This window comes from Symsagittifera roscoffensis, chromosome 1, assembly GCF_963678635.1.
Source record: "Symsagittifera roscoffensis chromosome 1, txSymRosc1.1, whole genome shotgun sequence".
Taxonomy (NCBI): Eukaryota; Metazoa; Xenacoelomorpha; order Acoela; family Convolutidae; genus Symsagittifera; species Symsagittifera roscoffensis.
The window spans coordinates 26,773,821-26,845,909 of record NC_087062.1 but is presented as its reverse complement, the minus strand read 5'-3'; the positions used below and the strand labels follow the sequence as shown (position 1 = coordinate 26,845,909).

At 36.9% G+C, this 72,089-nt stretch overlaps 1 protein-coding gene across 1 annotated transcript; it reads left to right on the top strand.

Moving 5' to 3' along the window:
• Positions 1–13,067: 13,067 nt before the first annotated feature.
• On the top strand, positions 13,068–49,330 carry LOC134854612 (annexin A7-like). Its single transcript, XM_063870987.1, has 10 exons — positions 13,068–13,242; positions 21,077–21,158; positions 23,827–23,888; positions 24,304–24,450; positions 25,325–25,415; positions 27,651–27,790; positions 47,809–47,971; positions 48,235–48,296; positions 48,596–48,718; positions 49,177–49,330. Exons 1-10 carry the CDS (start codon positions 13,228–13,230, stop codon positions 49,237–49,239), a joined length of 948 nt encoding a protein of 315 aa, XP_063727057.1. The 5' UTR covers positions 13,068–13,227; the 3' UTR covers positions 49,240–49,330.
• The last annotated feature ends 22,759 nt before the right edge of the window (positions 49,331–72,089 follow it).

The following is a 72,089-nucleotide window of genomic DNA, read 5'->3' as shown; positions in this document are numbered from 1 at the left end:
ATCGTTCTCGTACTTTTCACATCCACCTCTACGAAATGCACTGGGTATCTGCTCTTGCACATTGGACCTAATGTCGATCACACCAATTATCGCTCTCCCGACGGTCTTCGATAAGTTTCACTGTGCCGGTTGTTCATTTCCACCTCGATCGCTTCCCTCCACTTTCCTATATTTTTTTGTTCAGTTTGCAAAACTCCTGGAAACACTTCGACACTGATGGTTGTGACCATCTCTTGCTTTTGTTCTAGATTCAAAGACTGACTCTAAAGAACCAAACATGCTGTAGAATCCTAATGCAGTTACTAGATTCACCTCGGTTTGTCCATGGCAAACTGCAATCGGTTCCGTTTCCGTTCGCGCCTTCATCACAATGTTCCCAAACACCATTAAGCTAGTTCTCAGCAGTTCGTCTGAGAATCCCAATCCAAACTCCACTCGACTGTCAGATTTTGGCACTGAAGGTGCAGTCATCTTTCCCTCCAAGACTAGTCCCAGCTCGGTCTGCTGATTAGCAGCGCTTCTTATCGTTGCGATTCTTGACGTCCAGAATTTTAGCAACACTGCTTGGTCGTAATCAAAGAAGCAATCGCCTATTTCTTCGTTTAGGAAAGGGTTGTACGCCATCCCTATAGTTCCGGATATGTAACTGTATGATTTCTTCCTGATCGGTCCACAGTATTAACTGGATTTCGGCTGGGCTCCCATAGATTCCTTAGTGAGCCTCAGCTCCTTGTTTGAGAATCTCCTCATTTCGTCTATTTTCTTCATTGGTTCTAGTTCTACGGGTTCTTTCATATTTACTCGCATTGGTTTGCTCTGATGTATGTCCAAAAGTGCTAGCAAGAGCAAGGCTTTCGATCGTCCATCGCCTTCTCTTAGCATCTTGACACAAGTGTTCAATGCTGGCACTGAAATTTGTTCTATCATAAACCGAATGAAACAGAGAGCGTCTCTCCGTATCGCCGCGCACGCTACTGCTGCTCCTTCTTGGGTTATCAGATCTCTCACACTCGTCATTAAGAACACCTTTTCTCTCTCCGATCTTTTTCTTTCGTCCAAATCACATTCCCCGCGAGTCAGTCAAATCATGCACCAAGCGAACCTTAGTTGTAGCTCTGCTCTCACATAAGGTATTGCTATCAGAGCGTGTATCTTCGGCATGGTTCTCATTTCTTCTTCGAAGTGTCGTAGCACTACCGCTCTCCATGGATGGCTCACCAACTGCTCGATCTTTTCCGCGTGCATTTCAGACGATACCAGAGTCCCGTATGCCTGCTGCTTCAAGGTGGTGCCTTGCATCTTCATCGTCTCGAAATAACCTTCCATGGCACTTTTGTCTTCCAGAGCCATTAAGTGTCCTCTGGCCAAATTTCTGTACTCTAACATCTCCATGTATCCACCGGCGGGTTCATCAATCGATACAGTTTCCGACACTGTCAGTTAGTTATATTCCACTGGGACTAACTGTCCTACGACGCTTCTCTCTCCGTGATTCATGGGAGACGGTTTAAAGTCTTTAAGGGTACTCTCTCCACATTGGTTGAGTATCTCCTTTTCTTGCTCCAGTCAGAGTGCGGTCACTCCTCTTGTTCTGTAACCGGTTGATTTTATTCCTGCAATGAGAGTGGGTGGCCCCATCGCTATATCAGTCAAGATCCTGTCTGTGCCAGGTAATCGATCATCACCCTGTCCCAAGTCCATAGCTTCTTCGACACGTTTTCTTTTAGCTGAGTTGACAGCTTTCATCGAGATTTCCGAATCACCCTGTGTCTTTCCCGCTTTTCTCAATGTCACCTTGCTGCCCAGTTTCATCTTCATTTCAATAATCATGTAAATCACCTTTTTTGATCGCATCGTTCCTTTCTGGGTTCTTGACAGATATACCACTTCTCCTTTGTCTTCTTGCGGCGTCATCTAGTTAGGAGAGTTTGCCTGTCTTTCGCCAGTGGCCGAATCGATCACCAACTCGCTCAATTTCCTTTCATAAGCGTCGAGTTTGTTGTCAAGCACTTCTCGCATTAGTGGTCGGTTGAGACCTAGTTTCAAAATAGACTGGGTTCCGTAGCTCTGAACTACTGTGAAGGCCACTCTGTCGATTCTGCATCCTGTCCTATGTTCATGGTCCCTATGATGCACCTGCCACTCTTCTCCGGGCAACGTTCCCAAGAAAAGTACTCTGGCAGCGCCTTCTATTCTTCTTCTCCTTGGTGATTCCATCAAGAGTTTCTGCTCGGTACTTTTTGAATTGCTCGGAGAGCCGCTCTCCGCCGAATTCCGGTTTGTTCCCATAAAGGCCGACGGGGGTTCCAGCGTGGAAGTACCCTCGGCTGCTGGCTCAGTCGTCGTTTCCAACATGTCCGTGCCGTTTTCAAAATTACTGAGGAAATTGAAGTCTACGCTGGATATCCCTCCTGTCGAAGCCTTATCGTCTTCTTTCTCAGCTTGATCGGGTTCCTGCTGCATTGGTTCTTCCAATCGACGGCTTCCTCCCTGCCCATCGTTTCGTCCTGGGTTCTTTCCTGAACTCGAAGGCCCTTGCTCATCACCTCTTGCCCCATCAGGAAATTTTGGTACAACTAGTCTGCCAGCTGACTGATCTTCCTCCTCTCCATGAGTTACTTTGATCTCTTCATAGCCGAAGCGTGCTAGCATGGTTCTAGTCCGTAGCGTTCCTTCCACCGTTAACTCTGGTTTTACACTCGTTAAGATCAGGGAGGCTTCTGGTAGTTCAGCCTAGCCTCTCATCATCATAGGCGCTAGATCCAATTTTGCCCATTCCTCGTCAAACCTCCCAGGCTTCGGAGTCGCTGCATTGCTCATTCGTCTTCTCGTTGCTTCATCCGTGTAAGCAAACTGCGTATAGTGCAGCACTGCGGCATTTCTGCCCACAAAACACGGGTCCATCGTTTCCGAGAATTTTGCCATCCTCCTTTCATTAGTCTCAAAGGCTCTCAACCTAGGAGTTTACACTGCGGAGACAGCTCCGAAAACATCCTTCTTATCAGAGCGAATTCAGGGATTTCCTCCGGTAGTTTCTTGTAATCACCCCAATCTTTCGTCTCTTCTCTCACCTTATGGTACGCTGCAGTCTGTCGAGGAGTTCTTGTTTCTTGTGACCTCACCATTTGTTGTGTCTTAGGGTCTTAGATTCCGAGTTTAGGGAATACTTCAATGTGTCCTCTGTCCACTTCTCCCATACGATCACGGAAGTGATCGTCAAAGTTAATAACCGTCATCTCTGGCTCCGATATCTTTGCAAACAATAAGTCTTTGCTCATGAGCTCTCGCAGTACATGCTGCTCACACCAATTCAATCCCGTCCACTGCTGATAGCAGGTTCAGGTGCAGCACCGACCTCCTCAACATCAGGGAACGCAAACGTGACTGCGGGTCAATATATGACCCTCACGAGTTCCGTGGCTCCTCTGATCAATGCTAAGGGATCGGTCCTCATAGCTAAGCTCAGATCGGTTAGCAGGGGCATGCTCCCAACATGACGTCGCACGTCTTCCTCCCTCTGAATCGTTTCATCCTTTCCTGTTCCAAAGCGATTTTTTTTGCAAGAGGTACTGGATAAGAGTATGTCGCATATCTTTAATCTTGTTGCAGGAATCCGTAGCTTGTTTCACGTCGAATTTCCTCCTATTCTCCCTCATCTGCTCCGGGTAGCGTGTCAAATTCATCAATCCTCCCAAGTTTCCATGCGTTATCGCGATCAATGTTAGAAGTCCATCTAATCGCAAACTCTGCACTCCTTCGGTGAGCAGTATCGCTGGTCCTTTCACAAAGTTCACTGCTCCAAACGTCACGAACAGGGCTAGTAATTCAACGATCGATACTTCTACGATACTTCTACGGGCTAGTAATTCAACGATCGATACTTCTAGGAATTCTTTTATCAGATATCGAGAAAGCGAGGGATAAATTTTCGCCGAGAAGAACGCACTCCATCCGGCTGTTAACCCTTCTAGCATGCTGTCAGACCGGTCAAAGCGTTCTTTTTTCTTCACCTTCTGTGTCCAGAAAGCTTCCAGGGTAACTTGGCACACTCCGTTTACGAACTCGGCTGACTTCTCTTCAGCATTTTCAGCCAGGTTTACCTCCTTCACTAGGTAGGCATGCATTTTCCGAATCATCACTGGACCTCGCTCGAAAGCATCCGCGCCCATTGCTGCTACTCGAGGGGGTGAAGTGTAGCCACTGGTTAGCCTCTGATTTCGTTCTCAAAATGATCGCTTCCAAGTGAGCTCTGGTTTCCTTGGAGTTCTTCTTTCTCTCTCCTTCCTCCTTTACTTCCATCTCTCGAAATCTTAAATCATTTGACATCGCTACGATTACTTCATGGTCATCGTCAATTCCTGGCTTCAGTTTGAGTGGTCGACTGAAGTTGGACAGTTCCAACACCAGCATTTCGTCTAATACTAACATGTGTAGTAAATGGTTCTTAAATCCTCGCATCGCGTTCGAGATGTCAGACCACACCTCAGGCAATTCAGCCCTGAGTGGCCTCAGATTCTCTTTCTTTATTCCGCAATTTGGGGCAGATATGATCACATCATATTTCCCTTCCGAGAGCAAAGCCACCATCGCATATACAAACTTCAGTCCATCCGGGAGATGTGCATATCGCGGAGACAGTGCAAACACGGCTCTCGGTGTTATTTTGGTGAAGGATCCTTCTTTCAGGGTGTCTACTACTTCACCCATTGATTCGAGGATATCCTTTATAGCTGGCCATACAGCGCCTTCGGCTGTCGTAGGCTCTCTGAGTCTGCTCAAGAAACCCCTACTGTGTAGATGGTCGTTCATGCCAGTAAATACGATTGAGATTGGTTGGATTTCGGTCTGTCGTTGTACCTCGATTGGCATCGACACAGACTGTATTAGGTCCAGGTCGACCGCTTCCAAGATTATAACATCAGGCAAAAACAGAGACTTAGAGGTATATGCGAATTCTGAGCTCGCGACTATCATAATCTTTGCTTTCTCATTTCTGCCTTACCATACGCAGCAAAGATGGTCTCATCTTTCTTGATTGGCTTAAATCCATTTTATCTGTGAACATCACCTTCTTGATTCACTTGATTTGGATACGCTCTCAAGGTAGCGGAGATTCACCTGACAGGAACAAGTCAACCTATTTCAAAAGTAGCAACCGATCGGATTAATGATTTGGTAGTTTTTGTCAGATCACAGGCACTTCTTGATGGTGCTATTGCACCAGGTTTGCTGGTCTTCACTCCTGTACCAATTTCGTCAGAACCGACGACTTCCGCCAATCTCGTTTATTCAATTAACACAACTAATACTCATAACCATGAGCACACAGCATTGAGTGACCCTGGAATCCATAGTCATGGACATCGGGCCATGCCTCAATTTGACAGGGCAAGCCTTTTGCCATTGCAAGCTTCTGTTCCATCTACTTAATTAACAGTTAACAAAATGCATTCTAGTACACAAGTTTTACCACCACCGTCTGCTGTTCCTTTACAGACCATGAGTTCAAACATAACTAATGGTAGTTTTGCAAACGGTTAACCGGAATCATTGCCCGTCTCATTGTTACCATCACAACCCAGTACTGGTTTTGTTTCTTTGTCACCTGCATTTGCTGGTGGTGACTTCTCATCTTCTGGAGTAACCCCATCGCCGGTTTCTTTTCGGCACCTCCTTGCCATGCAGCGCAGGTGCAGACTCAACATTTTGTTCCCTTTGTACCGCATGCTGTGTCATCTAATATCAACGATTACTATACAATTGATGCAAACTTATGGCGATTGGCTGCTACAAAACCAATAGTCACGCCCGTTGTAATGCTGGAAACGTTTTTTCTAATGTGACAACTGGTGTCCAACGGTGTAACACAGCCGTCCCGTATACAAGTGGTGGGACTGTGTATTTTAAAACTCCACCAGTTAATCCTCAACATGTTCCGCACTTTGTCAATAATACTTATACTGGTTATCAGCCAGTCAACAAAAACAACGCTCCGAACTAAGGTTGTTCATCGGATTGACCTCTCTCCGCTCGTGAACAGGCGGAATCGTTAATGCATAACCGCAAAGATCATCTTCCTGAATGGAAGTTAGCCCAGTTTGACGGCAACCCGTTAAACGTTAAACTGGCACGAATGGTTTGGTCATTTAAGTCCACTGTTGATTCCGCTGCTCTCAACGATGATACGAAACTGACATACATAAAAAAACTCGTCACAGGCAAAGCAAAAACCGCAATTGCGGAGTTTAGTTATAGTGGCGTTATGTACAAGGATGCACTGGCCACCTTGCAACGGAAGTTTGGGCAACCAAATGCTATTTTCGGTGCGCATCTTGATAAGCTGAATACTTTTCCTCCACTTAAGATGCACAATTTGGAAAATAAAATTAGTTTCTCCTCTGCCATATCCGGCCTCGTAGCAGTTTTCAAATCATTGTCATTCAACGATGATCTAAAGAGTGTTAACCTGTTAAGTCAAGCTGTTAGTAAGCTGTTAGGAAGCTTGGTCATTGCATACTGTTAAATAAAATTGGCAGCACCCAAGACTCTTAGATTTTAATAACTGGTTGGAAGAAAAGACCGAAGGGCATGAAAGGCTACGTGTACTTAATTCTGAGGCAAAAACGAGGAACCAATTAAGCCAAAAACAAACAAAGTTTTTGCAGCCAATAGATAGGTAACTAGTAAGGCTCAGGATAAAGTTAAGTTTCCGCCGTGCGTTTTGTGTAAGGGTAGTCATGCATTGTGGAACTGTGCTGTTTTCAGAAAAAAGAAGGCTACTCAGCGAGCAGAATACGTAGCTGAATAGAAACTTTGCTTCGCTTGCCTCAATGGCAACCATAGTTTCAGGCAATGTTCTAGAGCTAAAAAATGCCTGAAGCCAGAGTGCGATGGCATCCATAATGTTTTGATCCATGGAGCCGAAAACATATTTCCTCGGAAGGAAAAATCAAATGACTCAAATAAGGCTGGAACAAACTAATCCAAGGAGAAAACAAGCACTTCCACCCATGCCGCTGTTAGTAATGTACATGACGTTGAATCTTCTAAAGGGTTGTTGCCGATTGCAACACTTGGTGTGTCCTCGCATGTAACCAGTCTCCTGAGGTTGGTTCTTTGTGATAGTGCATCAACTCACTCTTGGGTGTCTTCGTCACTCGTTAACTGTCTCGGCTTAGTAGGGGAGCCCTGTTATTTGTCAATTAGTGGTTTCAATTCAACCACCGTCGTTGAGACTCAGAGGGTCAAGTTTACAGTTTCCTCCGAGCCGAATAATAGTGATTTCGTATTTTCTTCGTGTACATATGTTAAAGACAAAATTCGGATTGGTTCCGAGTTAATCAATATTGCTGATTTGCAGAACAAATATCCACAATAAGCGCCTATTAAGCTCACTTAATATACTTATGGGGATGTTGAAGTTAATATAGGACAAGACTACTACCAGGCCGTTAGACCCATTGAGATCATCTTGGGAGATGATAAAAACTCACCGTGTTCCGTTTGCCTACCAATAGGTTGGGTCGTGAGTGGTCCGCTGCCAACGTCCGTTGTTTTTACTTCTTCGTGTTTCAAGTGTGTTGTTGATGATTCTTCTCTGACCGATTAGGCGATCCATCTTCGCTTTATCCGTCCTAAATTCTGAAATCGTTCACAATGGCGAAAGATACATTGTGCCTATGCTTTGGATTGATAGAAATGTCAGTCTACCAAACAACTATTACTCGTCAGTCGCGCAATTTAAAACATTGGAGAGAAGGTTAAGTAAAGACCCTGAAATGCGCGACAGATACGCAGACACAATTAGACAGGACATTAGGAAAGGCTATATCGTTACCGTCGAATCGCATGATCCACGTAAGCATTCCAATCGCGAGTGGTATCTTCCGCACCAATCCGAAAAAGCCGGGTAAGGTGCGCCTAGTCATTAATGGGGCTTCTAAGTTTCACGGCACTTCCTTAAATAAGTCCTTATTGGTGGGCCCGGACCTACTCCAAAATTTAACTTTTTTTTGCGATTCCTTCAACACAGGTACGCCGTCTCCGCGGATATAGAGGGTATGTTGTATGTTCCTCCAAGTAGAACTCCTCGCCCGCGATCAATTTTCGTTCCGTTTTTTGTGACGGGAGGATACCACTTCCGATGTAGTAGTCCGCCAGTTCACTCGCCATTTAATCGGCGCACGGGAGTTGCATACGTGCGCCAATATTGCGTTGCAAAAAACAGCAACTGATAATATATCCAGATACCCTGAGGCCGCATCAGTCGTAAGCGAAAAAGTTTACATGGACAATCACTTGGATTTGTTCGAGAAAGTTACCCATGCCATTAAAATTAGCCGTGATTTGGTTTCGTTACTTAAGTTGAGAGGATTTATTTTGACTTAATTTGTCAGTAATGCAGATGAATTTACTTCGGCAATGAACCCCAAGGATTGCGAAATCTCGTCTTCACCCATCAAATAAATTTGTAACGGTGCCGATCAGTCAACACACGTCTTAGGTCTCAAGTGTGACCATGTGAAAGACACATTGGTTGTTAGCAGAGGCGTGATCGTCCTCTCGATAAGGCAATGTCTCAACGAACCGTCTTGAGCTTTGTTTCTTCTGTGTTTGACCCTGTTGGGTTAGTAGCTCCATACACAGTTAGGGTCCGTCTTTTGCTTAAAGATAATTGGAAAATCAGTCGCCAAAATTGGGACGACGAATTGACGGAAGACATAAGAGATAAATTCTCGAGTGGCACTCCGGTCTCCCTCTCTTACGGCAATTGACTTTTCCCCGTTGTTACTTCACAGAGCCTGTGGATCAAATTGAGCTCCACATGTTCGGTGATAGCTCACAGGACGCTTTATGTCCGGTTGGGTTTTTGCGTTGTGCCTATGAAAGAGCTATCTATACCGAAGCTGGAGCTTCAAGCTGCTCTGCTCGCCACACGACTGAAAGATGAGATACTGTCAGCACTAATCATGTTTACAAGTGGATATATAGTACTTCAGTTTTGCCGTGGCTAAACTCCACTGAGAAATTACCTGTATTCGTCGCTAATTGTGTCGGCGAAATCCTCGAATCGACCACTATTTATGAGTGGAACCATGTTCTAAGCGGCGATAAACCAGCTGATACCGGTACGCGGGGGATTTCGTCGGAGGCCCTGAAGGATAGCAGCTGGGTGTTGGTCCCAATTTTCTCAGGACTACTGATTGGCCGTTTATACCCGACGAACGTGTTATCAATAAAATTCTTTTGAAATGTCTTTCTTGTGATGTTGAGAGTTGCTTGGACACATTATCTTCCTTCGTCACCGATGTCACATCCATCAAACATCCCGAACACGGGTTCAATTGGGAAAGTTTTAGTTCCCTTACGAGATATAAAAAAAGAGTTGTCGCTTTTATGTTGAGAATGCTGCCTTCACATAAGCATTTTCGTGGTAAGGACTTACGAATCACCGACCCCACTGAACTTGATATTGCAGAAAGCAAACTGATTCAATTTGCGCGGATGGAATCCTTCCCCGTTGAGTTGAAAACACTCACCGCTAGCAAACCTATTGAGAATAGTAGTAAAATTGCCACATACTCGCCATTTATTGGTCCCGCTGGTATCATTCGTTCCAACGGACGGATCGTGCGCTTAGTGATTACCGAGTTTGATACTAAGCACCCAATATTACTCAACCCCCGACATGCCATAGTTCGTTTGTTGGCCCGCAGCCTCCACCATAAGCATTCTCATCAAGGTTTAGACTACAAGCGCTCCTTTTTGCATCTGAAATATGCAATAATTGGGTTGCGTTGACTACTTCGGTCTATCGAAAATCAATGTGTAACACGCCGTAAACGCAAAGCAAGTACCATTCAGCCTATTATGTCCGATTTACCTGTCGAACGTTTCGGATTAAAGCAACCACCATTTAACCATACGGATTACTTTGGACCGCTTTACGTTCCGGTTCGCAGAAGAACTGAATAAAGATTTCTTTTCACCTGCCTCATCGCCAGGGTTTTACACCTTGAGGTTGTACCATCTCTGGACACTAGTTCTTGTATCATGGGCATTGAACGGTTCATTGCGCGTCGTGGTACACCAAGCACGATCTGGTCGGATAACGGCACGAACTTCGTTGGTGCGAAAAGGAATTACTTGCTTGCATCAAGAGCTGGAATGACATGGCTCCGACCATTTTTGCACACAAAGGTGTTGCTTGGAGTTCTAACCCGCCAGGCGCACCCCATAATGGCGGCTCCTGGGAGCGCTTCATCCGACGGTGAAGCGCGTGCTGTACGACACACTAGGCAGTAGGCAAGTCACCGAAGAGGTGTTAGGAACAACACTCTGCTTAGTTGAGCAGGCTTTGAATTCGAGGCCAATCACTCCTGTTAGTACTGATTCAAGCGAGTTAGAAGCCTTAACCCCAAACCACTTTTGCTTGGACAACATGCCACAAGCTTTCCTTCGCTTGTACCTGGTGAGCACTTCGACCACAGAAGAAGTTACGTGCGAGCGCAGTCATATGCTAACGCGATTTGGTCTCGTTGGCTTCGAGAATATGTCCCCTCGCTGAATAAGCGTGTCAAGTGGCACACTCAATCTGACTCCACTCTTAAGACAGGCGATCTCGTGTGGGTGATTGAGCCCGATATTCCGCGCGAGTACTACCCTCTCGTCCGAATCGTCAAGCTAAACTACCGACAGGACGGTTGCACCCGATCAACCCTTGTTAAGATCGAAACCCGTGAAGTCACCCGGCCGACCCGGTTGACCCCCACCTGCCCATGTTTTAATATACTAAAAAAGGGGGTTATATCCTATTTTAACTGTTGGTTCTAATTCGGTTCAGCCTTGAGTAAGGCTGACCGCCAAAAAGAGCAATCTCTCTCAAGGACGTTACCGACCGGTTCGTGTGGCTAGCATGCGCCAATTTGTTGATTGAAGCTGATCATTGGTGTTATATGAGCTTTTGTCTTTGGATGAAAAATATCAAAACTGCCTATAAATTTTTATTGCCGATAATACGAATATATTCTTGATTCTTTTCGACTTCAAATTCCTCTTACGGAGATTGAGTGCACAGTCAAGAAAATGGCCATCAAGGTCAATTAAAATTGCCTTTTGGGACCACACAGGCGAATATTATCCGTTATTTTTCATTAATTTCAAAGAATTTAAATCGAATGGATTACAATCTGTCTTATATGTTTCCAAACTTTCTGCAGCTCTTACTACATTTCTTAAACCTACTCACTTTTATTCAATTTTTGCAAATTAACAACAAATACACCCAAACTACCCCAATCTCTCATGAACCATCGCCCCCCCCCCCCCAAGTTTTGGGGGTTTGGGGGTAACTGGAATAGAAGGCGAGAGAGGGGTTGGGATGGATAAACTTGTGTAAAGGGGTGTGATAATGGGAAGGGGTGGTAAGTGGAGGAACTAAGATTGGTAGGCATAAAAGTGGGTTAAGTAGACTAGGGGCGACGATATCCCAATTTTAAAAAAATGAGACATTTTTTAAATAAGAAAAAACAATTCAACAAAATTTACCAGCCAAATGTAAATTTCAATTTTCAAGTTTCAAGTTTCAAATTTCAAATTTTAAGTGTAAATTTCAAATTTCAAGTTTTGAAACAATACGGAAAATTTTTGGAAAATTCAGGCTGCGTAAAACAATTTATGATTCAGTTCAATCCATTATAAATTTATATAATCCATTTATATTGGCTAAACTGATTTCTTTTTTGATTGTTTTATAATCACCCGGGTTGACAGAAATGATTATCATACATTTTTCATATATGAAAAAAATGCTTATTGTACTCTTTCATACAATTTCATAGAGCAAAAGTATATGTATGAAAATAGCAAAATAAGCATTTTTTCCGTTTTCTGAAATTGTATGATAAGCATTTTTTCCATACTTAGAAATTGTATGATAAGCATTTTTTCCATTAATGAAAGTTCAAAAAAATTGTGTTTCGAAATTTCATAATCGATCAATTGATCAATCAATTAATTGGTTACAAAAATAATTGATAATATTGAACCATGTCATCCATTTCACTGTCTCAATTTGTCACGATATTCGGTCATCGTAGCAACCTGTTACTCAGCGAAAATTCAATATAATTCAGTTTGAATGTGGAACCTCGATGCAAGTTTTGAGTAATCGTTACCACGTCATTTCTGTGGACTCCCTGTTGAAATGCAATTTTTTTGACAAAAATTTTGACGGAGGTAGACGATAAACAATACTGAAATCGATCCTCCAACTCACAAAAAGTGTCCCTCACTAGTTAGTTGACATCTTATGCGAGAAAAAGATCTTGATGACGCGGTTCAATTTGTTCTTCTGAAAATCAATATGGTGGGCTATGTAGAGATAAGTTTCTGTCCATCTAACTAGGGTCGGGTTTTCTCGAGGGGGTTCTCGAGGGGGGGGGCGGATTTTCAAAAAATTGTCAAAAAAAAACAGGCCAAAAAAGGCGTTCATAGGATTATGAACGCCTTGATAAAAAAATCGCGTTTTTTCGGCGCGCGCTCCCCCCTCTAAAATTAGTATATATTGGCGCCTATATATATCTCAAAATAGACAAAGAGGGGACCCTTCAAGTCGGCAGGGGGTCGAATCCCTGAGGAAAAAAAGCGTCTGATATGTGGACAAAAAAACTTTTTCTGGGAGGTGAACCGGAAACCTCTTCCAATAACCATGATACTCAATTACGCATCGCAACACTATCAGTTGAACGCCTATTTACCTTTTACAGAAAGAAATAAAAAGAACTAAGCATGAATCATCCATCATTGATGTACAGTCGCTTTTGTCAAACTCAAACACTTCAATCTCAAACTGTCTAAAAAGAGTTATCTTGACATAGGGGTGTCTCTACTTGTTGGTCCTGCTTCTGTCAGGATACCTGGGACTCCTGATATACCAGCTCGCTAAATTTAAACTAAAACGCCTTTTCTTTATGTAAATGTTCAAACAAACCACCGTTAATTGTTATAGCTCGCTTGGTGGTTAATTTTTACGGCCATAATTTACGTGTCAAACAGTGCAAACACCATACGGTTACGTGTAAAGTTGAATGTGTGCTTGCAGATCAAGTCTCACCACAAATTGAGTTACGAAGCATTTGCCGAATTCGTGCCAGCTCCAAAAAGTACTTTGATAATTGATCAAACGTTCACTACTTTATTTTCGCAGATTTGAAAAAAAAACAAGACATGGCCGCTAGAGATGTAAGTTCAATTTTTCTTTATACTTTCACCCGCTTGCGTAGTCATAGATTGGTGTAGGGGTGGTTCTCTGACTTTTTTGAATTCGACCAAACTCATTTTACGAGCGCTCCCAAAACACTATAAAGACCATGTTTTGCCAGCAATGAATTTCGTAAAAGAGTAACAAAGGGGGGCCCTTTAGATGGCGAAGGGAGTCTAATTTCTTTTAAAAAAGGCGTTCGATGCCCCTAAATCACCCTTACCAGCCGGCTTTCCCCACAATTTGCTCGTGGATTGGTGATAGGTGGATATTCATTGGCCCTTTAGACGCCATTCATTGTACGCGCCTTCCTCTTTTAGAGGTTTCATAGTACGCCGCCTCTTTTTTCAGGGATTTGACCCCTCGCCAACCAAAGGGTATCCCCTCTGGTATCATTTTATGGCATCCATTTTCGGCTAACCGACAGTTAAGTTTTTCTAAAGGCGCCATAGGCGTCAAAATATACTTTAAAGGGAAGCGCGCGCCAAAAACGCAGTTTTTTGGCTAAATTTTTCTAAAAAGTGCCCAGAAACGGTTTTTTCGACCCGTTTTTTCCAAAGTTTGCCTGCGGCCCAGAAAATTTGGTCGCATTAGAGTCTTTATAATGTTCTATGAGCGCTCAGAAAATCAAAGTCTTCGACCTGATAAAATGGGTTACAAAAATTTTGATTTTTTTAAAGATCTCCCTCGAGAAAATCTTAGACCCTCCCTTGATTCATATGCAAAAAAAATCAATCACCTTCTTTGGACAGTTTAAAAGGCATTGATTGGTTGGGAACTTTTGCGCATAATGTTAGCCCCGAATCATTCCCATATACGCAAGAAAAAAGGTGTCGTGTAAATGCCAAAAACTGTTCCATTGGTCAAAGACCTCTGAGCAGACTATCCTTGAGCCATTTTGTTTTTTCTCGTCTTAACTTCGCCAATTTGCTGTCGGCTCTAAACTTTGTTAAGAGTCCTATACATCATCCCCCACACGACGTATAAAGTACAAAGTGATAAAGTTCGCTCCTAGTAACAAATCAATTATGGCAAATATGCTTCCTGCAACCAATTTGGAACAATTTCTAAGAGGGATTAAATCTCCGCTTACGCGTTAATAGCGCAAAATGTATCATTTGTCAAAAACAGCAATCTTTAAATCCCCGTAACTTTACAAGCAATGATCACAGGTGAAACATTTTTTCAAATTTAAGCTAAGGACCAAAATACCTTTTGAATGATAAAAAAAACAAATTCGTCAAAAATGGCTAGTTAAAAATCGATATTTGTCTGAAGAAGAAAAAGCCACCCCGAGCACAAATATTCCGTTACTTTTGTTACAAAAGTCAGAACAATACGTGATGGAGGTAACGATTTTTTTACAGTGACTGGGCATAGAAATTGCAAGTTTAAAAGTTTAATTGATGAATTGAACAAAACTTATTATAACAAATTAACCGATGAAAAAACCATAATAAGTTGTAAGTTTTTTTCAATGCGTCGCTTGGACATTTAGTTTAGATGGCGTCAAAGAGTAGTTTTTAGTGCCAAACATCTTTGTAAGCAACGGATAAAGTTTAGCAGTTTGGTTTAGAGGTATTAATTGGGAAGCTTCGAAACTAATCTAGGCCCTTACAGTTCCAATTTTTGTAACGAAAGTAACGGAATATTTGTTGTTCCGACTTTCGTAAGGAAAGTAACGGAGTAGTTGTGCTCGGACTGGTTTTTTCTTCAGACAAATTTTGACTTTTTGTGAACTTGCCCTTTTTGACGGAAGTTTTGAATAGCATTCAAAAGGTATTTCTGTCTAAAGCTTAAACTTAATTGAAATGAGGTTTTTGGCACAATTGACGCGCGATATATATTGCGCTATTAACGCGTAAGCGCGGATTTAATCAGTTTTAGAAATCGTTCCCAATCTGTTGAAAGAAGCTTATTTGCGTCAATTAATTTGTTACTAGGAGCCCAGTCTATCACTTTGGTTTTTATTTGGCGTATGGGGAGATGGTTTTAACAAAAAAAATCTCAAATTAAAGAAGCAATACATTTTTTTTTGATTTTTACTTTTTTCATGTTTTTACTGCTCCATAGAACTTAGAACGCAGTTGGAACATTCAGAACTCCGCCGTGAAACGTCTTGTGTAGGTTTCTTTTTACAAAAAACAGAAAATAGAAAAATCTACTCAGCTACCAGATAAAGATTGATTCAGATTTTGGCATTTTACTAAATGATTGGTGAACTTTCAGTCAAAACCTGTCCCTGAGTTTAACAATATTCTTTTTAAGGTGAAATAAAACCTAGATGAGGGCCTAGCTGAGGTTTTTAGCGCCCAATGAAAACTTTCAAATCAAAACTATCAAACTGCTTTTGCTGATTACGGAGATTTTTTGGCACTAAGAACGCCTCTCTGACAATTTATAAATGTGTAAGCGACGGCTCGAGAACAATTTTTCATGGTTTTTTATTCGATTATTTTATAATACACAGTTTCATTCAGTATATGTCAAAATTTCAAACGCGAATCTCTAAGAGTTGCAGATAAACCTTAGTTCCGCCACTGATTGCAGCTTCTGTCAAATTAATGACTGTAAAAAACGGATTCTAAAAATTAATTTTTTATAGTATACATGCAAACATACAGGGGCGGGTTTAGGGGGGGATGCCTTTCCCAGTGATTCGACCCCCTGCCGACCCAAAGGGTCCCCCTTTGTAGTATTTTGAGATATCCATAATTGTTGACAGACCCTAAAATTTTCTAAAGTCGTCTTTGGCGCCAATATATACTTACTTTGAGGGGGGAGCGCGCGCCAAAAAACGCAGTTTTGTTGCTCAAACTTTTCCAAAAATGCTTAAAAACGCGTTTTCTGGCCTGTTTTTCAAAATTTTCAACGTTTTTCTCCAGTCGTTTTTCCCCGATTTATGTTAAATTTTCTTCGGTCGCGCCTGTCGCGGTCAACTTTCCTTTGGTCGCGCCGGTCGCGGTTAGTTTCCCTTTGGTCGCGCCGGTCGCGGACACATTGCCTCCGTCCGCAAAGTCTGGAAATACCAAAGTTTGGCGGCGACAACCTGATCATAAAACCACAACCTCGACCGGAGTTTGAGTCTTACGATAGTCTACATTTTTTTAAATTGTTATATCGTATTATAGGACGATCAAATAGAAATCAAACATCTGCACTGGTGTGAATGATAGGCCTGTTTGCTGATTAGAGCCATTCTTATCATCTTATTGAGTCCATGATTCTATGCGATTCTAACGTTTAAAATCCGATCATTACAAATAAAGTAAATAATCTATTCTGGTTTTTGGGGCAATTTAGCATTTTCATGAAACGAATTGAGCTGCTTGATATTGTTGATCAGACAGATAAAAACTTATTCCGATTTCTGTGGACGATATTTTTTGGTAAACAAATTATAAATCCAGGACATGTCTGAAGGGAGATGCTATTGTGTTGAACAACTGATAAGTATTTTATCAGACTGGGCATGTGCAAAAACTAAAGTTGATCAATCAAAAAAAGGAGATTCTAGCCCAGCTGGCCGAAATGTGAGTTTATGAAACACCAACTTGAGTTTAATTTTATTTGAATTTTTTCTCCTTCCGAGCACTTCACGCAGCGGGAGAATGAACTATGAGGTAGGTTGTGTTCTTTTCAATGAACTTCCAAAAAAAAAACTTTTTTTTCAGCTGTAATTCGAATTACAAAAAAAACATCAAACAAATGTAATTTTCGGACCAATTCGATGATGTTCAAGCTAGTGGTGATTCAATTGTTTCCTATTTTGAATATCTCGTTTTTAAAGGATTTTACCGAAATTGCGACGCCAAACTCAGTTTTATAACTAAGCTTGTTTTGTGCTTTCACGCGTCTGGATTCCACGGACACATCTTTTACGTGTTTTAAAAACTTTTGTCAGTGGATTCCACAATCAAGTAATCCCTACACAAAAGGCCGAAGTAATTTTTTGTCAGTGGGTTCCGCAGACAAATGTGTTTTGGTCGTTGAAGTGGATTGCATTGATTGTCGCTGGATTCCAACATTTGTCAGTGGATTCTGCGGTCAATTTAAGCTTTTTGTCGATGGGCTTCACTGTTTGTCAGTGGATTACGCTGCCATTTTTGCCTTCTGTCACTGGATTCCACAAGCACATATTTAACTGTTCTTCGAATCCACTTTTATCGGATCCACTTTTTCATCACCTGATTCTTACATTGTGTCATAACTCACATACTTCATACTAAAAAAATTTACAGAAAACTAAGATAAAATAGGGGCGGATTTAGTGGAGAGGGCGGGCGGACGCCTCCTCTCTCAAAAATTTGACCCCCTGCCGACCCCCTCGGTACTATTTTGAGAAGTACATTTTGGCTGACGGACCCTAAAATTTTTCAAAAGGCGCCTTTGACACCAACATTTATTATATTAAAGGAAGAGAACGCGCGCCGAAAAAACACAATTTTTTGGTCAAAATTTTCCAATAAAGGCCTAAAAACGCCCTTTTGCTTTGTGTATTTTTTTCTGCGGCGCAGAAAATTTGGCAGAAATAAGGTATTTTTAGTGCTATGGGAGAGCTCAGAAAATTAATTTAGTCGACCCAGAAAAATTTCGTTAAATTTTTGTAACTTTTTGAATATCTGCCCAATAAAATCCAATAAAATCCTAGATACGCCCCTGGATAAAAACATAATGCTTTGGAACTTTTTTCCGATTTCTTAACTTTATATAGAGTTTTTTTATTTCAGAGAAAATTTCTTATTTATAGAAATTTTGTTCTCTACTAGTACAGCAACCGGCGTTCCTTGTTTGTTTATTAATGACAACCTTGTCGACAGTTTAAATTCAAAGTAAAGGCGACCCCCGCCCATGATGACTAGATTTCCCGAAGTTGAAGAAAATGAAAAAAAAACGTATTTAATTGTTATCCCTTCTTTGACTCCTCACCATCGAAAGGGTACCCTCTTGGTTCTTATTAACACAACTGTTTTGATCGACCAACCCAAAATTTTTCGAAGAGCACTTTTGTTGCCAATAAAAAAATCAGTTTGAGGAGTAAGCGTGCGCGAAAACAAAGCAGTTATCGGTCAGAACCAGGGGTGGATTTAGGGGGGGGGATGCGGACGCTTTCCTTCAGGGATTCGACCCCCTGCTGACCCAAAGGGTCTCCTCTTTGGTACTTTTTAAGAAATCCATTTTTGGCCGATTGACCCTAAAATTTCCAAAAAGTGCCCAAAAACGGCTTTTTTGACCTCTTTTAAAAAAATTAAATTCTAAAAAAAGGTCGTCAAAATTTTTTTTGAAAATTTTTTGAAAATCGGCCCCCCCTTCGGGAGAATTCTAGATCCACCCCTGGTCAGAACCCAGCAAAAGCTGACCAATAACCGCATTTTTGGCACTATTTAGACTGGTTTAAGCAAAACGACTCCGGAAGAATTTTGTTTTAAGGCATATCCTCGAGTTTTTTGGGATCATTTACATTGGTTGACTTTGAACGTAGTCTGTCGCGAAAATGTTGAATCTAACAGTTCCTCAGTTATTCAATCTATCCCCATTTTTCAGTTATTTAACTCTCTATTACACCAAAACGTATCTTTTTTGTCCCGGTTTGAACAAAAGTGATGGATTGGTTTTGCTACAATTGTCGTTTTCTCGAGACAGTTTTCGTCTCTTTAATTACAATTTTTAACGGATTTTTTATACAGCCTGAAATTTTATGATAATTTAAAACGATATCACAATTTTGGGTGGCCAGTCAATAAGCAAAATGATCTAAGAGCAGAATGGGTCCAGGAGCAGAAAAACAGAAAAGTATCAATTTTTATTAGCTAATCTGTGAATTATTATCAGAATTGTCAATAATACCAAAGCAATGAACATTTTATGCATAATTTGAATCATTTAATCAACAATTTTTTTTAGAAAACTTTAATAAAAAACGTAATGAAATTAGTCAATTCTTGCATAAGTTATTCGATTTCTAGGTAATTTTTGACGATTCTAATAATTATTTTAACTAGCCCGTATAAACCAATATAACTCATTATTTTTCTGCTTTCTGCTCTTGGAGCCATTCTGCACAAGGACCATTCTGCTTATTACTCCGCCTCCACAGTTTTGGCTATTTCTCGCAACGTTATTGGGTTTCGAAAGAGCTATTTTGAGCAAGTTCTTACTTTTAATTTTAAACAAGCCACTCATCAGTGGGTCTAGGACAACAAACCGACGGGACTTCAAGCCGAAGGGACTTCAAGCCGAAATTAAAATTTACAAGCACCCCAAAACGCTATTTTATCATCTGTGAAACGTTGCTTTTCTAAAATTTTGACAAGTTTGGTCCATAATAAGCGTTATTCATGACAATGCACCACTTGTGATTGGCATCCGTTAATGACATCAGCCGGTTTTTGAAATGCATAAATTATAAACATGAAAAATGCCTTCAACCATGTTTTACTTTTCAACTTTCCGAAACATCATTTGGAGGCTTAATTTATATGCAAACGCCAATAACTAGTGAAGAAATATCATGAAGTTCAGAAATTCTTCAAAAAAATTTTCAAATTATTCATATTTCACGACTTTATAAGGAATTATTCGGCTTGAAGTCCCTAATATTACATTTCGGCTTTAAGTCTCGTCGGCTTGATATCCGGCACCCCTCATCAGTGGGGAGGGTTCCCATGCTTGAATGACCAAATGCTTGAAAAGTTTCAACCAATAAAAAATCGTTAAGCGTGTCTATTGTCTAAATGCCTTTCTCACAATATCGAAGTCAATATTAACAGAAAACGTATTAAATCAGTGGAAAATAATCAAAATTATTACAAATTGCGGGTTACAATCGCAAAACTATTCAGATAATCATCAAGATTAATGAGGCCAAAATCATAAGAATTTTTCAGTCTTGAAAACTCATCTGCTTATTATCTAATCGGTCAATGTTAACACTGATGGCCTGAATTTACTTTTTTACTTTGAGATTTTTGCGATTTACTTTGAGATTTTGAATACTCAATTCTGATTGGCTGAAAGTAAGCTAATTAATTTCAAGCATTCGGTCCTTCAAGCATAAGGGACGCCACCCTTATCAGTCGTGTTAATACTCTATGCTGCCTTTTTTCGAAGAAAACTGAGTCTTTTTGCATGGGTTTTTTATTCAGTAAATTTTCGATTTTTTACTTCAGGAATTTTGAAAAGTGCTTAAGGGTTGCTGACAGATAATTGCTTGAAGATATTGCTGCCTACATTCCTTAAAGATATTGTTACCCAGAACTCAAATTACATAAAGAATTCGTTAAGGGAGGATTTGATAATAACCGTCATAAAATTGCATCAAAAAGGCCACTCTTATCAGCGCAAATCCTTTAATGGTCCAAATGCCCTAACTGGCGTCGAAAATTGTTTTGACAAGGAAAAATTTGACAAGCTAAAAGTTTTGAATTGTTTTCTCCCCAACAGCCAGTATCAAATAGTTAGGACCAATTTATCATTCCTTTTGTGTGATATGCATGAAGTTAAGCTGGAATTTTCAAACAATCAGAACCGATCATTTTACACACTGGAACGAAACTGCTCAGCGCTGTTATTTCGGACTAAATTTTGAGGACGAAGATCTTAACTTGGTCTATTAAGGGGGATGTTAACTTAATCCGGAAATTAATATGACCAACCAGCTTGCCTCAATTCAGATTGGAATGATTTTGAATGCGGAGTTTTCCACTCAAAAATAACTTCTGTTTACGCTTTCAACATCGTATAATAATAAACAAAAACTAAATGAAAAACCAACATAGAAACAAAATTTTTGAAATAGTATATCCATTTTTTTAGCCTGTTCCTTCTGTGGTTGACCGGGAAGACTTTAACGCAGAAGTGGATGCTATCGCGCTCTACTGTGCCATGAAGGGAGCAGGTCAGTTCTTCTTCCGGTTAATGAAGCAAGAAACATGGGCTTTCGCCAATAAAGCCCCCTGCAAAATATATAATAATACAGGGGCGGATTTAAGGGGGAGTGGGGGGGGGGGGGGGAGCGGTTCGGGCGCCTTCCCTCAGGGATTCGACCCCTTGCCGACCCAAAAGGTCCCCCCTTTGGTGCTTTTTAAGAAATCCATTTGGTCAAACGCAATTTTTTGGTCAAAATTTTCCAAAAAGTGCCAAAAACGCCTTTTTTGGACAGTTTTTTCAAAATTCTGCCTGCGGCGCAGAAATTTAGGCTAAAATGTGCGCAAGGAGAGCTGGAAAAATCAATTCGGTCGACCTAAAAAAAGGTCGACAAAATTTTCGAAATTTTTTTGAAAATCCGTCCCCCCCCCCCTCGCGAAAATCCTAGATCCGCCCCTGTAGTAATATACAAGTATAGCCGAATGCTGCACAAGTAGCTCAGAAAATTCCGAGTACAATAAAAAATTCACAACGAAATTTTTTCCACTGACGTATTTTGTTGGTGTTAAGAATAGGACCTAAACGAAAGCCTAGAATTTTGATAATAATTGTAAATTAGGTTTAAAGTTTGAAAAATTAATCAAATTTTTAAATTTATGACAATGATTTTTTGATTAATTGTAATTTTAATTCCCAAAAACCCGACAAAATATTTTCGAAAACTAATTTCACTGAAGTAAACTATCCGCACTGGAGTTCCATGGATAATAATCGATTATAATGGAAAAATGGTGTCTAAATTGTTGTCATTATAACCCATTATTGTGTCAAATTTAGACCACTTAATCGATTATATTGTCATTATAATCGATTATTTTCGTAAAAACACAATCCATTAAAATCCATTATAATGGATAATGGATTATAATCCATTCAAAAGCCATTATAATGGATTATAACGGATTATAATCTATACATTTTTTGCCAAATCATTTGCAAAACTTGTAACATTTTTGCGTTACTCACGGCCTATTCGCAATCTAAACCTACTCGAATTACGGGGGGAGGGGCTTAACGGGAGGGGGAGGTTTGTAAAGAGGCAGGAAAATGGGGGGGGGGGGTAATTAGGGAAAGGGTAAACGGGGTTTAAAATTGAAAAGCAACGTTTTATGAAGCCTAAAAACCTAATATGTAGCAACTGCACTAAACAGGAAATGCATTAAATTTGAAAAAAAAAATTGTATTTTTCATGACTTACGTTTCGAAAAGATCCTTTACAATCGATTAAAATTGATCATAATGGATTATTTTGCCTCGAAAACAAGTATCATTTTCTTTCATTATATTCGGATTTTAATGATTAGATAAATAGTTTCAGTACAATCCATTTTAATTTGATTATAATCGATTATTATCAAAATTTATTGAGACAGATCACGAAAATTCAATATAATCGATTATTATCCATGGAACTCCGGTGCGGGTAAGTCTTCGCGGCTTAGTTTAATTTATAAGGGGGGAAGGGTTGCGGACGCTTTCTCTCTCAGAGATTTGGCCCCCTGCCGAACCAAAGGGTCCCCTCTTTGTACTATTTTGAGATATCCATTTTGGATGACTAATTTTCAATTTTTTCTAACGGCACCAATATATACTAACTTCGAGGGGGGAGCGCGCGCCGAAAAAACGCGATTTTTCAAAAAGTGCCCATAAACGCCGTTTTTGCCCTGTTTTTTAAAAAAGTTGCCCGCGGTGCAGAAAATTTGTTTAAGAGACCTCAGAAAATCAATTTGTTCGACCTAAAAAAAATGTGCAGAAAAATTTCAAAACTTTTTTTGAAAATCTGCATCTTCCACTCCAGAAATTCCTAGATCCGCGCTTGAAGTTTAACATTATAAGCCTATAATCTTCGCTTTATTTGCTCGATAATAGAATAGAAGTTCAACCTGTTTTTCGTGATAAGTTAACGGTGATAATTTTTTGGGAATTTCTCTTAGGTCTTCCTAGGGCTTTAATATGAATATCATGCAACCCATTCCGATGATTATTTGTGGTACCTGATTTTGCGTGAACAAAAATAAGAAAATAATTCAAACACACCCGAAGACTAATTTCCTTCCCATTTTCAATGGTGGAAACAAAAATCACAGTTTGGTGTGTCTAGTGGGGTTTACTATTTAAGGGGGATAAATAGAAATATTCAAAAACAATCACTACCTCATTTTTGTTTAATAGCGACCTATTGGAAACCCAGATTAGATAATATTTGAGGCCTGGGTTTATCTAAGTAGTGCCAATTCATGTAAGATGTCATCAATTTGAAATTGGTTGCTTTTCGAAAGCTTTTAGAGTTGCCTTTTGCGATTTAAGGGTCCAAATGATTCATAAATTGTTCCTTCTCATCGGTACAAAGGCCGGACCTTTTGCGCGGCCAAGATGTCAAATACCTGAAAAAAAAAGAAAAAAACTTTACACCCCCTCCATGTAAACCGGTCAAGATCGTTTAGACGTCTAACTTGATTTTAAAAAAGTCTCATTTAGTATCAGCTTTTATGGATGAGTGACCATAAGGGCGAACAACCGACCCATAATAGCATTATAACTCCAACAACAGTTTTTCCACTCAGAGACACTTTACCACTACTATCCTCATCTATTGGCCTTTTTATAGTGGTAACCTTCTTTGTTCATTTTGTTCCCAGGCACTGACGAGGACCTCATCATCTCCATCATCTGTGCTCGTTCCTATGGACAACTGAAGAAGGTCTCGGTCAAATATTTTACATTTCATTCACTTCCACTGGTTTCAAATGAACTGAACCGCCGTTAACATGGAGCCACATTTAATGGTTTCTAGGACATTTGATCATATCGAAAAGAGGTTCATAAGGGTTTACATTTTTTGAGGTCATACTTGGTATATATGGAATGCAAATCTTGCATAGTTCTTGCGAATGGAATGGAACGCAAATCTTGCATAGTTCTTGCGAATGGAATCGAATGCAAATCTTGCAATCAAGATTAAGGCAAATCTTGTAAGAATTTAGCAAGAAATAAGCACAATCTTAAGCATCAATTTCCTACGCAAGCTCTCTTGCAGTAATCTTGCAAGATTTGCATTCCAACAAATGTTCAGTTATCCGACAAGTAAAGAGGTCAATTGTTTTAAATTTACACAGGTGGAGAAGGTGTACCAGCAGCTGTACGGGAGACTGCTCATAGACGATCTGAAGGGGGACCTGAGTGGCTACTTTGAGAAGCTGTCTCTCGCTCTATTCATGTCAAACATAGAACAGGATGTGGTCAACCTCAAGGAAGCCGTCGATGTAATTAACGCACTGTCTATAAATTGGGTCATATAAATTTTGTCTCAGTGAAAAATTTGTTCTTTGAATTATTTGATAGACATGGTCCTACTTTTAATGCACCAGCAGATTTCATGCAAATCATAAAAACTTGGGATCTACTTAACAATCTCCACCCCTTTCAAGAAAGGGTGGGGGGGGGGGGGGGTAGATTGTTAAGAAGATCAAATGGACAATTTTTTGACCAATCAGAATGCAGCAAACTTAGAATTCTCAATAGAAAGCTCAGTGCTAATTTACTGTATTCATTTATAGCGGTCGAGATTCTTAAGTAGGTATCATAGGGTGAAGATTGTTAAGTAGATCCAAAACTTGTTGCTGGTTTTCCCTTATTGATAGAGGTTTTATTCTCATATTCGGGCTGATACGTGTTGTGTGCTTGCCATTACAGAAACGCGAGCTCTGTTTATGAAAAAGCCTAGGTTATTAGCAAAAAGCACAGCAGGCCTTAACTTTTGCTATAGAAAGAAACAAGACTGCTCGTAGATGAGGGCAGAGCTCTGAATGTTTCAACTGCCTCTTAACTGGTCTCGAAAAGTTTTTGTTTTTAAAAATTTTCATAAAATATATGTTTTGTACTGGCAATATCAAATGCAAGTGCTAACATTTGAATATCCACTCCTTCATTTTTGGTTTTTCTGGAGATAAATGTAAAATACGTAGACTAACAAAGTGCCGAAGACGGCGTCACGACACAGCTCAAAATGGTTCGTAGATGGGTACTAAGTTCGTAACACTTTGCGTTCTGATACCCATTCCCATCATTTTAAGTACTGACGTAAAATGAATGTCCATGGAGTATTTTTCAAACCTATAAGATTTTGTTTCTTGTTAGGGTGCTGGAACTGACGAGGATGCAATTGTGGAAATTCTATGCACACGGGACAATGGGGAGATCGAACTCATCAAAAGGCTCTACAAAAAACGTGAGTTCCACCAATCTATCCATAACAAAATGTTCAACAATCATCAATTCTAAAATTGGAAACTTCAAAACATTGTGAACATTAAGAAATTCTGGACAGAAAATGCGTGCATTATGACAGTCGTAAAATCTTACTCTTTTTTTTCAGATAATTTGGTACAAAGCATTCGTCGACCAAATTTTCAAAAAAAATTGGCTTCAGGCAAAAATTGTTCGAAATGGCTGTTAGTGTTTTGAGCTGAAAATTAAACATTAAAAAAAGCATTATCCGCTGAAAACGCTAAATATTTAACAAGACTGCTCGTATCTAGGCGAAATCTTGAGTGTTCCGATTGCTTGATAAGGTCTATGGAGCAGTAATAAAAAAAATTAAATTTGAAAAAATAAAACGAAAAAAAAAATTAAAATTTGAGATTTTTTGGGAAAATCATCCTGCCACACGCCATATAAATTATAAAACGATACATTTCGCTCCTAGTAACAAATTAATTATTGCAAATAAGCTTCCTTCAACCAACTTGGAACGATTTCTAAGACAGATTAAATCTCCGCTTAATCTCCGAATTGTATCGCGCGTTAATTGTCCCAAATTTGCCAAAATGGCAATCTTTAAAACCCCATAACTTTACAAAAATGAATCACAGGTAAAATTTTTTTTCAAAATCAAGCTCAGAACAACAATACTTTTTGAATGATATAAAAAAAGTTCCGTCAAATTTGGCTAGTTAAAAAGTCGAAATTTGTCTGAAGAAAAAACCCACCCCGAGCACAAATCTTCCCAACACGGGAAACTTTAGCGAAATTGGGGATAAATAAGCAAAACGCACATGAAGTATAACATTGCAAGATTGTTGACGACTTAAAATTAAATTGGGATAACTAAAGCGCAATAAATTTTCTCCTAATAATGCGTAAATGGCTAATTATAAAACTTCAACTTGGTTACAGTCAAGCAGTTGGCTTTTATTAAAATATTACTAGACTCAACATTTTTGCTCCGCCTTTCGTAACAAAAGTAACGGAATATTTGTGCTCGGGGTGGTTGTTTCTTCAGACAAATTTCGACCTTTTAACTAGCCATTTTTGACGGAGTTTTTTGTATCATTAAAAATGTGTTGCTGACTTGAGCTTAAACGTGAAAAGATATTTCACCTGTGAGGTTTTTCTGTAAAGTTATTTGGCCAATTGGAAGGAAATTTATTTGCCATAATTGATTTTTTAGGGGCAAAATCTATCAATTTATATTTTATAAGGCTTTTCGGGGGATGACTTTCACAAAAATTTCTCAAATTTGAAAAAAAAAAAATTTTCATTACATTTAATCTTTTCATGTTATTACTACTCCATAGACCTTAAAAGGCATTCGGAACATTCATGGCTTCAGCTTGATACGAGCAGTCTTGTCTCATTTATTAGCGCAAAATTTGTTTCGGCTCACGTTTTTCAGGTTTGTTCAATTCGGAACAAATTTGAGCCTGTTTAAATCGCGGCTTATGCTAAGCGGTAATATAAAACTAGTAAATAATATAAACTAGTTTTTTATTCTGAGCCCAGGGATCAATGTCTTTCTGATTGTAGAAAAAAATTGTTATTTAAAACAAACCAAACTTTGTCTACAGAAAAATAAAACAAGCAGAGCCGAAAGATTGTCATTTTCTTTAAGAGTTGGAATAATAAGATTCGTCTGTGGAAATAAAGTTGCGAAAGTCGCGAACGGTTCTGTTCACGAAGTCTGGACATGTCAAAACGTGGTCGTGGAATTCTGGAAATGAAATGCGGAACTCGACCTGGATTTCGGTCTATATGCAACAAGAGTATAGAAAACATTAACCTGTTTTAAATACTTCCCTGGCTCTCCCATTTTTTAATGTTCTTTTGGGGTTCTTTTAATGTTCTTTTTCTGTTCAAACTACATGTGTTTTCAGTTTTCCTGTTGAACATAAAGCAAATTGATGTATCATCGAAACCAAATTGAGGATCCTTGTTTCTTTCGGAATTGAGATGAATGTAATTGCAAATGGGATTCTAAATTCTACAGTAATTATTAATACGACTCTTATTCTCAATGGAAAGGACAACAATACGAGCTAAATTTGAATTATCTAATTTTTTCATATTTTTCCAGCTATTTACTGAAAAATTGTCGAACATTGTGTCATCGGAACTTCAATTATTATCAGTCCCTTTTTCGTGCTTTGCGGAAATATGTTACAAACGGTAGAAAATGTTGTTGCAGGGTACGGAGTGAAGTTGGTGGCGGACATGAAGGGAGATACTTCGGGGGACTTTGAGAGGATAGTGGTGAGCATGTGTACCGGCATGCGGGACGAAAGAGGAGAAGAATTGGGAGAGGAGCAGGCCACCGCCATCGCTCAGGTAAGAATAGCCGAAAGAAGGGGTTTGGTAAGATTAGAGGATGAACAGCAGCGGGTGCATTGATTTTGGATTCAACCAGCAACGAACACGCTCTCAGCTATTCGAAACCTTCGCCACAATAGGAAGCCCCCACTAGTAATAGTTTACAAGGCCTTCTTTTGACTTCCAATCCTATTTTTTGATTGTGACCACGAATTATATACTCTTTATATGAGAGGCTAGCCAACAAAGAGGAACTAAAAACTAAATTCTGGCTCAACGTCGAATTGTACTAAAAAGAATCTGCTGCACTAAAACTGCAATTATTCTGCTGAATTATACGAGTCCTCTTTAAGGACGTTGATCTGGACAAGCAAGGCAGCTGACACTTTTTTCAGTGCAACGAGCCAACTTCAGTGGTTTATGAATAGTTTCGATACTCCTGATTTGTTTAACTTATTTCTCAGTTTTCAGTCCCTGCCGATTTTTTTCATTTATTTTGTTTTAAATAACGACATAATGAGCAACTGAACGTGGTACCATCAGCTTATCAGAAATTCGACAATCTTTTCTTTTGAACAATTCGTTCAACAAATACTATTTTGCTTCAATAATGGGTAAAGTTGAAGTAAGTAAGGCAACTTATTATTTTAATCGGAGTTTAGTTTTTATTCATTGCAAGCAAAAAAAACAAGCTCGGAAGATTTCTCATCACAACCCGAAAATGTAAATATACGAGTTTATCTCGCAAACTGTGAATCTAAATATGATTTCATTAAGAGTGGGTATTTAGAGAACGTTTCAAAGTTTTTTGTTGACAATTTTTAGGCCAGATCAAATTGGTTTTCTGAGCATTCTCCAAACACTATAGAGAAATTATTTTTTATAAGCATTTTTCGGCAATTTTGGAACCTGATCTAAACTATATTTTATGATTGGATAAATTAAATGTTTTACCAATGTAAAGTATTTAATATTAACCAATCATGATCCATCTAACTAACAACCCACTTATTTGTAAGTGCTGAAGTTACTTGTAATTTCAGCACCAGAGAGATTTGAATTTAACTTAGAAATTAGTTGGACTCTCCCGAGCACTTCAGCAGCCGCAATAAACCAGTATACCCTAGATCTATTGAGCCTAGCAGAGACTAGTTAAACAACCTGAGACTAGATAGTATAAGAGTAAGATTAGGATCGGTATTAGACTAAGAAGTTGCACGAATCTATCCGGCCGAAAATAAGATAGCGTGACGAGCAGACGGTGTACCCTATCCGAAATTACTCTATGAGTTATACACCCCGGTCATAACTCATCTGGTGCGACCATAAGTCTCGAACAAGACCTTACTAGATTAGAATTAACCAAAAATAGATTAGAAATTAGACAAAAACATTTACAAAATGTTATACGACAATAATTTAATTGAAATGTCTCTCCGACTCAATAGATCAGAGCCAATATTCCGAACCATAATAGAACTACCCGGAATTGGAAGAAGACCTCGAACCAAAGACGACATACGACAAAGTAGAAACTTGCCGTATAGTTATATGATAGTTCGGCAAAAGCCAGAACAAACTTTTATATTTCGAATACTACTTGCAATGAATTTAGATTTCCATTTGCAAACATAAAACCTTGAAGTTAATCTTCAACATCATTTCAGGCGCTAAACAAAATTAATATTATACAATAACGATTGATAAAAAGATCTAAGATCGTTTTCCTAAAACTCTGCAGTAATATACAAAACATGTTTGAAAAATATTTATTGGAAAATAAAAATAAAAATTAGTAGCATGACAATAAATGGTTAGTAATCATCAATCATCCTGTTGATTCCAGCTCCATCACCTAAAACATAACAGCAATTATAAACCAACTAACATCATCAAAACACTAAATCTTTCCTTTACACACATTCAAAACTTTATTAAAACTTAAAGTCACTTAATTTAAAATCAGATCATCAAGGCTTATCCTTGGATCTTAAATCATTTTCTACTTAATTAAATTTCAAACTTGATCATCAAGGCTTATCCTTGGATCAAACAGAACAACTTTGTTCTCCCCCACCCACTTAATTAGTGTCTAACGACCTCAAACGTCGATTCACTACCCAACCCTTTCTAAAAACCCAGGACTAATAGAAATTTTTACACAAAACTAATCATTCAAATTAGGATAAACAGTGAAGAACTTCGGTTATTCATCCTTCACTTGACCCCCCCTCTTACCAGACCCAGGATAAATCTTAGACTTAGTAAGTTTAAAATAGTATCTAACGAACTACTCGCGTTCTAATTATACCTGAACCTTGTGGATCGATTTACTATTCTCCAACCCTTGAACACAATCACTACCCCTAAGTAAGATTAAGTAAGTTAACACCTTAGCTTATACTAGTCACGAGAAAGTAAAAACCATTCTTCGGAATCGATATACTTTTCTCTCCAACCCTGAACAAAAAGACCCAGGTTAAGCTAACCAAAAAATCGTAAGAACTAACAGTTTAAGAAAATAGAAATCATTTAACAACTTTTTGCATCCGTCATTCTAAACCTTATGTCATTTAAAAACCTAGGAAATAAACAAACAATCATTTTACACAATTGTGAAATAGATAACAAAAAATACGACCTTGTAATCACACCTCATACACAAACAGTTGGATACATTCGCACAAAACGACAAACACTAAAGAGGAAAATAATAACTAAACAAAGACAAATAACACGAAAAAGATTTTCAAAAAATCGAAACGCATTTTCAGAATCAGAAACCAACAGTTTAGACGAACTTTACAAACTAAAAGAATCAATAGATAAAAATTACCCACTTCACGATCAATTATATTTTTCTGACTCAGAAACAACTTCAAATTCATCACAAAGAGGAAAAAGAAGAATAAAAAAACAGTACAAACACAAACCAGTACATCTATACAATTGGAATCAACCAATTCGACACATTAATAATTACATATTAACAGTCATCGAACGGAAAAATGAGTTCAACACACACCCCAGGTGACGAAACTCCAGATGATGATGAAATCTTTCCTTTTATAGTAGACGCAGATACTGATAGAGGACAACACATATTTTGTCAAAATTTACTCGTAAATTTATTTGAACCCGGAATCAGTCCATGTAAAACAGAGTTCCCCGATGTAAAAATCAAAAGACAAATCATAGATCACTATCTAAAAGATATATGCAACATAACACAACAGTATGGAATCTACTCTATAGAATTCACCTCCCCAAACCATAATAATAGAACATATACTATTCAAACAGACGATCTTGATTTAGAATTTTCAAAAGTTTTTTCAGAATATATAAAAAGCATCCAATACCATAACTCACAAAGAGCAAACTCCATATTCACCAATGAAGTTTTCGCAATAATATATAGTTATATTTCGATATTAGAAAATGAACTCCCACTAACAAATGTCTCATCGACAGAAACATCCAAACATTTGAAAGTACGACATGAAATCACACTACTCTCTAGTTATTTAAACATCATTAAAGAAAATTTCACGAAAGACGACGTTTCACAACATACAAAACACGATCTACAAAAAATTTTGGCATGGTTCATAATAGATTATTTCACACACAATATTGATTTAATTGCACAAGCAAGAAAAAATTTTAGACCCCAAAACTCGAACGATGATACAGCTATCACAGAACAATCAGATTATGTTTGGGACCCCGAATGGTCTCATCCCGCATTTATAAGCTTTCCACAATCAATCTCAAGTCAAGCAATAGGTACAATATCTTACATAAGAGATTATGTAAGAGTAATACCATTAACAATTGATGCAACACCATTAAACTATAATACATTTTTACCCGATACACAAAATAATAGTTTAAACTCGACAGTCATACACAACGAAAACCTCAATGGAAATAGGAATCCTACTCAACAAGATATCCAGACACCATCACACTTCATAAATGAAGAAATTGTACACACAACAACTACACAACAAAGTATTTCACCAATACGCCCAAATTTAACAACACCAAGAAATACAAATCCTTCACAAACACAGGTAACCTTACAATCAACCGTTAAACCTTCGGTTGCTCCAAAATATTCCCATATGGATTACCAAACATACAGACCCATGACAATACCATCAAAAACACGCAAAACATTCACTAGAAACAACTTTGCAGACCATAATTATAATTATACACATCCATCAAAAACATATAATCAACCACAAAGAAATTTTAACCAATATACAAGATCTCGAAATTGGGATAACCCAATGGCCCAACCTAATTCAACAAATTTCCAAACAAATCCTCCACGGGATCACAGTGAAAATTACCCATTTTTTCAACAAAATAAAAATAAAAAACAGACATCTTATCAAATGGATTATTTATCCTCAGATGATGATTTCTTACAACCAGATATATTTGCACAAAATACTCAAGAATATCGTAGACAAGGAATACAGAGAACACGTACAAATCATAGAAATTTTTCTCCACAACCAATAGATGCACAACATCAACAACCAATTCAACAACAAAATCCAATTAATACACAATCTTTTCAACCAATTCAACAACAAAATCCAATGACTGCACACTCGTATCAAGCATCACAAATGCAAAATGAAATACCACTCCCATATTATCTCCAACAACATGAGATAACAAGAAACCAACTTTCAAATTTTTCTCAAATGCCAAATGCAGCAGAATCATTACAAATGACAATGAATCCATACCTTATGGGTGGATCATCAATAACATCAAACAAACCTTTAATGGTTTTCACAGGAACAGACCCTGAATACTCTGTAGAAGATTATTTAAATGCAGTAACAGCAAATTTGATTTTAAATATAGGACCTGAACCAATTAACACGCCACTACATCAAAACTGGATACATCGACGCACAGCGTTAATACAAACAACCTTAGATGGCGCAGCCCAAAAATGGTTTTCAGTACTACCTCTAGAAATAAAATCAAACTGGAAAAGGTTTACACAGGAATTTTCAAAAATGTTTGACTCCGAAAGAAACAAACAACAACAAAGAGTTTTATGTAATGAAATTCGCAGATTACCAAACGAAACCATCAAGCAAATAGCAGTACGAATCGAAACACTAGTTCGAAAAGCATACTCACTAAATACACATGACTATAAAAACACAAAGATGACAGAAATCTTAATGATGACCTTAACACCACAATTAAGGAAAATAGCAATAAAAAAGAGAGCATCCCATCCTTCTTCAATTCGAGAACCCGATTTAGATTTTCGAAAACTAGTAGACAAATTAGAACAAGCAGAAATCACGATGAAACTAGAAGAAACGGAAAATCTGAAATTACAATACGTTAACAGAATTGAAACGACTCCCACTAATATTAATAATATACAGGAATCAGAGACAGACCTCGTTGAAAAAATCACTGAAATACTCAATATTTACGAAAAGAACCCGAACTTTAAAGGCAAACCATCTTTCAAAAAATGGTGTAATTATTGCCGACGATACGGACATAGTATTTCCGAATGTAGACAAAAACAGCAAGATAGTCAAAATAAACCTCAAAAATACAAAGAACCAAATAAATCATTCTATCAATACATGAAAAAAGATCAAAATCTACCAAACAAAAATGTATACAGCAACAACAGTTCAGGAAAGCCACTTCCGAACAATACAAGTTATACAAGAAATCAATCCCCATATAACTCAAGTTATAGAGGACGATCACCAGAACGAAGAAATACACAAAATTCATCACAAAATCACTACAATAGACCAAATAGTAGAAGTAACTACTCCAGATCAAATTCAAATACACAACGATTTGTTTCTAGATCTAATTCCCAATCAAGAAATAACTACTATCCAAACAACCAATCACGAAATTCATCATACAATAGGAATAGAAACTACTCCTATAATCGAAATAGAAGTTATTCAAACAACCGAAATCAGAATTACCCGAACAATCGATCAAGGAATAACTCATATAATAGATCGAACTATAACAGACCAAACAGCAATTATCAAAACAGATCGCGAAATAATTCACAAAATCGACACCCAAGTTATAATAATCGTTATAGAAATTATTCCCAATCACCACACCGAAATAATAATCACTATAATAACTCTAATAATCGTCACAGAAGCAGTACACCTAAACATCAAAGACAAATCAATCAAGTACAAGCTAACCCAGAAACAACATCAGACCCCCCAGGTATTGATGACACAGTAACTAATACGTTACAACTCAATCAAGTAAACTGTACATCATCAGATTCAGAAAGTGATACTGAAAACACTCTTGCTATCAATATGATAAAAGTCGAAAATGACTATGAATCTGTCATATATGAACAACCCTTTCCATCACATATATATGAAAATCAATCAGAATTTCTTCAAAATTATTACACTACACCCATAAATTCCACACCAACAACGCAAGAAACAAATGAGATTAACACTACAAATCAAACCAATAAAAACACCAAAACAAAATGCTTGAATACAAACCACATTTATCAAAATATACAAAAAGAACAACCCAAAGAAAAAATTTGGACAATACCATTTCTCTTAGAAAGCCCAAGAAATAAAGAATTTCAACCACCAGACCTTGAAATAGATTTTTTAATTGATTCAGGAGCAGAATCAAACATAATAAACATTCCCACATGGAATGAAATAAAAACTTTACATCCAAAGCTAACACCTCTTGAAACCTCCAGTAAGCTAGCAACAGCACAAGGATCAACATTGATAAACTACGGAAAAATCCAATTATTTCTCCTCCCTACCAGAACAATGGAGCAAAGTAAAATTCTAAATAAGCCATTTAAACAAATATTCCATATCACTGATATTAAATATAATATCATTGGAATACCATTTATTTCGAAGTATATACCAACAATTAACATACTAAATAGTAAAATATTAATCAAAGATAAATATACAAAAACAAAAGAAACATCCCTAACATTTTTTCAAAGATTAAATAAACAACCACCATTCTTTTCAAAATTCTATCCAATATATAACCAACAAAGAAAACACCTGAAACCACTATCAGGAAACATATATAATTTTTCAATCAAACAAGTTCACCAATATGATAAAGAACAAAACAAACAAAAATTTTATATGTCAGATTTTGAATTCAAACCTATTCATAAATTTTTCAAAATCACAATCTCTTCAATAAAATATTTGAAAAATTCGAATTCAGATATTATTTCCTTACATGTTTATAACAACACACCTTACCAAGTAACATTACCTTTAGGACTTTTAGGATATTGTGAAACTAACGCTACAATATCACCAATACACGAAAAAGCCTATCGCGTAAATAATATACTCCAATTACTAGATATTTGCCAATCTACAATTCTTAATGAAGAATTATCTATAAATAATATAATAAGTAACGAAAACAGAAATACGGATTATTTCACAAAAACTCCATATTTCAAACCTACATTCAACATCAGTAACTACACAGAGGACCAACAAAAATTTTTAACAATGTTTAATTTCCAACATTCACAAATAACACAAGACGAATTCGAAAAGTTAGCCAAACAGCTAATTAAATATTCATCAGTCTATGCAACATCAAAATTCGATGTTGGAAAAGTCAGTTCATCACTACATCTCCCGTTAAAACCAGACGCAGTTTTCAAAAAACAGAGAGCAAGTAAAGTACCAATTCACTTACATGATAAAGTAAACAGATTACTCGATATTTTAGAACAGTACAATATTATATCACCGGTTAATAAAGAAGAACAACCAAAAGGCAACACATTCATCAATCCCGTTATCATTCTAGCTAAAGGAGAATCATTAAAAATCGTTCTCGATGCTAGATACCTCAATTCACTTATAGATGAATCAAAATGTAATTGGCCCATTGAACCAATACAAGTTATTTTAACAAAAATAAACGGCAAATACTTTACAACCGCCGACATGAATAGTGCATACAATCAAATGCCACTAGATGAACAATCACGACGTTTAACACAATTTGTTATCGGAAACCAACAATACGAATTTAACCGCTTATTCTATGGAATATCCATAGGACCAGCAGCATTTTCAGCTTTTATGAGCAAAATTTTTAGACCACTAATACTCAAGAAAAACGCAATCACCTATCTAGACGATGTTTTTATGCAATCACAAACAAAAGACGAAATGTTCAAAGTTTTAGAAAAATATCACCAAATACTTCAGAACGAAAATCTGAAGGCCGCCCCCGATAAATCACACTTCTTTTTGACAAGAGTTAAATTCTTAGGACATAACATAGAAAGAAAAACAATCACTCCACTGAAATCACGCATTGACGCTATTCAAAAACTTCAACCACCAACAAATAAAAAGAAAATCCAAGAATTCCTTGGAATGTTAAACTTTTTAAGTAAATATGTTTATAAAATGCAATTATATCTACGACCATTTTACAACATCCTTAGACAACAAAATAATTTTGAATGGAATACAGAACATCAAGCACGATTCGAAGAAATAAAGAAACTTTTAACTGAACAAATTTCAAATACAATCCCAGACCCTGATCAACCATTTTATGCAATGTGCGATGCTTCGAACTTTGGCATCGGCGCAGCACTATTACAATCACATAATGGTACAAATAAAATGAACCTGATATCAGCAAATTCCCGATTATTCACTCAAGCAGAGCTACGACTCTCAACCCTAATGAGAGAATGTACAGCCATAATATATACACTGACAGAATATGAATTTCTGATACTTGGATCAAAACATCCCACAGTTTTATTCACAGACCACAAACCAATCATTTTTCTTTTCACACAGAAATCTAACCCAAACCACCGAGTTTACAGATTTCAATTAATTCTAATGAAGTTTCCAAACTTACATATAGTTTGGACTGCAGGAAAAAATCTTGCATTACCAGACACCTTAAGTCGAAATACACCACCTGAATTACTTACACGAAAAACAACAGTTGAAATACTCAAAAATATAAAATTCTACCTTGCAGAAAACGAAACATCACCTCGATTAGAATGCAAATATGCAGTTAAAACTGATATTGAACAATCACAAATAAATAATTTACAACATTTCCCACTTTATTTAGATTGTCAAAATAATCATTATGAAGTTGATTTACTTGGAACATCAACCTTCAAACCAATCCCATATTCTCAATGGATAAAAAGTAACACCCAACAAAAACGAACAAAACAACACCCGCCTAAAAAAGACCATTTTCCACTAATTGAAAAAGAAGATTTAACTGATAAAATAAATTTATCAGGACCACAAACAAATGATTCAAAATACACAATAAATCAAGTTTTTGACCTTCACGACCCGCTTGATACAATACCCTTATCTAAATTCGAAATTGAAAACATTTTTCTCCCCCCAACAGATACGATTACAATTTCAACACTGAAACAATATCAAAATCTTGACCCGATAATTAGACAACTGAAATCATGGCACAAATATAAAACTAAACCTATCAAAGCAGATTCAACCATTCTAGGAAACAAAACACTCCTCCGATACTTTCGCAAATTTAACAACACAACAATTAACGAAAATACAGACCTTTTAGAGTATAACCTGAATGAATCTACAGTTCCATGTCTCCCTTTAAGTATGATTCTTATAGCTTTTAATATTTCACATACACAAAATATTAAAGGACACTCTGGATCAGAAAAAACATATTCAAATTTTATACAAAATTTTTACTTCCCAAATGCACCAATTTGGATAAAAGTACTATGCAATGATTGTATAGTATGTCAACTAAATAAACCTTACCCAAATCAAAAACAAATAGCACAAAAACAAGATTTTAAAGGACAAAGTTTGTACTTTAATCACCGTATCTCATTTGATACTAAAGGCCCAATTTCACCCTCATCAGAAGGAAACTCCTACATTATGGTAATTGTTGACGCATTCACACATTATGTAGCACTTAACCCAGTACCACATTGTAACGCTTATTACGCTTACACAACACTCTATGAACACTGGATAGCAAAATTCGGACTACCAGAAATTTTAGTTACAGACAATGGTACAGAATTCATAAATAATGAAATAATAACACTATGTCATTTATACAACATTAAACACAAACCACGTACATCTCATGCACCTTGGACAAACGGCTTAGTCGAAGGTATGAACCGTTCACTACAAGAATATCTTAGATGTATCATCAACGGAAATGATACAAAATATACCGAATGGTCAGCAGATGTAAAATTATTTCCCTTAGCATATAACTCACAAATCACGACAACTTTAGGAATGTCACCATATGAAATGGTTTTCAACCAAAAGCCACGCAAACCAATAATGTTTACAGCAAATTCCCATAAAAACGCACAAGGTTATTGTCAACCAAATAAAGACGCAATTTGTTATAACCTCCCATTACATACGCACGATGAAGATCATTTTCATCACCCACAAATTCTTAAATTAGCCTCCGGTACACACACCGAATGGATTTTAAATAGAGATAAGAAACACAATGAAATTTACCAAAAAATAACGAAAAAGTTATTACAAAGACAAAACATAAATGAACAAATCAATTCACGTTTTACACCAGCTTCCGATTTAAAAATTGGAACATTTGTTTTAATACCTAATTTTAATACTCAAAAAGGAATTTCTAAAAAATTACAACCCCTCCGAAAAGGACCCTACCAAATAATTGCAAAACCCACTGATGTCACATATAAAATTACAGACTCAAACAAAAAAGAAATCGTTCAACATCGAAACAACCTATTACCTTATTACCCAAAAGAATACGCACTCCGCGAATTAACTCAATTATATTCTTTCACAGGATTAAAAATCATTCAAAATGAACCACATCTGAAAAAAACAGAACAAAATGATAACCCCACCGAAAATCAAAACACAAAACCAACCACCACCAAAAACAATACGCAAAACCATAAAGAATCTCCAAAACAAAGAAAAAATAGAAAAATGACAGAACAAATAATACCCCAAGAAGAAATAGACAAATCAGAACATAGAAAAACAACAAGACTCCGAAATCAACCACGTAAAAACTACAAAATGTTCATCCCCCAATCTAAAATATTAAAGAAAGTAGAATTCAAAAAGTAATTTTAAGATTTTATACTTTACAATCTTGAAACCTCCGTAACATTTTTCATTTCAATTTTTTAAAATAACATGCTCACAAGTACGCAATAATTCTAGTTCAAAATAGACCAATAGGATTCATCCAATCCGCCACTTTCTCTAACTCAAACTAAGATCAATTAGACGAATAATCTAGAACTCCAGGCACATCTCTAACTATAACTTTACAACCTCCAGGTCAAAAATAAGCAAACCACTCCAACTTGACAGCTAAAATAAATATCACCATAATACCGTACCCCTCCCTTATCTAATAACCCAAAGATCAACAATATTTCCCCAACTCAGACCACGAATACCCCCAAAACAAATTTGATAACTTAGCCTAAAGTAACAAAATGAAGATTTTAATTAGCCTAAAGTATAAAAATCTCACCATACCCCGGATCATTTGACAAACAAAAATAAAGAAAAAGACGACCTCCCAGTCACCATGAAAATTGCCCCCAACAATTTTTTACAAAACTCAACCCACTTGTCAAAAAACTAATAAATAATTCGACCACACTAGAAAATCGCCTCAAACAGCAAAAAATATTCGACCAAGAGATCATTTCTTAAATGCTCTTCTCTCAAACAGTTGCTCAAATACTTATAAATTTTAAACATTTTTTTTCAATACTTGAAGCCTTTATAATATTTCTTTTTGATATACTTGAATATTTTCTAATAATCCTAATCATTTTTTGTAACATTTTTTTAATTTTCTACACTATACTCGAACTATTCCTCCAACTTTCCAAAACCCTTGAATATATCCACAGGTACGATTTTAACAACTTGTCTAAATGATACGAACAATTTTCAGTAGAACTGATATTTTTTTATTGTTTGTAATTTTCATAACATTTTTATCATCCCTCATTTTGACAATATGTAAATGTATAAAGAAAGCAATCATCACATTTGCCCTAGCAACAATTTTTCTAATTATTTTTTTGGAAGAATATTATAATAAACATAAACCTTCCCACTAAAGTAACAATTCAAAAATCCATCAAAAATTGCTACCCAACAGTCACAAAATCAGTCTTCACCGACATCATCCCAAGATAATCCAACACCACCTTCAACTACTCAAAATCCTCAAACATCTACACGAATTTCTTTTCAAGACAATCCATACACTTTTGAAGAACGGCACGCTCGTTTATCAGAACCACTAGAACCAGTTCAACGACAAGCACCTCTAAGCGAACCAACATATAACCTATACCCAACACTACCACAAGAACTAAATAGAATAAGAAATCCTAGTCAAAACCAAAACACAACAGAAATAAATAGACAAATTATACATCCTCGACGAAATAGAAATTTTCAAACTCCCCGAGTTCATTTTGATATACCTCAATCCCCATCACAAACCACTCCAGAAAACACCACTGGTATCACACCAGAAACTCCTACACTTTTTTCACAACGTAGCACCTCAAGCTTACCATCAGATTACTTAGGTTCAACACCAACATCTGAACAAATACGTGAAAATCCTTTTAACCCCCCAAACCTAACATCACGACTGCCATATTGGACAACACAATCATTCACACAAGGTGAACCAAATTTAATAAATGACCCAATAGATATTTCTACGGATACAACAACATCATCATCACTACCAGAAACATTATCACTACCGTCGACACCATCAATAGGCCAGATTTCACCGACGCCTTTCCCCCTAAATTTTCCAAATAACCTCCACGCTAGATATTGAGAACAATCATTAACAAATACCCCTTTAAGATTAGATTGGAACACGTTCACAGCACCCCCACCATTATTTGGACAACACCCGGAAAGTAACCGACTCCACAACTGGGCACTTCATAGATTACAGTATAGACAAGATATTCACAACGATATCCGTGATCACAATATTCAAATACTCCAACAAAACAGTTTACAATTAAAGTTTGAAATCACAGTTAAATTAAACAATATTACACAACATCCCTACCCATTAAATCCACCTAACATAACAGCTCAATCACTACCACCACCGTTTATAACTACTGAAGTAATATATAAATACGACAGATACACCAAAAACACAATTGGTTACATTACATTTTATAACCCATACTCAGGATTATCATACACATGTATATTCTAAAATTATTAATTTTTCTCCAACTCCCTTTTCTAGTAACCTCAAATCAAAACATAAACCCTTCCCCTCGTACAGGACCACAAGATTTATTAGTAACACATTACGATTGCGAAGAAAATGAACAAAAAACACTACACAAATATGCAATAAATCAAGTATCACAATGTGAAACAGAACCACAAGCTATAGAAACCACAGATATAATAGCAACACTCTATTCCAAAGCCCGAGCAACAACAGTTACAGGTTATAAATTCACAGCGACATTTTCCGAAAAGAAAGTACATTGTTCACAAGTCTCAAACGGCAACAAAAACCGACTTGACCATGAATCATTCTATCAAAGTAATATAGAACGCCTTTTACATCTCAATCCCGACGATTGTAAAAATGAATCACTTAGACTAAACATCACACAGAATAAAAACTCCCAAAGAAAATTAGTTAATTTTCAAGTTTTTTCAGACTCTGTACATCAATCACAACTTGAAAGACACCAAGGACATATAAAACTAGACGAAAAATACCCGTATAACGGCGCACACGGACGATTAACCTATGACCTACATGATAAACATTGGATACCACACATTGGTATAAATAACCCATCAAACTGCAAAGCAGACACGAAAAATAAAGGATACCAAGAAATAATGTTTTTCGATTGGAAAATACAACTCGAAAAAATACAACTCACACGAGATTTATCTGATAATACAATGATCTATCAAGGAATCCGGTTACCTTGTAAAAATGATCAAGGATATTGCGACCCTACAACAAGAACACAAGCAACAATTGTTTGGTTCCCCGAAGATACATGTACAACATTTCAAGTAGCAAAAATACACGCTCGTATGATAAAATTTCACAAAAAATATTTCATACAATCAATTCCTTATGAACAAGTCCATCCATCACGCAAACTAAGTTCCGATTTTAGAAACATAGACAATATAGAAAATAAATTGACACGATTTCAAATATATCAAGAAACAGAACTTGCATGTAAATACAGGAATCCACTTCACAGAACACAATACTCTGAAATATTAGTTGAATACGAAAAAGGATTCGACATGACCACTGGAAAAGTAAAAATCGACCCATATGCCACAGGTCATCCTCTAAACGAAGGAACATCCTATATACCAGTTAATTTTGAAAAAAGCAACGGACAACCTGGTGGACATCTAAAACCTTATGACACCAGAAGCACACGCTTACAAGAATTATCACTAATGAATACTACATATTTCGGTAATATCCACTATGACATTCATTTGGATATGAAACTAGACTATACAATTAGCCGCATTTTTCAAGAAATGTCACTCTCCGAATTAGAAACACTACACCAACTATGCGAATTAGAACGAACACAAATATTACAATCACTTGCACTAGCAGTATTAAAAATACCCTACGCAGGATACTTATTATCAGGAAATAGATCAAATTTTTTAGACTACGAAGGAAACATCTTATGGTTTTATACTTGTACTAAAAAAGTATCACCACTATACGTTTTTGAAGATAAACGATGTTATAAAAGAATCCCTATCTTTTATAAGAATAAAGTACATTTCGTGGATACACTTTCACGAAGAACCTATTTCTGGGATACCGCAGTCCCATGTGGATCAGAAAATAGCCACAATGTAGTACAACTAAACCCTGATGAAAATAAATATTATCTTCTCACTCCATATCCCACATTAATGCAATCACTCAAAAAATTTTCACCAGAAAGCATTCGCGCTATTGCTCGAAACCCAAATATAGACTTACAATCAATAGGAATCTATTCAAAATCAGATATTCAACATCACATTAGAACACAACAATTCCAAGAATTATTAACACAAATGGACACTATACAAAGACAATCAATAGACCAAAATTTACGCAAACTTGCAGAAACCGCAGGATTTGCCGATATCTACACGCAAGACTATAGCGGATATTTTAAAGACATTAAAGATTATATATATCTAAACGGCGAAAAATACCGTCCCCAAGATATATCACCAATTAACATTTTTAGCTTTGTTACACTCAAAAATGAGATCCTCGATTTTCTAGGATGGCCCTACTACATCTTAGAAAAATTGACTATTTTATACGCAATGTTTAACTTTATTGGATTTCTTTTCTCACTCTTAAAAGGAATCTACAATACATGTGCTATACACACACAAGTAAACAGACAAGCAAGCGTAGCACGCATACTCTTTGCAGGATTTTTTGGAATCTTTTCTACATCTATAAACAAAATTCTTTTAGACGCACAAATAAAAGAATATAACACAAAAATAACAACACGACAAAATACATACGACGAAGAACATAACAATGTCGACACACAGCCAACGGCACCACAATTACCACCCCTACCAAATAACCATCCACTATCCCTAGTCCCACGAAATTTTCGAAATTTAGCAATCACACATAATCCAAATTTTCGACTCAATACATCGCAAAGTCCCGTCCAACATATAATAACACATCAATCACAAGATGATAATACTTATGAACAAATTATTGAACAGCCCCATACCACCGCTTTTCAATCTCAAAATAATAATTTTTTTAGCCCACGATGAGCCGCCAACTTGGATCACTACACCGATCAAATTCCCATCCAACCAATCTTACCTCTCCAATCCCAATCATACCACTTTTTGCTTTTCCGCCACCCGATTTTCCATCAAGCAATGTAACATCAGGCATGAATTCCGACACTAACTCACATATTTCAGTTTTATACTCCATCTCACAGCTAAATAACCCGAATATTGACACCCCCGATGAATTTGCCGACTCAGAACCATCCCCATCCAATAATTTTCATAACCCTTCTAATTTTTCTCAACCCCCTTTTCAACCCATATTATCAAATAACCCTGACCCAATCACTCCTACACCCTCTTATGCTTCCCAAGTTACCCCAACCTACTCCTCATACCATTCTGACCAATCATCTCATTCTCCAGACACCCCCCGAATCTCCCCAGAACTAGATAATTTTATTACCCTCCAACAACAACCCTACCACCTTAACACCCCGACCATAAACCAAATCTCCTCCACTACAAATTCATCCAATCCCCCTACACCCTCTTCAAATTATACTGAATCATTAACACCATCATCCACATCCACTATATCTTCACTAAACACTAATAGAGCTTACCGCACTTTTAAAAGAAAATTCCCCAACCATCCTTTCCCAGAAAAACCAGGAACAGCCCGTGAATACATCAACCACCCCCAGCATACTAACACTAAAGAATTTTTAGCTATCACTTTACCCTCATTTCCACAATACACCTTAAACACCCCTCACGACGCTAACGAAACACGCAACTTTGTAGATGAATACGTTTTAATGCCCACTCTCTCTTGGACCTCATATTATCATTTTACTAACCCTCTTTGCTTACCTTTATCTAACACTCACATCGATATAGAGCGAAATAAGGACATGCTATATCAACTCACTACACCACTAACCGCTAGACAATTTACTTACGTTGGATATAAAAAATCACTAAAAATACACACTGCACCTAGAGCTAATGAATATACACTAGAATACTACGATCACAACATCATTAGAGCTAACCAAGATCAATTCTTAGACGACGATCGCTTCGCTAATCCACAAATCACCGAGAAATTTTTCATCAAGACACCATATGTATTTACACTAAACATCTTCGACCGAAAGTTTGATCACATTATTTCAGAAGCACTAACAAACACACAAGCATACGAAAGTTTTAAAGAACGCTTCCAAATCTTTTCACTAACCTTTCATTTCCTTGCACCACACGAAAGAGATTTACACTGCTCACACGATATTATGTTGCGCACTAAACAAACACATACATACAGTTACTATCGTTTCATCCAAAATCACTTTGACCTCCACACACCCTCTAGACAACCACACCATCGTTTCCAATTCATCAATTCAAAATACACTTCACCGTATTTCCTAAATTTCACATATTGTATTAAAGACACTAACCTCCATGGTATTCTTCGTAATTATGACCCCATAACCCAAATGTACATTTTCTGCCCCATCACCAAGACCTTCAACGCCGAAGAATCCCGACCCTTCCTTATCCCGCACGAGTTCCTACAACCTATAGAAATCCCAATTTTAGAATTCATCCACAACACTAAATTTAACCACAAATTATATAACTTAATCCAAAACACACCTTATGAGTTTGCAGTAGGCACTGAAGAACTAACCACTATTAAGGCACTTCAATTGCTTTGGCCACTGCTTCAGACTAAAAATATCATCCGCATTCTAGCTAAACTACTAACAACTTCAGAACTAATTCACGACATCTTCCCCCACGGTTTTTTCCCCGACGACTAACAAGTAAGTATGAATTAAGTAAATATTACTAACTAATTACAGTATTAAAAACTCACCATTCTTTATTCATGTTTTCTTTAGATTTTTAGCCTTCATCCTAGATCATCTGAAAAATTCACAAAAGAAAAATAAAAAATAGCAAACTTCTTCAAAACTGTTTAAGACCCTATTAAACTTTTGCACCAACAATTAAATAAATATAATACCAATGCAGTAAATTAATTTATAAAATTTTCCCCCAAAAGCAGTAAATCTACATATGATGAAAATTTGTATCTTAAAATTCCCCCATAACTAGCAGTAAATTTCCAAATTCTATGCAGTAAATTAATAAAATGCAATTGCAGTACTAACCTTTTGATATTTTCATTCATTCGCACAGAAATTCTATCCACACTCGCACAGCTCGCCCACGAAGAATTGTTTAAAATAATGAATTTCAGTTTCAAGTTTTCACACTCAACAACTCTAACATACAATAACATGTTTCAAACTTTCCTTTAACCCGGTTGGAAAGGAATCATATACTAAACAAAACTAACCAACGCAGCTTACTAAATACCACAAATCATAGAATAACAGCATGACTAAGAAAAGGAAACCAACGGTACCCAAACCGGATTAACCCAGTTAAAAACTGGATAATTTATTCTTTTGAAGACTATTACAAAGTCTTAGAAAGAAATAATAAAACACAAAAAAGTCGAAAGACAAACCCATACCACAAACAATTTGATTTTTGAAAAAAGGACACAACCAACGAAACATAAGAAAAACCACAACAAACCCAACATAAAACGTTGTCACATAACAGGACCCCTCACAAAAACCGCATGAAATCATACTCCCACTCCTGGCCTAACCCACCAGGAAGGACGTCCTGAGCATGCTCTATAGCCGGCCTAACCCACCGCGCTACATCCACGCTTTGTGACCACACCTTTATTTTTAATAAGAGCTACTCAAGGGTGAGTAACTCTTCAAAATAACCGAACTAAAACAAAAAGCTTTTGTGAAAACAATTAACTAAAATCATTATTAAAAAATATTAAACTAATAAAAGTTTTATAAAATGTAAAATCACATGATGCAATATATAGATCAGAATACAACACCAAGGACGAACATCAAAAGACAAGACGACCTCACTACACTCGAGAGAGAATGACCAACTACAATCGATATGCCGCTCACAATCACAACTCAAAGGATTTAGAGTACGACTTGACTTCGCAGAAAAGGACTTCATTGAACTAGACCAATGACCACCTCGATGTTCAAGTATACGTACAGATCCGAGTAACCAGGCATCCCCTCCACGCACAATCTCCACGCCATTCCCAAGCTAGATCAGACACAAAAGAAGTTCTCCCCGAAGAACAGAAAAACCTGACATAGCCAACCATTCTGAAATCAGAATTGATTTTGTTGCAGAGACTCAGTCGTTGTCACAAGAAGAAGCGGAAGAAAATTATGATGTTCGCCAAATACCAACGTCCATCATCCACCCTTGAATTACAGAAGAACTGTTCTAAAAAACTCTGTAAAACCCGGATGGGTGGAACCTGATCTAAACTATATTTTATGATTGGATAAATTAAATGTTTTACCAATGTAAAGTATTTAATATTAACCAATCATGATCCATCTAACTAACAACCCACTTATTTGTAAGTGCTGAAGTTACTTGTAATTTCAGCACCAGAGAGATTTGAATTTAACTTAGAAATTAGTTGGACTCTCCCGAGCACTTCAGCAGCCGCAATAAACCAGTATACCCTAGATCTATTGAGCCTAGCAGAGACTAGTTAAACAACCTGAGACTAGATAGTATAAGAGTAAGATTAGGATCGGTATTAGACTAAGAAGTTGCACGAATCTATCCGGCCGAAAATAAGATAGCGTGACGAGCAGACGGTGTACCCTATCCGAAATTACTCTATGAGTTATATACCCATCGGTCTTAACTCAATTTTTATAAATCTCGTGTTGAAACAAAAAATGACCAAAAATTTGATTTTCAGCAGTTTTCCAGCAGATGCTCAGCAGATTTTTAGTACAATTTCTGCAAAGGTTGTCGAGCCTCCCTCTTTTTTGAGCACTGTTCGATATTTGGATGTGATCAATCAACTAGGTTGAATCTTTTTTTTTTGCTTAAAAGAGGCCGATGAACCAAGATCCACGCAAAATCCACAACTTCACGGTTGTTTTGATTTAGATGCTGTTTGAGAAGGGTGAGAACTAGATAGGGTCGAATGAGGTGGTCTTCAACAAAGTGTTCTGCAGAAGGGGCTTCCACCAGCTCAGAGAGATATTCGCAGCCTACACTCAGTTCCACGAGGACGGAATTCTAGACACTATTAGCAATGAGTTCAGTGGCTGCACTGAGAAGGCATACAAAGCCATAGGTGAGTGAAAAAAAAAGAGATAGCCAACATTCGTTCTGCTACTTCTGGGACTAGAATTTGGGCAACTTCTTTGAGAAGAATTGAAGTGAGCAGTTTGTGTAGATCATCCGGGGGAAACTGACAACCCTGTTTGATAACTTTAATCGTTGAATTTTGGTCCAAAGTACTTTTTTTTCTGTCCGCATTAATAACGTAGCGCATTAGTTTTATATTCACTAGATAAAATCAGAGAAAACTATGCTTCGATTGACTGTTTGTTTTAGCGATCACCGCTTTGGAGGGAAGAGAGGCTTTCTTTGCAGAGAAACTTCACTCTGCAATGCAGGTAGAAAAAGAAGATAACAACTAGTTTTTTCATTTTTTTAAAAAAAGATTTTAGTATCTTTAAGAATCGAATTTTTGTTTGAATGTTAGAAATTATGATTTGAGTGACTTTGAATTGACTCAACGTCAGTTTAGATTTCAAATCATTTTTATGCACAAAAACTCGAAAAAAAAATTTTTTTTCCTATTGAAAAGAATAGTTGTGATCAAAACCTTCTGTGGTATTGGCACAGAAAGCAGCTATACTCGGTTCTATCAGCATTGTAATTAAGCCCTAAGAATCTCTAATTACCCTTACAGGGTCTGGGCACAGATGAAGACCGTGTGTTGCGCCTGATGGTCTCCCGATCCAGACAGGATCTACTCACTGTGGCCGAGAGGTTCCAGGAGAAGTACGAGCAGAGTCTGGAGGAGTTTGTAGATGTAAATATCATCCTTATACTTTTTAGAATTGATGCCTAATTGTTGACGATGTTCTTCCAAAAATCAACCCATCTAAACGCTGCGAAAAACCGATTAAACACACATTTCAGCCCATAAACATAGTGTCTAAAAACAAAAGTACTATACATTTTTATCCAAATAAGATGCCATAGGTCTTTCGTATTGAACAGTAAATTAATTTATACGAGAAATCCTGGTGAACATTTTAGATCCGCGCCTGATCAAACAACATAATGTGATTATCTTACACTTTCAAAACCTTCAGACAAGTATTTTGTTTTGACCAGATCGCTTCATTTGCATCAACAAAAAGATTTTATGGCTCGCTTGTTGCCGCGAGAAACTTTTTTTATTTCCCTGCTGTTGAACGGACACCCGAATTGCCGAAAAAATATGCTTGCGTATGTCAAACCTTTAAAATCAATCTTTGTTTCCAGGATGACATCTCCGGAGACTTCAAAGCAGCTCTACTGGCTCTGGTCAGGGGAAACAACTACTGATGAGCTACTCTATAAACGAAACCACGAATTTTGAAATAAATTTATACTATGTAAATCAGAAGCAAAAATCGATACTATAAAATAAAATCTCTAATTAAAACTAAAATTTATAACATATATCAATTTACTTTTTCTGAACCACAGTTACGACACGATATAATAAAAAGAAACGCTGTTTTTATGACTAAGCTAACTCTGGAATATTCGTTTTGTGTAATGGAGCGAGGTATTTCATTTTAAGCAAGTATAGTAAAATCAGAGCTCTGATATCTTGACCGCCCTTTAATGTGTCGGATGATTTTGGTTAAAAAATTTATGAAAACTTTTTGTCGGAAGTTTTTCATTTCTTTCGAAAATCTTCCCCACAAGCAATGTCATAAAATAAATTTATAAAACTCACAATTTTAAAAATGATGCGGCGGCTTTATTTAGGGCAAGCGTGTCAAAAACTTTAGGCATCCATTAATATGTGTTAACGAAGTCCAATCAAAAACTCTGGAACTAATATCATAATTTTGGAAGCCTCTGAAAAAAATTGAAATCCAGCAAAAAGCAGCATAATGACTCTTGTAAACACTGACGAATGCTGTTATCCAGCGATTTTTAATAGAATTAGCTTCAATTGAAATAACAAACATTTTCCCGTGGAACAAAAAACAAGCATCTTTGAGAGTTTGTCTCTGAAATCCATGATATTGCTGGATTTCAGATTTCCAAAGTCCTCTTTGTGGTCATAAAACATGCTGGCCACCTGCAATCAATCTCTTCCAGGTTTTGTTACGTATATCGAAACAAAGTTCAAAATTAGTTGAACCTAATCCACCAAGAGAAATTTAATCAAAAAATTTGAAAGTTACAAGAGATTTCAAGATGCGGGATATTCTGATTTTCCCCAGTTTTTTTCTTTTCCTGATAAATTTATCCCCCCCCCCCCCACGTGACTTACTGCAATTTTTTTTGAATCACCAAGTTTATTCAAGGGCCTATTCAAGTTTTTCACCCAAATAACTGACAATTTAATTGTTTTTGAACGTTATAAATGTTAATTTACTCTTTTTAATTGTATTTATCGAAAACCAAGATACGTAACAAAACCTGAAACTCTGTTCGAAACAATTTTTGAAGTTAAGGAAAAACGCATTTTTGTGTCCGTTAGCAATCCCAAATTGCACAATAGTGATAGTTTCCAAGCCTCATTATTATCTTAAAATAGCCAAATTCTTTTGAAAATATGGAATGTACGCCAAAATTCTGGGGGCTATTCTCGTAATATGATCCATATCCAGAGTTATTACATCCAGAGTTAATACACCAGTTTCAAAATTGATCCAGAGTTGTTACATCAATTTCATATGAGTTTCTTAACCTTCGTATTTTTGCGTTCAGTTGCCGTCATTTGAATTTTTGTGCTGTTGGTTTTTCGCCTCGTTCAATTCTGGAAAAAACTCTCTGCATTTTTTTCTTGAGTTTTTAGGAACAAAATAATCGTCCACAATGATGGCCTGACACGGGCAATTTCTCGGTTCCAACTTGAATGCTAGCGTTCGCAGATATCAGTAGTTCGTAAATTGTAGGGCGTTCCGATATAAATTTTTTTGATCTAAAAATTTTGAAAATAAGTAAAAAATTGATAATTTTTGTTGAGCCAATAGCAAGCGACTGGAGTTCCTGGCTTTGGCTGAAGCGATCTTAGTAACTTGCTGCTAAATTCTGAGGAACGAACCTCATGGCGAAAATTGTCCGCAAAAAATTTAACAAATTTTGTTTTTGTTTGTAAGTTTGTGTCAACCCTAGGGCTTGAACTCGACGATAAATGGCCTGAACATAATGGAAATAGCAACCATAGTGGATTGTGTAGGGTAAAACTTCTAGCAACGCCAAAATAAATCCAATCTCGAAGTCCGAAATTTTTTTCTTGTAACTTCCGTAAAATGAGTTCGTACTGGCTTTACTGTTTTCCTTTAAGAAGCGCCCAACACACAGTAGCTTTTCGCTCTCCAAAAACTGTAAGAACTTCATGAATTTGATCAAATGGCGCAGTCTTAATTGTGCCATCGCAAATAATTGTATCCAATTTCCACAAATTTTCAAAAGCTTTGTTCGTTGCAAAAATTGCTACACCCACGTCAGTGTTGAGATCCATCAAAAAAATTTCGTTTTGGTGAGATAAAGCACAGGATCCATCAATTGTAATGTCCAAGTTTTTATAAACTGCTTTTCATTTTCTAGTATTCAGGGGGCACAAAAATCACTATTTTCAGTTTCTGCGATAGTTTTTTCGGAATTACATTTTTAAGCTTTCAGTTGGGTGTTTTGAAGTATTTCAAAACATAATTCTCGAAATTTGTTTTCAGCTTTAAATTGACGATCGAGTTCGTGAAAATGATGTTTGTCGAAAGAAACAATTAAGTTTTTGGAAATATTTGTAGTTAATTTGGCTTTGCAATCAGGATCGTTGACACATCTGATATACACTGCGTTTACTTTGTTTATGCCAATGATTTTTTTTCGTTTTTCATGATGCTATTCAAAATGCAGTTTTTCTTCAATACGTATGTGTTCACGCAAACAGATAAGAAAAATTACCTATAATTTTTCCTAATTTTTTTTGCCTGGTGAAATTTTGCAGTCTGTATAAAACATTTTGTCGCTGTGAAGTGTTTATTTTGTTTATGCAATTTTCCTATTTATCTTTATTACTCGTGCGTACATTGTTCTATTTCTTTGAAATGTTGTACAATGGAAAGAAGGCGGAACTAGAAAACGTGGAGGGATCCAAAATTTTTTCCATAGTATCAGAAGTGCTAAACACGGTCGAGATTGCAAAGCGCTTACAACGAGACCATCGGAACCTAAAAACGTTGATTCAAGAAGCGAAAAAGTCCGAAGCAAAGAAGATGAGGTAGCGTATAAGTATCAAACAGAGAGAATACACATTTAACCGTTGCTATGAAAAAAACGCCTTTATCGACCAGCAGGAATATTTTCACGGAAGCGAAGGTAGCCAACTGCTGTCGAGCTACACGATGAAAAGTCTTGAAAATTCTTCAAAAACTCCGCAAAGCAAAATTTTTTACCCCATTGACAAAAGAACCCCAAGAAAAGCGTGTCCTGTGGGCAAAAATCTACTTAAAAATTGATTACAGAAATTTATGTTTCACGGACGAGTGTAGGGCAACCTTGGATGGCCGTGATGGCTTCGCCAGTTGTTCGTTAGCCAACGATTCTGATGTTCCACTGCGGTAACGGCGTCAACAAGGGGTGGGGCTGTCATGTTTTGGACAGCTATCAAATTTAACGAAATTGTAGGCCCCTTCAGAGTGCCTGATTGAGTTAAATGAATTCAGCTTCTTACGTAGAATTTTTGAAAGCTTATTTCGAACCATGGTACTCTAGCAGACCGCCCAATGAGAAAAAATTACTCATTTTCATGCAGGACAACGCCCCCTCTCATGCTGCTCAACATACCATGCGTTATTTAACAAGTATTGGCCTTTTTGGATCTCGTTCAATGATTTGGAACCCCGCATCACCAGACTTAAATCCGATTAAATACATGTGGTCTATCGTCAAACGCGACATTTACAGTAGTAACCAACAGTACTCGTCCAAAAAAGCCCTCTGAGAAGCCATCGTTATAGCTTGTAGTTGAATGCAACCGGATACTATCAGAAAACTGACTTCTTCAATTGATGCTCTATGATTGAAACTCTGAAACGCAACGGACGTCACATCGGGAAGTAACTTGCTAAACTGAGAACACCTTTTCTGTATTTACGCGTTGAATCAGTTTGAAGCGCTTTTTTGATACGTCGCCAAAATTCATTACGGTGTTTCTGAAATTTGCATAAACAAAATTAACAGTTAGTTTTAATCAGGCTTGAATTAACTGCTGAATTGTTCATATGCTTGTTTCTCGTTCTCTGTGTGATAATTTTTTTTTCAAAATGTGTTCTGGATACATTGCTTGGGAAGCTTGTTTTGTTTCGAGAATTGGTTAAAAAACATGGTTGCATAAGCAAAGTAAACGCAGCGTAAATACGGCCTTAAGATTTATATATTTTTTTTGCATAACGAAACCCTATAAAAAATTAAATTTGTTCCAATTCACCGGCGATCAGGGACAATTTGAAAATGTTTCACACTTCTGCCGTTTTATAATTGATTTTTCTTTTCGCGCATTCGGTCCTTCGCGTATAAAGGGTTCCACCCAAAATTCTGCCTACTAGTCTAAGTCTAATTAAAAAATTAAAAGACGACACAACGCGCCTAATTGTTTCATACTTTATTCGCCTGTTAGAAAAATTAAAATTTGAGAAAAAAACTTATTAACCCTCTGAGAAAACTTGCAGCTGACTTGAAAGCTTACAAAAAATTCAAACTGCTGGAAACCAATGCGAGATTCTGCAAAAGTTTTTTCAGAAGAAACATAGCAATTTTTTCAAAAGTGAACATTTTTTCACCTGTACCCCAAATCGGCAATGTTCAGGACTAGTTTGGAGACTCCTTGAAGTTCTTAGATACGATCTTGAAAACGTCTGTTCTGTGGGCATGACAAGTTATCTATGCGAAAATTCATGGACTGAAATATCGTTGCACGTTGAATTAAAATAAACTATTTGTCCACATAGCTTTGTACAAGACACAAATTGGAACACATCCCTTATTATATTAGCGGCGTCTCACGGAAATCTAAAAATTTCCACAGTCTACTTTTATCTCTTTTTTCTCGGAAGCAAAAGACCTTTTTCCAGGTAAGAACGTGTTTAGTAAAACAAAAAAATCTAGTTTTTAATAACCTAGCTAGTGGAAGACTGAGCATTTGTTTTCTTTTTGAGCCTTCGAGCTTGCAAGCAACGATCAGCATTTAAATACAACTTTCGGAAGTTTGTCGACACTTTTTTGACGGACCAAACTGGTTTTCCAAGTACTCCCAAACACTATACATGTCTCTTTCATCTTCCCAATTTTTTTTCGGTTGGTGGCCGAAGATAGATGTCCTCGCATAGTAGCAAAGTAAAGGTTAAGTGTTCGAGAATTAAGTTTACTAAAATCGAAACAAAGTCTCTGCGAATGCTTGTTAAATATGTGTCAATGCTCTCTCAGAACTCTTGCGTTTCTCAAAAACAGAATTGGTTAAAGGCCTTTGAGCCTTATTGGAAGGGAGTTAAACCAGTTATTTCAATTTTTGAAGAAAATGAAGGAAATAACGGATATCATGATACCATTTTTTTGGTAGGGCGACAATTCATAACAGGCGACAAATCGTAACAGGCGACAATTCGTAACAAGTGACAATTGGTTACAAGTCATTGGCAAGTAGAATACGCTTGCTCCTCGTCGCTCCGCTGAGCGTACATCCGGCACGAGAAAAATACTGCGCGTGAATTACTGTTCCCCGCATAATCTACTGTTAAGAATTATCGCGTTTTACGAATTGTCGCCTGTTACGAACTTTCGCCCCATGCATTTTTGTAGTGCCGATATGTTTTTTTTTCTGGAAGTCCAATTTCAGAAGAAGTTCAAGTTTTTGGTAGCCATTTTTGAACGACACTTTTCATACAATCTGAAACGTATTGAAGTCTAGAGCTCAAATTCAAAAAAAATTCTACTTGTTGTTAACTATTGTGAAGTTTAGGGAGTTTGAATATTCTATCTTGGATAATGTGGCAAAAAAATGCGATAGATAATTTGGAAACTCCCCGGCCTTAGGTGGTCAATTTATGTGCGTACTGAATAAGTTCAAGTGTTTTTTTAGAGCCTGGTCGACCCTTGCACAACCCTGCTCGATTTTGGTCAATCCTCATTGACTTATGTATCAATGCTCGCCGACTCATTCATCAACTTGCTCGTCCTTGCTTGGCCCTGGTTTGACTCGAAAAATGACCTTGGTTGATTTATGTATCGGCAATGGCTTTCAACGAAAAACTTGTTCGACTTAATAGTTTAGGCCGCAAAATGGAACTTTGGTACCGAAAACATAATTCACATAATTGTTTTTGCAGCTTGATCGGAGCAGCCCAACAAGTAATCGTCAATTGTTCTTATCCCTTGGAATTATAACTTTTGCTTTTTTCTACTTTTACATGCTTGGTTCAACCGGTAGCACGATTGATTGTCAAACACAAGGTAAAAGACTTAAGCTAGGTGAGAACCGATAGAATGGTATGTTTAGTGTGAAAAAACCACTGTAAGTATGCAACATTAGAACATTAGAACAACTGTAAGTATGCTGCAAACGAGGAACCAGTTCCCTTTGGCGGGTGCTTTACTTTGTTTACTGATGAATGCGGTGGCTAACACGTACGAGTTCAAACGGAGATTGGTCTTTGAAAGAATAGACTTTTTTGAACCTGCTACCTTCTAATGGTGAACTCAAACACACCCATTAAAGTTAATGACTGTTTAGTTCGTCGGGAGGTTGCGTCGTTCTCTTTTATGACGATTTCGCTCATTGCAGCTCATCTGCGTCTGTTGTAAGCTGTTAATTTCTCCCCTTCCTTTATCTTCAAATAAGTCAGCTTCTAACAATACTCTTCGTCCCAGTTGCCCAGCTTTTGGGTTCGATTTCTTATTGTTCAAAATATAATCATGGTGTGCTTAGTCATATCATTTCTGGTGTTTAATTATTTAGTCTGGCATTTGTGTTAATGTTTTTATATGGAATTTCAGGTTGCGTAGCAGTATTTAGACAACCGCATCATCAGACTGGTCAGTATTTAGACAAAAATTGAATTAACCAATTAGAATAGAGAAAGCAAAAATTAAAACCACTCTGGAACCATGAAATATTATTGGACAAAACTTAAAACGATATTAAAATTAAAATCGTTTTAACTGTTCCATCAGTATTTCTTTGATTGTTATTTATTTTCTTACTTGCCAGATATTGAAAAAATTGCAATAACCTTTAGGAATTATTTTACCTGTTGTTAACTATTGTGAAGTTAAGGTAGTTTCAGTTTTCTATCTTGGCTAATTTAGGACAAAAAGTGATCAATATACAGACTATTTGGAAATTCCCCAGCCTTAGGTGGGCAACTTATGTGCGGACTGAAAAATTTCAAGTGTTTTTTTAGTTCCTGGTCGACCCTTGCACAACCCTGCTCGATTTTGGTCAATCCTCATTGACTTATGTATCAATTCTCGCCGACTCATTCATCAACTTGCTCGTTCTTACTTGGCCCTGGTTTGACTCGAAAAATGACCTTGGTTGATTTATGTATCGGCAATGGCTTTCAACGAAAAACTTGTTCGACTTAATAGCTTGGGCCGCAAAATGGAACTTTGGTACCGAAAACATAATTCACATAATTGTTTTTGCAGCTTGATCGGAGCAGCCCAACAAGTAATCGTCAATTGTTCTTATCCCTTGGAATTATAACTTTTGCTTTTTTCTACTTTTACATGCCTGGTTCAACCGGTAGCACGATTGATTGTCAAACACAAGGTAAAAGACTTAAGCTAGGTGAGAACCGATAGAATGGTATGTTTAGTGTGAAAAAACCAGTCTTTTTTTAGAACAACTGTAAGTATGCTGCAAACGAGGGACCAGTTCCCTTTGGCGGGTGCTTTACTTTGTTTACTGATGAATGCGGTGACCAACACGTACGAGTTCAATAGGAGATTGGCTTTTGAAAGAATCGATTTTTTTCAACCTGCTACCTTATAATGGTAAACTCAAACACTTCCATTAAAGATAATGACTGTTTAGTTCGTCGGGAGGTTGTGTCGTTCTTTTTCTTGACGATTTCGCTCATTGCAGCTCACCTGCGTCTGTTGTTAGCTGTTAATTTTTCCCTTTCCTTTGTCTTGAAATTTTGGAGTCTGTATAAAAAAATTGGTCGCTGTGAAGTGTTTTTTTTGTTTATGCAATTTTCCTATTCATCTTTATTACTCGTGCGTACATTGTTCTATTTCTTTGAAATGTTGTACAATGGAAAGAAGGTGGAACTGGAAAACGTGTAGGGATCCAAGATTTTTTCCATAGTATAAGAAGTGCTGAACACGGTCGAGATTGCAAAGCGCTTACAACGAGACCATCGGAACCTAAAAACGTTTATTCAAGAAGCGAAAAAGTCCGAAGCAAGGAAGATGAGGTAGCGTATAAGTATCAAACAGAGAGAATACACATTTAAACATTGCTATGAAAAAAACGCCTTTATAGACCAGCAGGAATATTTTCACGGAAGCGAAGGTAACCAACTGCTGTCGAGCTACACGATGAAAAGTCTTGAAAATTCTTCAAAAACTCTGCAAAGCAAAAATTTTTACCCCATTGACAAAAGAACTCCAAGAAAAGCGTGTCCTGTGGGCAAAAACCTACTTAAAAATTGATTACAGAAATTTATGTTTCACGGACGAGTGTAGGGCAACCTTGGATGGCCGTGTTGGCTTCGCCAGTTGTTCGTTAGCCTATGATTCTGATGTTCCACTGCGGTAACGGCGTCAACAAGGGGTGGGGCTGTCATGTTTTGGACAGCTATCAAATTTAACGAAATTGTAGGCCCCTTCAGAGTGCCTGATTGAGTTAAATGAATTCAGCTTCTTACGTAGAATTTTTGAAAGCTTATTTCGAGCCATGGTACTCTAGCAGACCGCCCAATGAGAAAAAATTACTCATTTTTATGCAGGACAACGCCCCCTCTCATGCTGCTCAACATACCATGCGTGATTTATCAAGTATTGGCCTTTTTGGATCCCATTTAATGATTTGGAACCCCGCATCACCAGACTTAAATCCGATTGAATGCATGTGGTCTATCGTCAAACGCGACATTTACAGTAGTAACCAACAGTACTCGTCCAAAAAAGCCCTCTGAGAAGCCATCGTTATAGCTTGTAGTTGAATGCAACCGGATACTATTAGAAAGCTGACTTCTTCAATTGATGCTCTATGATTGAAACTCTGAAACGCAACGGACGTCACATCGGGAAGTAACTTGCTAAACTGAGAACACCTTTTCTGTATTTACGCGTTGTATCAGTTTGATGCGCTTTTTTGATACGTCGCCAAAAGTTATTATGGTGTTTCTGAATTTTGCATAAACAAAATTAACAGTTAGTTTTAATCAGGCTTGAATTAACTGCTGAATTGTTAATATGCTTATTTCTCTTTCTCTGTGTGATAATTTTTTTCAAAATGTGTTCTGGATACCTTGCTTGGGAAGCATGATTTTGTTTGGTTTCGAGAATTGGTTAAAAAACATGGTTGCATAAGCAAAGTAAACGCAGCGTAAATACGGCCTTTAGATTTATATATTTTTTTGCATAACGAAACCCCCTATAAAAAATTAAATTTGTTCCAATTAGCCGGCGATCAGGGACAATATGAAAATGTTTCACACTTCTGCCGTTTTATTATTGATTTTTCTTTTCGCGCTTTCGGTCCTTCGCGTATAAAAGGTTCCACCCAAAATTCTGCCTACTTGTCTAATTAAAAAATTAAAAGACGACACAACGCGCCTAATTGTTTCATACTTTATTCGCCTGTTAGAAAAAATAAAATTTGAGAAAAAAACATATTAACCCTCTGAGAAAACTTGCAGCTGACAAAAAAATTCAAACTGCTGGAAACCAATGCAAGATTCTGCAAAAGTTTTTTCAGAAGAAACATAGCAATTTTTTCAAAAAAAAATTTACGCCCGCCCTTATAAGGATATCCAATCTTAGAGTTCAAAAGTGAACCTTTTTTTCACCTGTACCCCAAATCGGCAATGTTCAGGACTAGTTTGGAGACTCCTTGAAGTTCTTAGATACGATCTTGAAAACGTCTGTTCTGTGGGCATGACAAGTTATCTATGCGAAAATTCATGTACTGAAATATCGTTGCACGTTGAATTAAAATAAACTATTTGTCCACATAGCTTTGTACAAGACACAAAATAGAACACATCCATATATTATATTAGCGGCATCACACAGATATCTGAATATTTAAAAATTATATCTTCATTCCTTTTTTTTGGAAGCAAAATAATTTTTTTCAGGTTAGACCGTGTTTTGTAATACAAAAAAAATCTAGTTTTTAATAACCTAGCTAGTGGAAGACTGAGCATTTGTTTTCTTTTTGAGCCTTCAAGCTTGCAAGCAAGGCGATCAGCATTTAAATACAACTTTAGGAAGTTTGTCGACACTTTTTTGGTGGACTAAGCTGGTCTTCCAAGTGCTCCCAAAACACTATACATGTCTCATTCACCTTCCCAATTTTTTTTTCTGTTGGTGGCCGAAAATAGATGTCCTCGCATAGTAGCAAAGTAAATAAGGTGAAGTGTTCGAGAATTAAGTTTACTTAAATCGAACTAAATACTCTGCGAATGATTGTTAAATATTTGTCAATGCTCTCTAAGAACTCAAAAACTCTGCGTTTCTCAAAAGCAGGTTCTGTTAAAGGTCTTTAACACTGATTGGAAGAGAGTCAGGGTCATATGCACTAAACGGCCCAAAATCAATTTTTCTACATCGTAAGCTGGAAATTATGCGATCAAAATTGATTGGGTAATTTTAGCCAATCAAATTCAAGTTACACGGTAAGACATTCTGATCAACTTTTCTAGGAGATAAAAAAATTTGCCGAAATTGCCGAAAAGGTGAAACTCAAAAAGTGGAGGCAAAATTCAATAAAATGGCGTGACAAAAAAAATTCAATTTACTTTATCATTTCGTCTATTGATTTTATCGGCTTGAATTTTCGAGTGAAATGGCAAAAAATGTCGATGGAACTTGATTGGGTAATTGGCCAATCAATTTCATCCACAATAATTTCAGTTATAGAGATGTAGAAATGATGATATTGGGCCGTTTAATGCATAAGACCCGAGAGTTAAACCAGTTATTTTAGTTTTTGAAGGAAATACCGGATATCATGATACCATTTTTGTGGTGGGGCGACAATTCCTAACAGGTGACAACTCGTAACAAGTGACAATTCGTAACAAGTCATTGGCAAGTAGAATATCGCTTGCTCCTCGTCACTCCGCTGAGCGTACATCCGGCACGAGAAAAATACTGCGCGTGAATTAGTGTTCCCCGCTTAATCTAATGTTAAGAATTATCGCTTGTTACGAATTGTCGCCTGTTAAAAATTTTTGCCCCACGCATTTTTAAAGAGATGATATGTTTTTTTTTTCTAAAAATCCAATTTCAGAAAAAATTCAAATTTTTGGTAGCCATTTTTGAACGACACTTTTCATACAATCTGGAACGTATCGAAGTCTAGAGCTCAAATTTAAAGAAATATTTTACCTGTTGTTAACTATTGTGAAGTTAAGGGAGTTTGAAATTTCTATCTTGGATAATTTGTGGGAAAAATGCGCACTATATAGATTATTTGGAAACTCCCCGACCTTAGGTGGTCAACTTATGTGTGGGCTGAAAAAGTTCAAGTGTTTTTTAGACCCTGGTTGACCTTTGCACAACCCTGCTCGATTTTGGTCAATCCTGATTGACTTATGTATCAATGCTGGCCGACTCATTCAGCAACTTACTCGTCCTTGCTTGGCCCTGGTTGGACTCGAAAAATGACCCTGGTTGATTTCTGTATCGGCAATGGCTTTTAACAAAAATTTTATTCGACTTAACAGTTTGGGTCAACATAATTCACATAATTGTTTTTGCAGCTTGATAGGAGCAATCCAACAGGCAACATTTTTTGATTAGTCTATATTTAATCGTTCATATCCCTTGGAATTGTAACTTTTACTTTTTTCTACTTTTGCGTGCTTGGTTCAACCGGTAACACGATTGATTATCAAACAGATGGTAAAAGTTTTAAGTTAGACGAGAACCGTTAGAATAGTATGTCGTAAGAGAGATATAAACTTGAGGTTAAGATTAGGTTTGCAAACAGCAAAAATCGAGAACGATGGCTAGTTTCCCAAACTAAAAAGTCTCACGGAAATCTAAAAATTTCCACAGTAAACCTTTATCTCTTTTTTCTCGGAAGCAAAAGACCTTTTTTCAGGTAAGAACGTGTTTAGTAAAACAAAAAAAATCTAGTTTTTAATAACCTAGCTAGTGGAAGACTGAGCATTTGTTTTCTTTTTGAGCCTTCAAGCTTGCAAGCAAGGCGATCAGCATTTAAATACAACTTTCGGAAGTTTGTCGACACTTTTTTCACGGACCAAACTGGTTTTCCAAGTACTCCCAAACACTATACATGACTCTTTCACCTTCCCAATTTTTTTTCGGTTGGTGGCCGAAGATAGATGTCCTCGCATAGTAGCAAAGTAAAGGTTAAGTGTTCGAGAATTAAGTTTACTAAAATCGAAACAAAGTCTCTGCAAATGCTTGTTAAATATGTGTCAATGCTCTCTCGGAACTCTTGCGTTTCTCACAAACAGAATTGGTTAAAGGCCTTTGAGCCTTATTGGAAGGGAGTTAAACCAGTTATTTCAATTTTTGAAGGAAATGAAGGAAATAACGGATATCATGATACCATTTTTGTGGTAGGGCGACAATTCATAACAGGCGAAAAATCGTAACAGGCGACAATTCGTAACAAGTGACAATTGGTTACAAGTCATTGGCAAGTAGAATACGCTTGCTCCTCGTCGCTTCGCTGAGCGTACATCCGGCACGAGAAAAATACTGCGCGTGAATTACTGTTCCCCGCTTTATCTACTGTTAAGAATTATCGATTGTTACGAATTGTCGCCTGTTACGAACTTTCGCCCCATGCATTTTTGAAGTGCCGATATGTTTTTTTTCTAAAAGTCCATTTTCAGAAGAAGTTCAAGTTTTTGGTAGCCATTTTTGAACGACACTTTTCATACAATCTGAAACGTATTGAAGTCTAGAGCTCAAACTCAAAAAATATTCTACCTGTTGTTAACTACTGTGAAGTTTAGGGAGTTTGAATATTCTATCTTGGATAATGTGGCAAAAAAAATGCGCACTAGATAGATAATTTGGAAACTCCCCGGCCTTAGGTGGTCAACTTATGTGCGGACTGAAAAAGTTCAAGTGTTTTTTTAGACCCTGGTCGACCCTTGCACAACCCTGCTCGATTTTGGTCAATCCTCATTGACTTATGTATCAATGCTCGCCGACTCATTCATCAACTTGGTCGTCCTTGCTTGGCCCTGCTTTGACTCGAAAAATGACCTTGGTCGATTTATGTATCGGCAATGGCTTTTAACGAAAAACTTGTTCGACTTAATAGCTTGAGCCGCAAAATGGAACTTTGGTACCGAAAACATAATTCACATAATTGTTTTTGCAGCTTGATCGGAGCAGCCCAACAGGCAACATTTTTGAATAATCGTCAATTGTTCTTATCCCTTGGAATTATAACTTTTGCTTTTTTCTACTTTTACGTGCTTGGTTCAACCGGTAGCACGATTGATTGTCAAACACAAGGTAAAAGACTTAAGCTAGGTGAGAACCGATAGAATGGTATGTTTAGTGTGAAAAAACCAGTCTTTTTTTAGAACAACTGTAAGTATGCTGCAAACGAGGAACCAGTTCCCTTTGGCGGGTGCTTTACTTTGTTTAGTGATGAATGCGGTGGCTAACACGTACGAGTTCAAACGGAGATTGGCCTTTGAAAGAATAGACTTTTTTCAACCTGCTACCTTCTAATGGTGAACTCAAACACACCCATTAAAGTTAATGACTGTTTAGTTCGTCGGGAGGTTGCGTCGTTCTCTTTTATGACGATTTCGCTCATTGCAGCTCATCTGCGTCTGTTGTAAGCTGTTAATTTCTCCCCTTCCTTTATCTTCAAATAAGTCAGCTTCTAACAATGCTGTTCGTCCCAGTTGCCCAGCTTTTGGGTCCGATTTCTTATTGTTCAAAATATAATCATGGTTTGCTTAGTCATATCATTTCTGTTGTTTAATTATTTAGTCTGGCGTTTGAGTTAATATTTTTATATGGAATTTCAGGTTGCGTAGCAGTATTTAGACAACCGCATCATCAGACTCGTCAGTATTTAGACAAAAATTGAATTAACCAATTAGAATAGAGAAAGCAAAAATTAAAACCACTCTGGAACCATGAAATATTATTGGACAAAACTTAAAACGATATTAACATTAAAATCGTTTTAACGTCAAGTTCCATCAGTATTTCTTTGATCGTTATTTATTTTCTTACTTGCCAGATATTGAAAAAATCGCAATAATCTTAAGGAATTATTTTACTTGTTGTTAACTATTGTTAAGTTAAGGTAGTTTCATTTTTCTATCTTGCCTAATTTAGGACAAAAAGTGATCAATATAGAGACTATTTGGAAATTCCCCAGCCTTAGGTGGGCAACTTATGTGCGGACTGAAAAAGTTCAATTGTTTTTTAGACCCTGGTCGACCCTTGCACAACCCTGCTCGATTTTGGTCAATCCTCATTGACTTATGTATCAATGCTCGCCGACTCATTCGTCAACTTGCTCGTCCTTGCTTGGCCCTGGTTTGACTCGAAAAATGACCTTGGTTGATTTATGTATCGGCAATGGCTTTTAACGAAAAATTTGTTCGACCTAATAGCTTGGGTCGCAAAACGGAACTTTGGTACCGAAAACATAATTCACATAATTGTTTTTGCAGCTTGATTGGAGCAGCCCAACAGGCCACATTTTTTGATCAGTCTATCGTCAATCGTTCTTATCCCTTGAATTATAACTTGTGCTTTTTTCTACTTTTACGTGCTTGATTCAACCCGTATCACGATTGATTGTCAAACACATGGTGAAAGTTTTAAGCTAGGTGAGAATCGATAGAATGGTATGTCATTAATGAGATTTAATCTTGAGATAAAGATTAGGTTTGCAAACAGCAAAAACCAAGAACGATGGCTAGTTGCCCAAACTAAAAATCTCAGTTGAGACATAGCTTTGTCTTTGATAAAAATGTGATCTCCATACGTACTGTTCGACGGAATTTTTGTCATAACCGCTATTCGACTTCAGGTGATCTCCAAACGCGCTTTTCAATCTCAATGCGAACGGTTATCGAACTCGACGATTGACGAACTCATCTACCATTCAAACTGGAAACTGCTCCTTAAATAATCAATAATTTTCCGATATCAAATAGGCTGTTCAACCACGATTTGACCTCTATACCCAGGGTTTTTGAGAAGTTCGGATTCCATAATCACGGTATTAGTACCTAATGTAGTGGCAAATTGTTAGAACTTCACTTGGAAATCACTTATTTAGTGTGAAAAAGACAGTCTTTTTTAGAACAACTGTAAGTATCCAGTTGTAAGTATCCAGTATTTTCTAGTACAACAGTTCCCTTTGGCGGGTGCTTTACTTTGTTTACTGATGAATGCGGTGGCCAACACGTACGAGTTCAATAGGAGATTGGCTTTTGAAAGAATCGATTTTTTTCAACCTGCTACCTTATAATGGTAAACTCAAACACTTCCATTAAAGATAATGACTGTTTAGTTCGTCGGGAGGTTGTGTCGTTCTTTTTCTTGACGATTTCGCTCATTGCAGCTCACCTGCGTCTGTTGTTAGCTGTTAATTTTTCCCTTTCCTTTGTCTTGAAATTTTGCAGTCTGTATAAAAAAATTGGTCGCTGTGAAGTGTTTTTTTTGTTTATGCAATTTTCCTATTCATCTTTATTACTCGTGCGTACATTGTTCTATTTCTTTGAAATGTTGTACAATGGAAAGAAGGTGGAACTGGAAAACGTGTAGGGATCCAAGATTTTTTCCATAGTATCAGAAGTGCTGAACACGGTCGAGATTGCAAAGCGCTTACAACGAGACCATCGGAACCTAAAAACGTTTATTCAAGAAGCGAAAAAGTCCGAAGCAAGGAAGATGAGGTAGCGTATAAGTATCAAACAGAGAGAATACACATTTAAACATTGCTATGAAAAAAACGCCTTTATAGACCAGCAGGAATATTTTCACGGAAGCGAAGGTAACCAACTGCTGTCGAGCTACACGATGAAAAGTCTTGAAAATTCTTCAAAAACTCTGCAAAGCAAAAATTTTTACCCCATTGACAAAAGAACTCCAAGAAAAGCGTGTCCTGTGGGCAAAAACCTACTTAAAAATTGATTACAGAAATTTATGTTTCACGGACGAGTGTAGGGCAACCTTGGATGGCCGTGTTGGCTTCGCCAGTTGTTCGTTAGCCAACGATTCTGATGTTCCACTGCGGTAACGGCGTCAACAAGGGGTGGGGCTGTCATGTTTTGGGCAGCTATCAAATTTAACGAAATTGTAGGCCCCTTCAGAGTGCCTGATTGAGTTAAATGAATTCAGCTTCTTACGTAGAATTTTTGAAAATTTATTTCGAACCATGGTACTCTAGCAGACCGCCCAATGAGAAAAAATTACTCATTTTTATGCAGGACAACGCCCCCTCTCATGCTGCTCAACATATCATGCGTTATTAATCAAGTATTGGCCTTTTTGGATCCCATTTAATGATTTGGAACCCCGCATCACCAGACTTAAATCCGATTGAATACATGTGGTCTATCGTCAAACGCGACATTTACAGTAGTAACCAACAGTACTCGTCCAAAAAAGCCCTCTGAGAAGCCATCGTTATAGCTTGTAGTTGAATGCAACCGGATACTATTAGAAAACTGACTTCTTCAATTGATGCTCTATGATTGAAAATCTGAAACGCAACGGACGTCACATCGGGAAGTAACTTGCTAAACTGAGAACACCTTTTCTGTATTTACGCGTTGTATCAGTTTGAAGCGTTTTTTGATACGTCGCCAAAAGTTATTATGGTGTTTCTGATTTTTGCATAAACAAAATTAACAGTTAGTTTTAATCAGGCTTGAATTAACTGCTGAATTATTAATATGCTTATTTCTCTTTCTCTGTGTGATAATTTTTTTCAAAATGTGTTCTGGATACATTGCTTGGGAAGCTTGATTTTGTTTGGTTTCGAGAATTGGTTAAAAAACATGGTTGCATAAGCAAAGTAAACGCAGCGTAAATACGGCCTTTAGATTTATATATTTTTTTTTGCATAACGAAACCCTATAAAAAATTAAATTTGTTCCAATTAGCCGGCGATCAGGGACAATATGAAAATGTTTCACACTTCTGCCGTTTTATTATTGATTTTTCTTTTCGCGCTTTCGGTCCTTCGCGTATAAAGGGTTCCAGCCAAAATTCTGCCTTCTAGTCTAAGTCTAATTAAAAAATTAAAAGACGACACAACGCGCCTAATTGTTTCATACTTTATTCGCCTGTTAGAAAAAATAAAATTTGAGAAAAAAACTTATTAACCCTCTGAGAAAACTTGCAGCTGACTTGAAAGCTTACACAAAAATTCAAACTGCTGGAAACCAATGCGAGATTCTGCAAAAGTTTTTTCAGAAGAAACATAGCAATTTTTTCAAAAAAAATTTACGCCCGCGCTTATAAGGATATCCAATCTTAGAGTTCAAAAGTGAACATTTTTTCACCTGTACCCCAAATCGGCAATGTTCAGGACTAGTTTGGAGACTCCTTGAAGTTCTTAGATACGATCTTGAAAACGTCTGTTCTGTGGGCATGACAAGTTATCTATGCGAAAATTCATGTACTGAAATATCGTTGCACGTTGAATTAAAATAAACTATTTGTCCACATAGCTTTGTACAAGACACAAAATAGAACACATCCATATATTATATTAGCGGCATCACACAGATATCTGAATATTTAAAAATTATATCTTTATTCCTTTTTTTTTTGGAAGCAAAAGAATTTTTTTCAGGTTAGACCGTGTTTTGTAAAACAAAAAAAATCTTGTTTTTAATAACCTAGCTAGTGGAAAACTGAGCATTTGTTTTCTTTTTGAGCCTTCAAGCTTGCAAGCAAGGCGATCAGCATTTAAATACAACTTTAGGAAGTTTGTCAACACTTTTTTGGTGGACTAAGCTGGTCTTCCAAGTGCTCCCAAAACACTATACATGTATCATTCACCTTCCCAATATTTTTTTCTGTTGGTGGCCGAAGATAGATGTCCTCGCATAGTAGCAAAGTAAATAAGGTGAAGTGTTCGAGAATTAAGTTTACTTAAATCGAACTAAATACTCTGCGAATGATTGTTAAATATTTGTCAATGCTCTCTAAGAACTCAAAAACTCTGCGTTTCTCAAAAACAGGTTCTATTAAAGGCCTTTAACACTTATTGGAAGAGAGTCAGGGTCATATGCACTAAACGGCCCAAAATCAATTTTTCTACATCGTAAGCTGGAAATTATGCGATCAAATTTGATTGGGTAATTTTAGCCAATCAAATTCAAGTTACACGGTAAGACATTCTGATCAACTTTTCTAGGAGATAAAAAAATTTGCCGAAATGGCCGAAAAGGTGAAACTCAAAAGGTGGAGGCAAAATTCAATAAAATGGCGTGACAAAAAAAATTCAATTTACTTTATCATTTCGTCTAATGATTTTATCGGCTTGAATTTTCGAGTGAAATGGCAAAAAATGTCGATGGAACTTGATTGGCTAATTGGCCAATCATTTTCATCCACAATAATTTCAGTTAAAGAGATGTAGAAATGATGAATTTGGGCCGTTTAGTGCATAAGACCCGAGAGTTAAACCAGTTATTTTAATTTTTGAAGGAAATAACGGATATCATGATACCATTTTTGTGGTAGGGCGACAATTCCTAACAGGTGACAACTCGTAACAAGTGACAATTCGTAACAAGTCATTGGCAAGTAGAATATCGCTTGCTCCTTGTCACTCCGCTGAGCGTACATCCGGCACGAGAAAAATACTGCGCGTGAATTAATGTTCCCCGCTTAATCTAATGTTAAGAATTATCGCTTGTTACGAATTGTCGCCTGTTAAAAACTTTCGCCCCACGCATTTTTAAAGAGATGATATGTTTTTTTTTTCTAAAAATCCAATTTCAGAAAAAATTCAAATTTTTGGTAGCCATTTTTGAACGACACTTTTCATACAATCTGGAACGTATCGAAGTCTAGAGCTCAAATTTAAAGAAATATTTTACCTGTTGTTAACTATTGTGAAGTTAAGGGAGTTTGAAATTTCTATCTTGGATAATTTGTGGGAAAAATGCGCACTATATAGATTATTTGGAAACTCCCCGACCTTAGGTGGTCAACTTATGTGTGGGCTGAAAAGTTCAAGTGTTTTTTAGACCCTGGTTGACCTTTGCACAACCCTGCTCGATTTTGGTCAATCCTGATTGACTTATGCATCAATGCTGGCCGACTCATTCAGCAACTTACTCGTCCTTGCTTGGCCCTGGTTTGACTCGAAAAATGACCCTGGTTGATTTATGTATCGGCAATGGCTTTTAACAAAAATTTTATTCGACTTAAAAGTTTGGGTCAACATAATTCACATAATTGTTTTTGCAGCTTGATAGGAGCAGCCCAACAGGCAACTTTTTTTGATTAGTCTATAGTCAATCGTTCATATCCCTTGGAATTGTATTTTTTACTTTTTTCTACTTTTGCGTGCTTGGTTCAACCGGTAACACGATTGATTGTCAAACAGATGGTAAAGGTTTTAAGTTAGACGAGAATCGTTAGAATAGTATGTCGTAAGAGTGATATAAACTTGAGGTTAATATTAGGTTTGCAAACAGAAAAAATCAAGAACGATGGCTAGTTTCCCAAACTACAGATCTCAGCTGTTTTTACAGGGCTTGATAATCTTCGTTATAGAGTTCCTTGAATGACTAAATTGAATGGGCGGCTTCACCAACTTTACTTTCGATGTGGTTATAGTAAAAAAAGTCCTTCCTTCTGTCCATGGCCATTCTGACCTCCCTTTTTATTCCTTTTTCACTTTAAGTTCCATCAGTATTTCTTAAGTCATTATTTATTTTCTTAGTTGCCAGAGATTGAAAAAAAATGCTAATAATATTTGTAATCCAAGCTCAATAGTGGCTGTAACAAATTGAAATATCTGCTAAATATGTTTTCTTTATTCCCGTTTGACCAAATCCAATCCTATCTGGTTTCTTATTCAATTCTTTTTAAAGAGAAATATGGTTAATAGGCTTATTTTGCTATTGGTTGATTTCGCAATTGGCTTATTTCACTATTTTGTTTCAATTATTTTTTTAAACTCAAATTCTTACCTACCCCGCCAAATGCAGAGAAGAGTATTTGAATTTCTATGGAAAAACACAACTCCAGTATGAAACTTATATATCAAAAAAAATTTGATTGTTAATTCCAAGGATTTTTAAAAAATTTGTTATGAATGGCAGTAAAAAATTCAAACGTTAAGAAATCACTTTTTTTGGTATTTTGCGAAAGAAGCCATCTTAAGGATACACTAGTGGACAAAGGTAAATACAAAATCAGGTTTTTACCCAATAAAATGCTTATTTTTAAGGACCATTTTGAGGAAAGTTTTTTGAATTTTAGCAAAATTTTAACCTCGAACGAAGTGAGTTTTAATAGTATTCGTTTTTGGTAACAAAGACCAACTAATTTTTTCGACTTAGAAAAAAAAACAATTTCTACTGTATGCAGTAAATTTTCCAAAAAAATATTGAAATTTTTTTTTTCATGTTGCAAAAAAGTCGAGCAAACGAGTTCAGTAATTGCGTTAGTTTTTTTAAATCAGAGATATTGAAAAATTTTACGCCGTTGGAAAACTTACTGTAACAAGGATAGCCGGTACAGAATGTTCCGATCACAGCCTTTTAAAAAAATGTTTTTTCAAGTATACTGTTGTGATAAAAAAATCTGATTAAAAAGTTAGAACTTAGGCATAATTGAGATTCATCGTAAAATAGTTCAATTGAAAAAAAAATTGAAAATTTAATATTTCAGGTTTTTGATTCCCAAAAATTTGCAAAAAAAATACAACAAGTACCTTTACTTGAGTCAAACTAACTTTTTATAAGCTGAAATAAGCTATAGCGATTACTAACTACCTTACTAATTAGCTCGAAATTAGACCAAAATCAAAATTTCAAACCAGTTTTTCCCGAAAATTCAAAAAAAAAAAATTCTCGTGAATTTTTTTGAACTTTTTTAATGTTCGAATCACGACTGAAAAAGCTTTAATTTGATGTATCATTCAACCCTGTCCGATGATTATTTGTGGCAGCGGACTTTGCGTGGAAAACAAAAAAAATTAAAACACAACCGAATACAAAGTTCCTCCCCATTTTCAATGGTCGGAACAAAAATGGAAGTGAACTTTTTATAAATGGGAAAAAACTGGTAGTTGTTTGAGGCATCCATCTTCATTAATTAAGTTACAAGCAACTTGAACATATCAATCTTTTGCTTTTAAATGCATAGAATTCGATTTACCTTTCCAAAAAATGAATAGTTTTTTAAACAACCAGCTTTCTCTATGATTCCCCATCGGACAAAGCATCGAACAGTTCTGATAGATTTAGGATTTGGAATGTTAGAGGTGAGTAACAGTAAATAGAACATTTTTTTCTTTTTTTCGCGCCTTTGGATCGTCTCAACAAAACTGACGGATACTTCGAAAAGCGGTCGGTTGCAACCAATCTTTGCACTGAACTTCTTTCACTTCCGATAAAATACCGTCGTAATCCAACTGTAGCTCTTCGTCTGCTGAGTTAAGAGCCTAAAGCCCGCAGTTATGCCGATTTTAAAGAGCTAGAAATTTTTAGGTTTTTACCGAAATTGGTACATTGGGTACAATTTTTGCAGTTGGTCACAATAACCCTATGAATCCTGGGTCACCAGATTTCTTGTGTTGCGTCCATTATGGCTTCTTCGCCAGGTTCTGATCTACGGCGTCTTGAAGTGACAGCACTCTGAAAACATTGTAGAACCGCAATAATGTGGTCTATCTCTATAGAGCAATCTCTGTCACCAGGAGAATTCCAAATGTACCAATAAAAGGGTCAATTCTGAAAAACTTTTCATATTTGTGGCTGTCGAATGTTCGTTGCATCAATTTCAATCTTGGGTTTTTCTAAATCAACTCGGCATCAACTTCTGGGTTAAAAAAATTCAGCCTAACCAAAAAAAAAATTAACGGTTTTTTTATTTTAGGTTGTGGCTCGTTGAAAACTTTAAAACTGATTGATACCTTCTAAATCTTCATAAAATTAGGGTGGCTATGGCAGTCACGAATTTCTGTTTAAAAAGTACTTTGGTGGTTTAGGCGTCTGGCCGAAGGTTTAGGCGTCTGGCCGATGGTTTAGACCAGACGCCTAAGACGTCTTGCCGATGGTTTAGGCGTCTGGCCTATGGTTTAGGCGTCTGGCCGAAGATGCCAGTATTTATGGTCACCGAGCAAGAAGTCAGAATGGAGGCATAAACCTCGCTGAGGAGATGTTCGAAGCTTTCGTCATTGTGAGAGCCTGCAATTTTTTTTGTCTTGCTTTTTCTTCTGAAAACTTAAGAGTGCAATGATATACAAAGATGAATTATATGCAAATATGTTGTTAATGACACGTATGAGATTATAAGATGATGGATAGGTTCCCTCTATTAGAAGTGACGGATAATTGCGAGTAGAATAAGATTGAGACCGAATTTGCATAAATTTATCCGGATGATAAAAAAGAGCGATTTATATTTCGACGCCCTGCAGAGAAAGTAAGATCCATTTTTTGCTGAAACCTGCGAAATATTCATAATACATAGACGGTTATGGTGCTTTAGTTGATAAAATTCTATATAAACATGGATAGCGGGTTTCTGTGCTTATAGCACAGAACGTTCCGACCATAGTCCTTAAAAAACTACAAGATAAATCTTTTTTAAATCTTAACTTTTTGCTTGTGGTGATAAAAAGTCTGATGTAAAACTATATTTAAGACACGTTTGACAGTCATAAAAATACAAGCAAATCAGACACAAACAATTTTTAGAAAATTGATTAGAAAAAAAAATTCAAAATTTTTTTCGGAAAGTTTTCCAATTATTGTGAAATTTTGGGTTCCCAG

Bases quoted from the DNA above. Each gene is read 5' to 3' on its own strand.
- LOC134854612 (XM_063870987.1), top strand. The intron at 21,159-23,826 runs GTCAGTTCTTCT...TTTTGTTCCCAG, and splicing joins CTGTGCCATGAAGGGAGCAG to GCACTGACGAGGACCTCATC. The intron at 27,791-47,808 runs GTAAGAATAGCC...GGTGAGAACTAG, and splicing joins AGGCCACCGCCATCGCTCAG to ATAGGGTCGAATGAGGTGGT.